The sequence below is a fragment of the Arvicanthis niloticus genome, chromosome 27, assembly GCF_011762505.2.
Source record: "Arvicanthis niloticus isolate mArvNil1 chromosome 27, mArvNil1.pat.X, whole genome shotgun sequence".
In the NCBI taxonomy this organism is placed as follows: Eukaryota; Metazoa; Chordata; class Mammalia; order Rodentia; family Muridae; genus Arvicanthis; species Arvicanthis niloticus.
The window spans coordinates 828,643-900,731 of record NC_133435.1 but is presented as its reverse complement, the minus strand read 5'-3'; the positions used below and the strand labels follow the sequence as shown (position 1 = coordinate 900,731).

The 72,089-nt window shown below is 37.9% G+C and overlaps 2 protein-coding genes across 2 annotated transcripts; both read right to left on the bottom strand.

The window, feature by feature from the left end:
• Nucleotides 1–25,288: 25,288 nt before the first annotated feature.
• Nucleotides 25,289–44,279, bottom strand: LOC143439646 (olfactory receptor 1M1-like). Its single transcript, XM_076925991.1, has 2 exons — nucleotides 44,123–44,279; nucleotides 25,289–28,737 (listed from the first exon to the last, which is right to left on the bottom strand). The coding sequence occupies exons 1-2, from the start codon at nucleotides 44,152–44,154 to the stop codon at nucleotides 27,807–27,809; spliced, it is 963 nt and encodes a 320-aa protein (XP_076782106.1). The 5' UTR covers nucleotides 44,155–44,279; the 3' UTR covers nucleotides 25,289–27,806.
• Nucleotides 44,280–55,151: 10,872 nt separating this feature from the next.
• On the bottom strand, nucleotides 55,152–66,865 carry LOC143439644 (olfactory receptor 1M1). Its single transcript, XM_076925981.1, has 2 exons — nucleotides 66,625–66,865; nucleotides 55,152–59,180 (listed from the first exon to the last, which is right to left on the bottom strand). Exon 2 carries the CDS (start codon nucleotides 59,168–59,170, stop codon nucleotides 58,229–58,231), a length of 942 nt encoding a protein of 313 aa, XP_076782096.1. The 5' UTR covers nucleotides 59,171–59,180; nucleotides 66,625–66,865; the 3' UTR covers nucleotides 55,152–58,228.
• Between the last annotated feature and the right edge of the window lie 5,224 nt (nucleotides 66,866–72,089).

The following is a 72,089-nucleotide window of genomic DNA, read 5'->3' as shown; positions in this document are numbered from 1 at the left end:
AATCAGCTTTTTGTGAATTAAAGCCCCATGGGCTAGTGGTTTTCTGAGCTGGACTCTGCAATGCCAGGAATATTTTCCTTTGAGGACAGACAGGTGTCAGCAGAAGGTGAGGGAGTCAGCAAAAATAGGTTGTTTAGTTTTTTCAGATTCCAGTTCTTTACAAACTTACAGGATATTGCACAACAATTTGTCATGCTTTTCCTCACTCAGAGGTTCTGTAACCAGACCCCAAAGCCCTGTGAGGTTCTTACTCCTTTTCCAGATAGCAAAATTCTTGGAAGTTTGGGAACCGTCCATGGTTAACTGACTTTGGAATCCTCCTGGGTCTCATAGCATGGAAATGCTCCCTCCTAACACTTGGGCTCACTTTCTTCTTTCCCAAATTCCAGGGTCACCACAGGGAACAAGATAAGACACACGCCAACAGTCATGCTTGTCAGTTCAAACTTACATCATTTTTTTAAAGGGGGACTCGAAAAGCTCCTTCTTAGTGAGCTTCAGCAAAGGAAGCTGCTCAGATCTGTCCATCACACTCTGATAATGGCTATACAACTTTCTCAAAGGAAACAGCAAAGGATCTGAGGAACATCCTCTCACTCCCAACCCCCAGCTCTTTTTAACCTCTCATCCCTGCCATTCAGCTCCAATTTCCATTCTGGCCCAGAACCCAAACTTAACACAAAAGAAAACTGGGGATACAATCTCCCTTATGAATATTGATGCAAAAATACTCAATAAAATTCTTATAAACCGAATCCAAGAACACATCAAAACAATCATCCATCATGATCAAGTAGGCTTTATCCCAAAAATGCAGGGATGGTTCTGGTTCTATATTCAGAAATCCATCAATGTAATCCACTATATAAACAAACTCAAAGGAAAAACCACATGATCACCGCATTAGATTCTGAGATAGCATTTGACAAAATTCAACATTCCTTCATGGTAAAAGTCTTGGAAAGATCAGGAATTCAAGGCTTATACATAAACATAGTAAAAGCAATACACAGCAAACCAATAGCAAACATCAAACTAAGTGGAGAGAAACTTGAAGCAATCCTGCTAAAATCAAGGTCTAGACAAGACAAGTTCCAATTAATATATCTACAACACAACTCCTACTTCAAAGGCTCAGAGAAAATTTCATAAGGTAGAATGGAAAGATCATAAGACCCAGAGGACCAGAATGTCTGTTGCTAGTTTCGGTTTTCTATATAAGAAAGAAGAGCTGCAGCTATGAATTTTCAGCAATATGGTTGTCTAAAAATATTTGCATGATTGTGACTCTAATTGATATGCCAATGTAGATGGGGGGTGTTTCACAAGGCCGCATTACTAGAAGAAGAGCTACAGGCAATTAATGACAGCTGACAGAATGAGACTCAACCTTCTCCAAGGATGATTCTTATGAGAAGTTATCAAAAGCAAGTGGTCAACCTTAAATTCATATATATTTATGATTGACACTAAGTGTACTCATTATGTTGTATTTATATATTTACATATACATGTGACAAAAACACAGAAAAGGAGAGGGAAGAAAACACTGTTATGTAGAAGCCTAAGTTTACTTTGGGCTTTTTAGAATTTAGGCTTCAGAAACGGAGATCTGTTGAGCATAGATTTTAAGCATAGCATTGAAAATAACATTCACCTGTCACAATGGAGTTAATCTTTTTATCATTCTTGTTAGGTTTCTATCCTGAGAAATGCAGCCAGTGACACCAAGCTAATTGCCGGCAGATGTTATTCTTGGTGTTTCTTTATTTTATTGCTGTCATACAATCATTAAATTGCTGAACAATGGATTGTGAGGAATCTGTTAATATATAGTTATCAAAATTGTCAGGTTACAAGGTCTGGGACATATTTTCAATCCCTTATACTCTTTCCAAAAATTCATTCATTTACTTTGGTACTCAGAGTTTTTGAAAGAATAAACAAAAGAAAAACAAGAAATGAGGAAGAAATAAAGAAAGGAATAAAGGGTAGGCAGGAAGAAAGCAAGAAGGGAGAGAGAGAAGAAGGAAGAAGGGCAGAAGGAAAGGAAGGAAGAAAGAAGAAAAAGAAGGAAGGAAGAACAGAAGAAAGAAATATAGGAAAGAGGGAGGAAAGGAAGAAAGGAGGGAAGCAAGAAACAAAGAAAGAGAGAAAGGAAGAAAGAAAGAGAGAGAGAGGAAGAAAGAAAGAAAGAAAGAAAGAAAGAAAGAAAGAAAGAAAGAAAGAAAGAAAGGAAGGAAGGAAGGAAGATGCTAGTAGGGTAGTTCTAGATTTCAGCAGAGGTAGACAGCATTCCTGTATGTACAGATAAATATCTCACTGAGATTCTTCTATTAATTTGCATTTATATCCAGTTGTGAGACACCTGGAACATAGGATTATTAATTGATCAATTGATTATAGGGTTCAAGATTGAACAGCTTACTAGAGAATTGCTCTATCACTGAGGTACTCCTAACCTCCATAATTCTATTTGTACTAACTGTATGAAAACCAGACACCAAACAATGCCATTAGTAAGGTGCCACTGATCTTTAATTTTGAGACAGTCTTTGTCTAGGACTTGGGGTTCTCTGACTAGATATGTGGCCAGTGAGCCACAAAGATTCTCTTTTTTTGCTGTCCTAGCACTGGGATTACAAGTATGTACAACCAAGCTCAGATTTTTGTGTGGTTGCTGTGGATAGAATTTGGGTCCATATACTTATGTGGCAAGTACCTTAATGACTGAACTTCTCTCATCTGCATCCAGCAAGCCCATTTTAATGATGGGGATACTGAGGCACAGATGGATGAAAGGTTTGCTCAAGACTGTTTCCTGGAAAACCTAGAATCAGTAAGTAGGACCCAGGAATCTGTACTTAACATCTCCTCCTCTAACTTCTTGCTCTCCACACAAGGATGATTCTTCTGTGAGTGAATAGGACTAAAGACTCAGCAGAAGCCTATCTATGCATAGGTACTAAGGACATGGATACAGGAGGTAGGAGGGATAGTAAATATGATCAAAACTTGACATATGCATATGTATGTGTATATACATATAACAGAACTTATTAATTTGAACAGTAATACATAATAATGATTATAATAAATAAATTTCTAGCCATGATTTGGACAATTCCATTGAACCTTCCTGCTATACTCTATGAGTATCATATATACTTCACAAATGGGGAACACAGAGGCCTAGAGTGACCAAGTCAGTAATTTAGGCCATTGTAGTCAGTAAAAGCCAATGATGCAGGTAAATCCCCAAAGGTTGGTCTTTGACCACCATGCTTTTCAATCATATATCTATGTAAGAAAAATATTTACAGAAGGCTTACCATAGACCAAACTGAAACCCTGTCTTCATTCAGCTTATAACTTAACAGAGATCAAACAAGTAGATAAATAAGTGTGGAATATGAGGTAGTGAGAAAATAAAAGAGAAAGAAGTATGGCCCCTGTAGATGAGCATATGGGGAAGTGGCAGGCAGGTGGTGACACAGGCTGAAAATGAAGATTCACCAAGGCTGACAATTATAGCTGAAGGAGAATGAACTGAATCATCGTTTGCCATTTCACTCCTTCCCCAAGAAAGGGAACACCAGGAGACCCTTACCTGTGAATAGTAGAAACCTCAGTACCAGCACAGCCAGCAGCCATTGCCAGCCACCAGGGGGGTCCTTCTGTAGGCCAGCCATTCACCATATCAGAAAGATGCAGGAGCCTTTTTTTGACCTTGGTCCAGCTTCCTGGTTAGGGGCCCATAAACACTCTTTTCCCAGGGTAGGGCATCCAGGTGGCTGAGTTTCACTGATATCAAATGTGCAAATTGCTCTAATCCCTCAAGACTGGGCAGGGTTCAAAAGGATTCCCTCATCTGTTCCCAGGCCAAGATTGGCTGTTAGAACATTGCTCTAGCTTTCCTGAATTACCAAGAAGACAGGTACCTGTGGATGTGTGAAGTCGGTTGCCAGGCTCAGGCATGAGAATCAGAAAGAAGGTTCCATAGTCTGTTTTCTGTACCTGAAGTGAGCTGAAGTTAGCAGGGTCAGAGCCAGAATGACTGCTCAGAACATGTAGGCTGTGGGTCTGATATATTTTAAAATCTATTACCTATGGGTGCAGCTGAGTATTGAAATGTGTGCTACAAATACGGAATTCAACTCCCAGAGCCACATACACACACACAGACACACATACTATTTTGTAAAAATTTTATGGTATATTCTCATTGTGTATGTTATTGTTTTATATAACAATATTTTCATACAGTTTTGTACTGTTGTAAAAATTCCCTCTCCAAAATACTCATCTCTTATTTTTAATGACAACCCATTTTGATTACCTTTTTTCATTCCTGTAGACCAGTGGTTCTCAATGTTCTTAATGCTATGAACCTTTAATATAGTTCTTTATACCCCCAGCCATAAAATTATTTTTGTTGCTATTTCATAACTATAATTTTGCAACTGCTATAAACTCTGAAGTAAATAAACATCTGTGTTTTTTGGTGGTCATGGGTGACTCCTGTAAAAGCGTCACTCAACTCTTAAGGAGGTCATGACCCACAGGTTAAGAACCACTGCTCTAAACACTTTTGCTTCCACTTTTATGTCAAATAACATATATGATTTTATAAATTTATGTAAAATCTGGGTTCTACATATGAAGGAAAATAATATTTGTCTTTCTGAGTATAGCTTCATTTTCTCAAAATGATTTTTTCAGTTCCTGCAAAATAAATGATTTCATTATGCCTGAAAAGAAAAAAAAAAGTCTTTGTATATCTAAACCACATTCTCTTCTTCAATTCCTCTATTGATAAATAAGCTTATTTTAAATTTAGTTTAGAATGAATAGTGTTGCAATAATCATTGATATGACAGTATTTCTGGAATATGTAGTCTTGGAGTTCGTAGGTCAACCAAGCCATCCCTATTTTTGTAATGAATTCCTTCACAGGAATGGTATAGTGAGGTCAGGTGGAATTCCTACTTTTGCCTTTAGGAGCCATAATACTGATTTCTACAGTGGCTGAATTAATTTAGATTTCCTCCAACATTACATAGGGTTTTAAATCTCACCATAATTTCAAGAACAGTATGGCAAGGGCAATGAGTTTAGGGCATAGAACTGAGGGTATGAACTGTGATAAAATCTCAAAGTTTTAGTGATGAGTAGAAACTTTGGAAATAAACAAAGCTGGGAAAGAGAAAGAGAGGGAGGGAGGGAGGGAGAAAGGGAGGGAGGGAGGGAGGGAGGGAGGGAGGGAGGAGAATTTGTTTCTTTTTTAAATTTTTTTTTATTTTTTTATTTTATATTTTATTTACATTTCAGATGCCATCCCCTTTCCCCATTTCCCCTCCCTAGAAAACCCCTATCTCATGCCCCCTTTTCCTTTTTGCTTTTATACATTTTTAAAAAGTGTTAATCAAAGCCTTTATAAGTTTGATAATGCTCAATCAGAAATGTAACCCAATACCCAACCTAGATATATAAACTATCTTTGACTGGTGGAGACACGTGAACATCTGCCTCCATGTCCCCCCTTTCTCTCTCTTTCTCTCTCTCATCACCTAGCTTCTCTTCTTCATTTTCTCCTCTCCTTACTCCGTCTCTTCCTCTTGGTACTCCTTCCCCCTTAGCTCCTCCTACATATCACCCTTACTGTTAAAATAAAACTTTTCTCTCAAAATACAATTAGAGCATAATTATTCCTATTTGTACCAGTGAGGTACAAGATAGTCCTAATACCCAGTCCACCATTTTGTTGACTAACCAGAACCTCTGTCATCTCTCCTAACTAAAACACTTAGTTTTGAACCTGGCTTTTTTCTTGGCTTTAGAATTTTAGTTTCTTAAAAAATCCAGTTATGTCATGTGAATACCTTTTTGTTTAATCCTAGGTGTGGGATATGGGGCTAGTTCAGTTTAGTCACAGCCTTTAACTATGATTGTCTCATGTTCTAGGGGAGAACTCTGAAAAGGGGGAGGAGGAGGAGGAGGAAGAGGAAGAGGAAGAGGAGGAAAAGGAAGGTTGCTGATCCCCACAGCTGCTCCTGGTTGCTACTTGTCAAGTGTAGTGAACAAAGAATGAAAAACTGTTAGAGATAACCTCACTATAAAGATTGGCCAGGCCCCAAGAAACAAGATGTCTTTAATCAGCAGAAAGTAGTTAGAGAGAGAGAGAGAGAGAGAGAGAGAGAGAGAGAGAGAGAGAGAGAGAGAGACTGAGCACAGGAGTGAGTACAAACCAGAGAGGTGTGTGGAAGGAAGGGAGGAGAGAAAGAAAATCATACTGTGAGAGGAAATAGACTATTTTTATAAGAGTTAAGTTATTTGACTTTGTATTTTAGGTATTTTAGTAAGGTCACATTTGAATAGAGTGGCTCACTATCTTGACTATTTTGGTAGTGTGTGTGTGTGTGTGTGTGTGTGTGTATTCGTGTGTGTTCATCCATTAATAAAGACTCTGAAAAATCAGAGCAATCTTTAAATAAAAGAACAACAAAGCTGAAGATACCACTGTTTTAGTCTGTTTTGTTTTTTGTTGCTGTAGCTACATATCTGAGACAGAGTAATTTATAAAGAATAGAAGGTTATGACAGGTGTAGTGACATATGACTTTAATCTCAGCACTCAGGAAGCAATGGTGTGTGGATTTCTGAGAGTATGAGGTCAGCCTGGTTCCAACAAGTTCCAGGATCGCTAGGACTACATAGTGAGACACAGCCTAAGAATGAGTGAGTGAATAAATGAATAGATAGATAGATAGATAGATAGAAAGATTATTTGAAGTTTTTGTGCCTCATAGTTTCTAATACAGAGAATTCCCAGAGCATGGTTCTGGCATCTGGTGAAGGACACATTGATGTAACCTAACATGGAACAGAGCATCATATTATGTGACAGAGTAAAGCATGCTAACATAAGTATTTCTTCCTCGTCTTATAAATCTACAAAAGCCATTATGAGGGACTTATCCTCATAGCCTTCCAAAGGCCCCATTCTTCAAATACCATTGCATATTTCTTTGACAATATTTCTTTACCATACAAATAAAGTAAATTATCATTTTAAACACATGCATGCATATTTGTTTATTTTCCTTATGTTCTTAAGTATAAGTGTGTATGTGTGTATGTATCATGGCATACATGTGGAAATCAGAGGACATCTCTCTGGAGTTGGTTCTCTCCTGCTGCTTTGTGAAATTTGATCAGGTTTTCAGGCCTACACAATAGCACCTCTACATGCTGAATCATCCTGATACTTCCAAGTAGGTCTTCCCTCTGCCTTTTTAACCCAAAATGTTCCAGTGTCCATTTAGAATAATCCTTTTTAATTTTTCCTCAACTATACTTTATTGAATATCTTCATCTAATTGTTGCATTTTCATACTCATTCATTTGTGTATAAGTTACTTCAGCAAGTACAATAAAAATAAAAGCAATAATTTTTGAGACTCTCTATATGTAGCTCAAGCTATCTTCAAACTTGTGATACACTTGCTTCTACCTCATTCACACATACATACATTTCTCCATCCATCTACCCATTTATTCATCTACCTATTTACTCTTCTACCCATTCATCCATCTGTGCACACAGCCACTGATCCATCTACCCACCCATTCATCCACTCACACACCTACACATCCACCCATCCATCTATCCATCTACCTATCTACCTACCCATCCATCCATCCATCCATCCATTCATCTACCCATCCATCCATCTTCTCAAGTCATTCATTCATCCACCTATCTGTATATGAATTAACACTCCTTATTTTAAAAAGTTCTAAGTTCTGAAGATAAGAAATAAGACACAGTTCTAAGCCCTAAAATAGGAGTCCTCTCTTATTTCTTATTTTTTTCTTTTTTTTCTCAGTCTCTGTGTTTCAATCACATTAGCTACAAGAAATTTGTACTTGATACTTTCAGCAATGTTCTCCTCTAGGTGTTTCATGGGTTTAAAATCTTTGTAATGTGATCATGCTCCATACTCACATGCCGTGCGTCTCTGACCACACTATGTTCCCTCTGCAACCATCCTATATTGATTAGTCACTGCCTTGTCCTATTTTTCATTCCTTTCTTCATAGTTAGTAATTTCTAAAGTGACTGTGATTATGTGTTTGTTTGCTTGGCATTGGTCTACTCACTAGACAGGAATTCTTGTCTGTTTTTAATCACATTGCTTTGAATTTTGCACATAGAACTAGAAACTCCTCCCCCAAAGCTATTGCTCAATTACCCTCTTTGTTGTTGTTTGAGGAAATAAGTAAAGTGAAATAAGCCAGACCCAGAAAGATAGTTATGGTATGTTGTCATTTTTATGCATGGAATCTAAAAACTAAAGAAATAAACCCCTAGAACAGTGATTCACAAGTATGGGTTGTGATCCCTTTGTGGTGTTGAATGACCCTTTCACATGGGTCACCCAAGACTAACAGAAAAGACAGATATTTACACTACATTTCATAACAGTATAAAAATTAAAGTTATGAAGTAGGGACAAAAATAATTTTATGGTTGGGGGTCACCACAAGAGGAAGTGTATTAATGGGTTACAGCATTAGGATGGTTGAGAACCACTGGACTAGAGGAATGAAAAAAGATAATAAAAATGGGTGTCATTAAAAATGAGATATAGTGTGTTGTGGAGAGGGAATTTTTAAAATACATAATACATAACTGTATGAAAATATTTTTATATAAACTTATAACATGCCCAGTGAGAATTTACTACAGAATTTTTTATAGCAGTGTGTGTGTATGTATGTGTGTATGTGTGTGTGTGTGTGTGTGTGTGTGTGTGTGTGTGCATGTGCCTGTGTGATTCTGGAAGTTGTCTTCAGTGTTTGTAGCAAGTATTTTAACATTCAGCTGTATCCAGTCAGTAACAGTTTTTAAGATATATTAGATCCACAACCTGCATGATTCTGTCTCCTGTTACCTCCAGTTTGCTTGAGCCTGATGAAAGTGGTAACCCTATTTGAAACATTGCTTCCCCTCTGGAAGTGGCATTAATAACTGGACTTTCCTCTTATTCTTAAGATGTCACTTTATTATTCTCTAATGAAAATAGAGATGGATTGCTTTTGAAAATAGAGATGGATTGCAAAGCTGTAGGTGAGATTAAAGCCTAGTCTGAACATAGCAATAAAATTACTCCTAATGACATTTAGCTATATCTGTAGAGCAGTGCCTCACTCAGCCATCCTCAGAGAAGCCTACAGTTGGGAGCTAGCATAGAAATTCACAACTGGACAAGGTGTATTAGTGAAAGATCTTGGGACACTCAGCTCTAATGGAATGTATTCATTAAACCCCTTTCCTCAAGGTTCATGGATTGAAGAAGAAGAGGAGGAAGAAACACTATATGAGGGACAGGTGCTGGATGACGCCAAGAAAACTGAGTCTTCCACACACAGCAGGACTGACACACATATGAACTCACAGAGACTATGGCAGCATCCACAGAACTTGTGCAGGTTCAAGCCAGATAGGGTCCCAGCACTGAGAGGTTGAAGTGGTTATGGTCTCTTATCCTTAACTAAAAAGGTATTTGCAATCACTACTTGCTTCCAAAAGGGAAAAAGTTTTTTTCAGAGGTGTCTCACTGGGGATATTAATTACACCTCACAGTAGGCCATATGCCCAGGAGTAGCTGGCCAACACAAAGCAAACCCAATGACACTTTAGTAGACTCTTTATCTCTTATATCTTTGGCAATTTTGTTTTGTTTTATTAGTCTTTTGCATGTATATTTTGTTTTCTGTTTTTGTGTTTGTGTTATGTGTCAGTTATACAAACATAATTTGTGTGTGTGTGTGTGGGGGGGATATCTTAAAAAGAGACAAACTTGCCTGGAGTCGTGTGGGTGGGGAAGAGGTGAGGATCTGGGAGTCTGGGAGGAGTTGGAAGATGAAAAAACATAATCAGAATATATTTATGAAAATTTTTTCAATAATAATAATCCAGTCTACACTGTGTTCAATAAATGTGGGTCTCAGGATCAAGCTACCTCAGCTAGTCTTGCCTTCCATCTTGTTTGAAATAGGTCTTTTTGCTGTTAGCCATGGTTTACTTCAGGCTAGCTGTTCTCCAAATTCAGGCATCTTACCTCAGGCCCTCTTCCTCTCACTGTAAGCAATTTGGCCACAACATCATCTCCGAAATTCAAGAGAAAGGTGAACTTTTTATATCTATGACCATCCTTTATATTGAATGTCCATCTTCCCATAACATACTCCAATTTATAAAATAGATGAGCAATACCTAATTCGGTACTGCCTAAGAGAACTTACGTAACTTGAATGTTCTAAAAATTTCTAGGATTTTGACTTATGAAGTATGAATAGATAACTAAAATTAATTTAAAAATGTATTTCATTTCAGTTGTCATTGAAAAGTATTAGAAGTTAAATGTAGCATCGAAGTAATACAATACACATGCCCCAATTCATAGTTTCAGAGACCTGCATTAACTTCAATCCAAAATATTACAAGAAAATGGAAGAAATACGCAATTGATGAGTTTTAAGTTGTGTGCTGAATAGTATTAACTTTTCATTCATCCTGCATGGATGAGAATCATACTCTTGCATGGTGAGTCTGTGCTATCTATGCAGTATATACTATCTCATTATTAGTTATTTAAGTGCCTGTCTCAGATGATCAGATCTACTGAAGGATGGGTGTGGGGAAAAAAATCTCGTGGGCAGGAGGGAATCCGGCGGCAGGGTCTCAGCGGCAGGCTTCCCACACTGCTGTGGAGGGTCCCACATTCACGCAGCTGTTGGTGGATGGGCCAGCGACTCCATTGGCAAGGTTCCAGGGTTCCAAAAGCTGGGAATCTGGTGGTGAGACCAGGCGACACGTGGAGTCTGGTTTTCCAAAGCTTTATTGTTCATGGCATGTTGAGTGGGTATAGATGGTATGCGCGTCCCCCACCAAAAGCCAAGGGAGCAAGACTTTTATAGGGAAGAGGAAAGGGGAGGGAATAACTTAATTAGCTACACCCCTGGCCTTTTGATAATTCATTAATATTTAAATCTCTGGAGGTGGAGACTTGTTAATCACACCCTCTACCTGTGTGTTACATGACTGAAGGTGGCAGGTTAAATGGAGTTACCTCATCCAAGGCCCAACAGATGGGGGAAGAGAAGGGTAGGGAGATAGAGTGAGAGAGCATAGGGGCAAGAAGAAGAGCAAGAGCATAAAATTCCTAATTTTTTTTGAAGCATATGCCCAGTGATCTAACTTACTCTCACAAGGCCTTATTTCTTATAGATTTTAAACATTTACTAAGTCAGCTAGAATAGTTTTCTATACCATTGAATTTTCAGAGGGCATGCAGTTATACCCCCCAAATCATGCTCATTCCCACAAGTTACCCTCCTCTCAAATGCTTGCAAGGTGCACAGGCCTGGTGTTAGATTAGGATTGATTGAGGTGATGAGGAAATCAAAGAAAGAAAGACAATTGACCTTCAACAGGGACAGATTGTCCTTTATTCAGAACAGTGAGGAGCAGCAATCTCTCTGTGGGAAAAGGGATTATGTGCGCATGGCACAAGAGTCTCAGGGAACTTTATGGGTAGATGAGAGTCTTGGGGTGGAGGATTCTATCTGCAGGTCTGTTCTCTTGTGGTGTCAAAGTTGTAATTACCCTCAGAGGTTGGTGTGGCCTTGTCAAGAAGGCAGATACTTTTCTGGTAGTAGGGAGATTCCTTAGTTGATGACCATGTACTATTAAGCTTCCTTATCAGGGGCTTCCCACATCTTAGTAGCCTGCAGACAGTATCATTGAGTCCTTGGTTTGGGAGAGGCCATACCACTTTCGAATTTCTTATAAGGAGCTTCAGAAAGCCTAGCAGTCTGTAGGTGTTAGGAGCATATAAAAATTCCTTCCCCAGTTTTTTAGTCCACCTTAGGCTTCTGAACTATAAGGGTTTTTATTTCAGACCTTGAGAGCAAGGAGGGGAAAATGAGGGCTGTTGGATGTTCATTGGTGGTGAAGCTGGTTTTCTAGGGCCCACGGAGCATAAATCAGGTTGTTCTCATGTAGCAGGAAGAAGCATTTTAGGTTGATCCTCCCAGAGAAACCTCTAGAAAGTTAAGGGGCTACAAGTGGCTGATTTGGTTACAGAATAAAACTGAGTGGTTGTTCAGGGAGGTGAAGGGGAAGAAGAATAGAAGTAGAAAACCCAAAGAGTAGCCTTGAGAGGTAGGTGTTCATAGATAGTGGCCCTCATAGAGTATGGAGGAAGGATTCATATTGTCTCTTAAAGGGCTGTGGGTATTTGATAGGAGTGAGTTGGACCAAAATAGGGAGAAGAATACGGTAATTAATAGGTTAGAGGAGAGTGATAGCTTGCTGCTCAAGATTACAGAGAAAATAGGGGATGGTAAGAAGTCAGACAATGTGGAACAATCTTGGAAGGTCTGTTGTGAGTATGAGACCTGAGAAGGAGTCAGTCTTTATGTAAAAATGTAGTTTGAGAGGTGTGTGGATCCATAATGACATGGGGACAGGGCCAGCCTATGGGACACTGCATTGTGCCAGAAAACTTGATAATGTTGAGTGGGTCAGATACCCTAGCACCCAGGCACTGACCTAAGATGGTAAACAGCTCCCTGCTCCTTACTTGAGTTCTGGCCTGGAATACAGAACCAAACTCCCCATGGTGATTATGTGGCCCAGAACAGAGTTTTTCATGCTAGTGAAGTATCTAGAGGCTCTGAGGGTTTAGCCAATAAACTTCCTTCCCAGACATGTCTTTCTACAAAAGGTATTTAATTTCTGGTCCACTCTGAGGAGGTGGTATGCACCCATTTTTCACAATGAATAGTCAATAAACAATACGGACAAACATGGACTGTCTATTTTAGGAAGAACTGCCCTGTGGAGCATGAAGAAAGCCTTTATCTATCTAGCCCACCACCTAAGTCTCCCACAGAAGGCCCCTCAAAACTCTGCTTGCCACCTCTGAGCTAAGCTGGAGTTCCCCATTCCCTTGGCCCGGGGCTCCTCATCTCTCTAGGGCCAACTCCATTAGTAGCTCCCTGTGACTTCCATCAGTGTCTGGATTTCCACAAATCTGAGAACCCCCAGCCCCAGCCTCATCACAGGCCTGTGGAACCCTGACCCTCCATTCTTGACTTCTCTGTGTATTTTCCAGCATCTACTAGATGCCCTGGAGTCAGGGAACTTCCTTCCCAGACATGTCTTCAAACTCCCACATTTTAGGATGCATTTTCCCACCATCTGAGTGGTGTTTCAGCACTTTGCAGAGTAAATGTAGTCTAGTGTCTCCACACTGCATGCCCAGCAGCATTCCCACACCCAAATGGTAGGGCAAAATGCAGAACCGCAGCAGCCCAGGAGGTCTGGACCTCAGTGCAGCTGGGTGAGTAAGCAGAACTGACTGTTTTAAAAGCTAGTGAGTTCTGTTTATGATCCTGTCCAGCTCTGTTGTGCAGAGATTACAGGGAGAGATAAGAGTAGATGCCAAAGAGTGTAGTGCAGCTGAGTTAAAGTAATCTAGGACAAAAGTTTTCTTTTAGACTCAGCTCTTTGGGCTAGTGGCTAGTCCCACCACCAGGAATGCTGGTGCAAAGTAAGTTAGCAGAAACAACACAGGGCTTTAGATCATTGAAGGGAGAGGACAGAAAAAAACAGAATATTAATGTAATATACATACATATATGTATATGTATGTGTATGTATATGTCTGGATTTGGATGAAAGGGATGAATATTCCTTGCATCTAGATATCTTCTACAATGTCCAATGTGTCTTCCTGCTGATGTATCAGGAACAAATGGATTTCTTGTGGGCTGAGAACAAGTATGGGAGCTTACATGGAGCACTCCTGTTTACACACAGGAGAAAGTCTGGTTATTTTAAGGGAGCTGGGTACACTAAATCAAACCTTTAAAGGACGTGTTAAAATGGAAGTACAAGTCTCTAGCATAAAGGACAAGCACCTGGAAGCTTTGTATGAGAAGTCAGTTAAAGTAATAGAGAAATAGAATCCCATAGAATCATCCTAATAGAATTGTCTAGCAAAGTTTCAAGGATGTCACTTTGATGTTATGAATAACTTCCTAAGACTGTGAGATTGATGACAGAGTATCTGACAGTCTCCTTTGACTATGGAACAAAAGTGGTTAGGTATGGAATGACACATTTTAGCTGTGTGAGAATTGCCCTTCCAGAAAGAAATAGTGGTCCACAATTCATAAATATAGCTTTTAGATTGGGAGTCAGCATTTAAGAAGATAGGACTGTTTCTCAGCTATAGATAGACAGTGTAGAGCTGAAAAAAATCCAAGATGTATCTTATTTCCCCAATAGACAGGTCATTCAGACAAAACTAAACATATATATATATATATATATATATATATATATATATATATATACACATATGTATATATATGTATATATAAAATATTTAAATCAAACACAAAATCATATATACCTTCTTTTCAGCAACTCATAGACATTTTTACAAAATTGCCTACATACTTGGATACAAAGCAAGTCTCAACATGTATAAAACAATTCAACACCCTGGCTATTCAGGCAGTGTCAGGCATGGCTCCTTCTTATTTTCTTTAAAATTTTACATTTGCTTATTTATTTGTTACCGGAAAAGAAACAGTGCACTTGAGGACATCTTTCAAGAATTGGCATGGGTTTTCCCATGCCAATTTCCATCCATGTCATGGGTTCAGGGAGGCATATAACTTTACCTCCTGAGCAACCTTACTACCCCAGTATTCACTTTATTTAATTATCTATCTATCTATCTATCTATCTATCTATCTATCTATCTATCTATCTATCTTGCCCAACATGACTATATATGCAAAAAAATGTAAAATCTCAGTCTATGGAAACTGAGCTTTAAGTTCCCACAGTGCTTCACTGACATAATCAAAATTATGGAAAGCATTTATTTTTCTGGAAGCTCCATAGTCTTATGAGTTTCTCTGTAGGATTTGAATTTTTAAGACAGAACAGGAAGGAGTAGGGAGATAAGTCAGTTAGCATTGTGGTACTTTTCGACTCCAATACTGTAAAGGAAGAGAAAAGATCACAGAGGTTTACTAGTCAGCCAGTCTAACTAACTAAACTGGCAATGACTGGACCATATAGTCACACACACACACACACACACACACACACACACACACACACACACACACACACACACACCGATAAGAAATAAAATAAAAAAAATGATATTACTCAGAAGACCAATAAAAAAATAAATTCCAATATGAAACAAAAAGTTAATTTTGTGTTGGCCAATTATCTGGACATGTGTTCTTCCCTGAAGTGTGGTTAATGTACCTAGTGAAACTCCATTGGAGAAGAGTAGTTTTTCCTTTGCAAGTAGGTTCCAATTGTAGACAGTTTCTTGCTTAGGAGAGGGTGCCCATGTTTATTCCCTACTATTACTGGAACCCCAGCTGGCTTGAATCTGTGTGACTACTGGTAGTGAAAAAAAATCTGAACAACCAAGCAATAAAGCTATGTACAGAGATACTGGAAATTTGGGTCTCAAGAATATGCAGGATTGAGACATCTAAACAACGTGTTTGTGCTGCCCTCGTGTGTTGTCATTTGGAATTACAACAATCTCGAGTCAATATCTTGGAAGCATACAAATCAGTGCTTAAGCATTCATAGCCATGGAATTCTCTGCAAAGTCTTATAAACATGGATTGGCATCCAGAGAGCATACAGTGAGAATTTCGGGAATTTGTATCAGAGAACACTGTATATGCCAAGGAATACATGGATAGTGACAGAAATACAGTTTATTATGAAAGCGAAATGAGCTCTTCAGATAGAGGTGGGCTAAAGAGGTGGGTAAGGACAGTTGCTCAAGAGTTCTGTTCTGAGCATCATTTATGTAGCATTTGCCTTCTTTCTCAATTGCTGGGCTTTTGTTTACCATGCTGTGATTTGTTACATGTAGCTCTGATGGCTGCCTATCTGTAATTCCAGCCTCTGCAAGTGAAGACTAGATCCCCAAAGCAAGGGGATAGCTGAATTGGTCACCTCTGGTTTTGGTTGAGAAGCTTTGCCTTAATGAATAAGATGCAAGAGCTATGAAAGATGATTCCTGACAGCAACCTGGGGGCCCTATGGGAACTTTACTTTCCCCCCCCCCCCGCACAAGAAAAGAAGAAAAAGAAAACTAAGTCATATGTCTAGTTATTGGGATATTTGCTTACAGATTAAAGAACACAAACATAAACACCCTCACAAAGCACATACTCACCACAACACACATGTACACTTAGCCCTAGACAGCAAACACACATGCAGATGCATGACACCATACCTACATGCCTACACTTACATCACATGCACACACACACACACACACACACACACACACACACACACACACACACAGCAAGTCCACAAGCACACATCTCCTGGAACCAGTAATGTGTAAATTTAAATGTGAATTGTTCCTCATGTTACATGCTTTGGTTTCAGTTTCATGAACACTGTCTGTCCCTGCATCCTTCAAAGAAATGTTTTCTTTTTTGTTACAGTTGGGGCTCAAATATTTCTTAAGAGAGAGACCCTCAGCCATTAACAGAGTTGTCTGTCACATGACCCTGAGTCATGACTAGGTACTTAAAAAAGAGATTGCACAGCAAGCTAACTTGCCCATGGTTTTATGTGCCTGCCACAAGAGACTTCAAATTAATCTCTGTGACTGTGGGCTTGAAGCTATCCATTGAAATTGGTTGGGTTCTTTAGTGTATACACAGTTAAAAACATCGGTTGCCCCTCCTCAAGAATCAATCAGCAGCCAGTAGAAGGAAGGCTTCTCTCTCTGTGACATGCCTAGTGGAGGCTCCCACAGCTTCTGTGAAAACAGGGGTGTATTGGCCTTGTGATGCCCAGAACATAACATTTCAAAGTTCTTCTGCCTATCTTTTGGCTTTTACATTTTTTATGTCTCCCTCTTCCACAATATTCCCTGAAGCTTGGGTATGGGTGTGTGCTACACATGTTTTTATAAATATTTGTATTAAGAAGTTTCTACATGTGAGAGAAAATATGTCAGAACTTCTACATTAATATCTTGAGTTGCTTTGCCAATTTACACCCTTACAAATAGTAAATAAATATTTCCTTTTCCCCACACTCACAGCAGCATTTTCTTTCTTTTTTTGTCATTTATGATTTTACTCTTAGCCATTCTGTTTGAGATAAGATGAAATAGCAAAGTATTTTAAATTCTATATTTTCTTCATAGCTAAGGATGTATAACATTTTAAAGAACATTTCTTAGGCAGTTGCATTTCTTCTGAGAATGCTTAGTTCCATGCCCCAAATTTCAAATGGAGTGTTTGGTATTTACGTCCCTCTGTCAGTGTGTGTGTGTGTGTGTGTGTGTGTGTGTGTGTGTGTGTGATAAACATCAACTGTCTGAGAGGTTTTAGTGTGCAGTCCCCTTTGGCTTGGAACTCTCTATCTAGACTAGCCTTGAGCAGACAGAGATGTTACTACTTTTGCCTACTGGGTGCTGGTGTCTGTGTATCACCATCTGTGATTTAAGACATAATTTGAATTTTAGTTTTGAAAATAAATATAAATAAAACTGATTTTTTTGGAATAACTATACTATTTTCAGAATTTTATCTTCTATAGACACTTACAGAATCCAGGCAACATGAACTACATATAAAATATTTATCCCCTCAAAGTTAATGTTTTGCAATCAGTGTACAGATGAGTTCCATCCTTCTGTCCTTGATTTCCCCAGAGTCACCCCTTTTTATAGATATAAGAAATGGCTTTGTATCACTCATACTAACAATTCTGGTACCTAGAGTAAGAACTGGTAGAATATATGTTTGTTGAATGAATAAATTAAAAAATGTATTGATGCCAACAAATGGAATTTGATATGGAAGTTCTAACACACACCCACACACACACACAGACACACACACACACACATCCTCTAGTTGATTTGTGGTTTTTCTTTATTAAAGTAGAATTAGAGATTCTTTGGCTGGTAAAATCCCAAAGAAATCGATTGTCTCCTATATCATTTTTCCTTTCACAAGTGTGGAAAGTGTGATTGTTAGTTTTTAACTGTCTATATTAAACGGCCCAGATTCACCTGAAATGTGTCTCAATTGAGTATCCTGTGAGCATGTCATGAAGGAATTTTCTTGATTGTTAATTAATAAATTAATTAATTTTATATTTTATTTACATTTCAGATGCCATCCCCTTTCTCCATTTCCCCTCCCTAGAAAGCCCTATCCCATTCCCCCTCCTCCTTTTTGCTTTTATACATTTTTTAAAAATGTTAATCAAAGGCTTTATAAGTTTGGTAATGCTCAGTCAGAAGTGTAACCCAATACCCAACCTAGATATAAAAACTATCTTTGACTGGTGGAGACACGTGAACATCTGCCTCTATGCCTTTTCTCTCTCTTTCTCTCTCTCTCTCATCACCTAGCTTCACCCTTCCTGTAAAATAAGACTTTTCTCTCAAAATGCAATTAGAGCATAGTTTTGCTTGTTAACTTAAGTAGACACACACACACACACACATACACACACACACACACACACACACACACACACACACACACACACCAGCCCATTGTGGGTAGCACCATTCCTTGTGCCAGAGGTCTTGAAAGGACCTATGTATTTATTCTCTCTGCTCTTGACTGTAGATCAGGATTGTAGGTAAGAATTCTGTCCTGACTTTTCCACAGAGGTGGACTTTTCACCTCATTGAGGCAGGGTCTTTCTGATTTCTGCCATGCTTTGTAGACATCTGGCATTTCATGTGATACTCCTGTCTCTGCACTCCATCTTGCTCAAGTAGTGCTGGAATTATAACTGTGTGATGTTGTACCTGGATTTTTAAAAATGGATTTGGAGGGATTAAATTAAGGTTTCTAGGCTTTTTATGATAGAGATTTTACCCACTGAGCCATATTGTCAACCCATTTTCATTTAAAATAAAGATTTTATTTTGTCAGAAGTGATTTAGGTTAGATATTGGGTAACTATTCTAATTATGTGGGTATCTTGTTAATTAAGCATTTCTAAATATACAAATCCTTTAGATAATCTTTAAGCATTAAGAGTCTTCATTCTACCAGGTACCACAAGGAGGACAGATATTATCTGTGGCTCAGCCAAGCTTTGTAGGGGCATCGAGGTGGGTTGGCAGAGCCAGCCACCACGCTGGCATCTCGTGGGTTCCAGGTCCAGTGTTTCTAGTGGTCCAGAGCCAGAGCAGCAAAAAAAAAAAAAAAAAAAAAAAAAAAAAAAAAAAAAAAAAAGTAAAGAAACAAAAAAACAAACAAACAAACAAAAAAACAGTGGCTGTCCAGGAACAAGCCGAACCGAACATCGTATTCTAAATATCTCCCGTTTCAGTCTGCAGAAAATCTGCCTAATAGGGTGAACTAGTGCTCAAGAATCATTACTCTTTTGGAGCCTTGCCTCAGAGGTCTCCCATTGCAGACCATGTAAGATGATGGGCCATCTTGAGGAAAACTCACTTGCCTTCTTTAGCCTTTCCTGAATCACACAGTTATAATTCCAGCACTACTTGAGCAAGATGGAATGCAGAGACAGTTAGGTAAATGGATGGAACTAGAAAATATTATCCTGAGTGAGGTAACCCAATCACAAAAGAACACACATGGTATTTACTCACTGATAAGCGGAGATTAGCCCAAAAGTTTGAAACAACAAAGATTCAACTACCAGATGACATGAAGATCATAAAGAAGAAAGAACAAGTGAAGATGCCTAGGTCTTTCTTAGAAGGAGTAACTAAATACCCAAGGGAGCAAATATGGAGAGAAAGTGTGGGACAGAATCTGAAGGAGAGGTTGTATGGAGACCATTCCACCTGGGTATTCGTTCCATGTGCAGTCACCAAAAATAGACGCAGATATGGATGTCAGGTAGGAAAAGCTGACAGCAGCCTGATAAGGCTGTCTTCTTAGAGGTTCCCCAGAGTCTGACATACCCAGAGGCAGATACTCGCAGCTAACCATTAACCTGATCAAAGGTTCCCAATGGAGAAGTTAGAGAGTAAACTGAAGGAGCCTAAAGGGTTGGTGGCCCCATGAGGAGTGCCACATACCAACCAGCCAGAGCTCCCCAGGGTCTAAACCACCAGCCTAGGAGCACATATGGAGAGACACATGATTCCAGCTGTATACGTAGGCTGGCCTTGTTGGGCATAGGTGGGAGACGAGATCTTTGGTACCTTGAAGGCTGAACACTGAGGGGGGGGAATCTGAACGTGGGGAGGGAGATTGGGGGGTAGGTGGGTAAACACCCTCATAGAAGCAGGAGGAGGGGGGATGGGATAAGGGCTTCCTGGGTGGTGGGGGTAATGCCATAAGGGGATAAAATTTGAAATGTAAATATTATATCCAATAAAAGAGGGGAAAAAAAGAAAAACGGTTAGAACCAATATTCTTAATAAAATGTCAGCCCTCTTAAAAACACTATCTTGATACTAAAATTTGTTTTGAGAATTGTATATTGCAGAATGATCAGCCTTAGTGTATCTACTCAACAAGCAAGCTGGGCAGACCTGCTTAAACCTCTGAGGTCCTGGAATTCCATCTGGAGGCAGTGAAGACACAGCATCAAAGGCTTGTCAATTTGCTCTTCCCCCCACTTTTCTTCTAATATCTCAACGCCCCCTGGGCTTGGGGACTAAGGTGGTAAATGCTGGGCTGTCTTTCTAGGGAAAAGTAGTGGTTTTGCTGGAATAGAGAGGATTAGCTAGGATTTATTGTATAGCCATAACCTATCAGTAGAAATCTGTACAATTATTATCAAGATGAAGATATAAATTTTTAAATGGCACCAATTTACTTTGATTACAAATTTTAAGGTTTCCATTGATACGAGCTTCTTATTGATATAAAAGTGAGATGAATATTGTTACTCTCACAGGCATTGTACCAGTATAACACATTTAGGAAAACAAGGCTTAGACCCAGTCCTTCTTTAACTTTTTTAACTTATTTGAGATGGACAGCCTGTGAGTTAAGGGACTATAGCAAATTCATGGTTTGGAGTTTATTGTTAGGGTGTTTCCTATGTTTTATTTAGAGATAGCTGAGTGGAGTTAACAGACAACAGTCCAGATTACCTTATATGGATAGTTGGTTTTCAAAACATCAGAAATCTACAGAATTGATGTGACAAACATTTCTGTAGTAATGTTCATTTTGATTAGAGACCTGTCTGCTCCTGACAGCTTCCTATATTGAATTCTAAGAAGAAATTGAGCATCTTTGGAGTTACTCCAGTTGTGGTGAGACAGCCACTAGACAAGAATTGCCTCTTTCCATCTACAGACAAATTACTGTCCAGGAAAGGACACACTTGCAGAATAATCGACTGATTATATCTGCCTAGACAGAGTAATCAGCCCTTAATAATTCAGCAGCACTAAGGTCTGTCAGATGATCCTGGGCCAGAAGGCAGAAGAACAGATGCTCCAAGGTTTTGAAGTAGAGGGAGTGTCCAGGTGTTCAGAGGTCTCTATAAATTGGCTAAGTTTTAGAAGCTATGCTTTGTGTTTCCCACAATTATAGTTAACTCAGTCATTCTGGATTTCTGATGCAGTTGAAAACTTATAGCCTCATAGCCAATCCTGGCTATTTACCTTGAGAGAAAAGACTTGAGTGGATGGTCCTCAGCTGACATTCATCCTAATGCCAGGTTCAGAATTAAATGTTTTAGTTAGGATAGATGACAGAGGTGCTGGTTAGTCAACAAAAGGATGGACTGGGTATTAGGACTATCTTGTACCTCACTGGTACAAATAGGCATAATTATGGTCTAATTGTATTTTGAGAGAAAAGTTTCCTTTTAACAGGAAGGGTGATGTGTAGGAGCAGCTAAGGTGGGAGGAGTGCTGAGAGGAAGAGAAGGAGTAAGAAGAGGAGGAGAAGAAAGAGAGGAGAAGCTAGGTGATGAAAGAGTGAAAGAGGGGGGAGACAGGGAGGCAGATGTTCATGTATCTCCACCAGTCAAAGATAGTTGATATATCTAGGTTGGGTAGTGTGTTACACCTCTGATTGAACAATACCAAACTTATAAATCCTATGATTAACATTTAAAAAAATGTTTAAATGCAAAAAGGAAAAGAGGGTATGGGAAAGGGGTTTTCTAAGGGGTGGGGAATGAGGAAAGGGGATGGCATCTGAAGTGTAAATAAAATATCTAATAAAAAATGAAAAAAATTATAACTTCATCTTAATAACAATTATACATATTTCTACCAGTAGGTTATGGCTATGCAATAAATCCTAGCTAATCCTCCCTGTTCCACCAAAACCACTACTTTTCCCTAAAAGACAGCCCAATATTAACCACTTCAGTCCCCAAGCCCAGGGAATAGGGGCACTGACTCTTCATTAACTTCTTCAAGCTGATTATGGGCATTGAGATATTAGAAGAGTGGTTGGGGGAAGAGTAAATTGATAAGCCTCTGACACTGTGTCTTCACTGCATCCAGCTGGAATTCCAGGACATCAGAGGTTCGAGCAGGTCTGCTCAGCTTGCCTGATGAGTAGATACACCAAGGCTATGTATTCTGCAATATAAAAATTCTCAAAACAAATATTAGTATCAAGGTAATTGTTTGAATTCTGGAATCTAGTCTTCTGGCGGCTTGCCTCTGTCATGTCTAATCCATATAATTCTGAGAGTTTCTATGAGGGTGTGCTCTCACATCCTCCCATTTTTGCCTTACTGCTCTCAAATTTCCCAACATCAGGGAATCCAAACTTTCCGGCACGTAGGCCCTCCACTTCCATTCATGTCTAACCCCTTACTCCATTCCCCCACTCCAATTACTATGAGGGTGTGCTCCCACTATCCTCTCATTCCTGCCTCCCTGCTCTTGCAATTCCCCAACACTAGGGAATCCAAATTTTCAGGTACCAAGGCTGTCCACTTCCACTGATGCCTGGCAAGGCCACCCTCAACTACCTATACAGGTGGAGCCATGAATCCCTCCCTTTGTGTTCTCGGGCTGGTGATTTTAGAATATCTACTCCAGCTTGTTTCTTTGGACCATTTGCTTGAAAAATTGTTTTCCAGCCTTTTACTTAAGGTAGAGTCTGTCTTTGCACTGAGTTGGTTTTCCTGTATGCAGTAAGATGCTGGGTCCCGTTTATGTATCCGGTCTATTAGCCTATGTCTTTTAATTGGGGAACTGAGTCCATTGATGTTAAGAGATATTAAGGAACAGTGATTGTTGCTTCCTGTTTTTTTTTTTTTTTTTTTTTAGAGGTGAAATTGTCTTTGTGTGGCTATCTTCTTTTGGATTTGTTGGAAGAGGATTACTTTCTTGCTCTTTCTAGGGTATAATTTCCCTCCTTGTATTGGAGCTTTCCTGCTATTATCCTTTGTAATGCTAGGTTTGTGGAAAGATATTGTGTAAATTTGGTTTTGTCATGGAATATCTTGATTTCTCCATCTATGGTAATTGAGAGTTTTTCTGGGTATAGTAGCCTGGGCTGGCATTTGTGTTCTCTTATGGTCTGTATGATATCTGTCCAGCATCTTCTAGCTTTTATAGTATCTGGTGAGAAGTCTGGTGTAATTCTGATAGGTCTGCCTTTATATGCTACTTAGCCTTTCTCCCTTACTGCATTTAATATTCTTTCTTTGTTTTGTGCACTTGGTGTTTTGATTATTATGTGACAGGAGGTATTTCTTTTCTGGTCTAGTCTATTTGGTGTTCTATAGGCTTCTTGTATGATTATGGGCATCTCTTTCTTTAGATTAGGGAAGTTTTCTTCTATAATTTTTTTTGAAGATAATTATTGGCCCTTTAAGTTGGGAATCTTTACTCTCATCTATACCTATTATCCTCAGGTTTAGTCTCCTCATTATGTCCTGGTTTTCTTGGATATTTTGTGTTAAGAACTTTTTGCAGTTTGCATTTTTTTGACAGTTGTGTTGGTATTTTCTATGGTATCTTCTGTACTATGATACTTTCTATGGTATCTCTCTTCTATCTCTTGTATTCTGTTGGTGATGCTTGTGTCTATGACTCCTGATTTCTTTCCTAGGTTTTCTATCTCCAGCGTAGTCTCCCTTTGTGGTTTCTTGGTTGTTTCTACCTCCATTTTTATGTCCTGGATGGTTTTGTTCAATTCCCTCACCTGTTTGGTTGTGTTCTCTTGTAATTCTTTAAAGGGATTTTTGTGTTTCCTCTTTAAGGTCTTCTACCTGTTTACCTGTGTTCACCTCATGGGAGTGTTATTTATGTCCTTCTTAAAGCCCTCTATCATCACCATTAGAAGTGATTTTAAATCTGAATCTTGCTTTCCTGGTGATATGGGGGAATTCAGGACTTTCTAGTGTGGGAGAACTAGGTTCTAATGATGCCAAGTAGCCTGGGTTACTGATGCTTATTTTCTTGCTCTTGCCTTTTGCCATCTGTATCTCCTTAGTGCTACCTGCCCTGTCCCTGACTGGAACTTGTCTTTCCTATTAACTTGGTTGTATCAGAACTTTGTGGGGTGGGTGTAACTACTGGGGTAAGTGCTGGGGCCCAAAATCTGCTCAGTGCTCAAGAGCAGACAGGATGCTGCCCAGGTTAGAGCTCTGGGAGCCCCATTTCCTCTGGGTTCTTAGAGATTGGGGGCAGAGCTGCTGCTCAAGATCTGCTTAGTGCTCTGGCCCAGACCAAAAAACCAGTGTTCCAGGCTGGGAGTGACTTCCTGGGTCCTTGTGGGTCCCAGTTACTCCCTGTTTGGGGTGAACGTTGCTGTCTGCTTACCTAAGGTACTGCCCGGCTTAGAGTTCCTGGGAGCCCTGCTTCCTCTGGGTTCTGTGTGATTGGGAGCAGAGCTGTCATCTTGGATCTGCTCAGTTCCTGGGCCTAGACCCAAGTTTCAGCTTTCCTAGCTGTGTGAAGTTTGTTTAGTTCCCAAGACTCATGAGCCTTCCACTCTTTCCTTGTGGGAATGTTTCAGTTCAGAGTGAAACAATCCACTTGGGACAATTATTAGCAGCCATGATAATTAAACCAATTAAGAGAAAACAGGTTCTTTAATAATGAATAGACCCATAGTAGGCTAATGCCTCCAAAGTCTTTCTTGGTCCCAGAACTCAGGAATAAAGAGTTTTGAAAGAAAAATGCCAACAGAAAGCCTATAATTACAGTAGTGTTGGAAGATTTATATCAGGGAGTAAAGTAGCCTTGTAACATCTGTTTGGATTTTTTATTGTTGTTTTTTATTTTTTTCAGAACCCAGATAACATATGACAATTATTCATAATTTATGTGTTCTTTGGTTATTTTAGCTTAGTTTGCACAAATATTAATTATTGTGGTTAATACATCTGGGCTGACCATGGTCAAGGTCGGGGTCTGTCTGAAAAGCATTGCCAAGGTGGATATGGCTACTGGGGGATGAAAAGCCAAGTTTTATTCAGAAGGACATAAAGTAGAGTTAGGACAAGATATCATTTACCTTAGTGAATTTAAGAAAAAATTGCTATACAACAATACATTGCACTCAATACAGAATCTTGTCAATCTTAATAAATATCTACGTTACTGATTTTTATATTTATTCTTTTTATTGCTATTTTACTTTTCTCTATAGATGTGCTCATACATGTGATGATGATAGAGATGGTGGTGGTGATGATGATGATGTATACATGTGTTTGTGTGTAAATATCTGTGTATGAGTAAGGGCATATGTATGCATAGTAAGCATGTGAGGACAGAAGATAACTTTGAATGTTGGTCATCATTTCACACCTTGTTAAAGACAGGGTCCCTTGTTGTTAAACTGCTGCACATCACAGGCTGGCTGCCTAGTGAGCTTGTGGAGATTCTTTTCTCTCTACATTCCATCTTGCTGCAGATATACTGGGATTACATGTGAGTGTTACCATTTCATGTTCTGAGGAATTCAAATACTGGTCCTTAGGTTTGTGCAGCAAGTGCTTTATTTATCAAGTCCCTCTTCCTGTCCTTATTTCTGTTTTAAGGACCACTCTTTTTTTGTTTTACTATGATATAAAAATGTTTATAATGGAATGATATGCTATGTTATGCCAGCAGTAGCCTCATTCATGTCTATTCCTGTCTCTCTGTGTCATATCATGTTGGAGATCCAGCCCAAGGCATGGTGCATAGTAATCAAGCATGCAACTTATTGAAATACATCTTTAGACCACTCTAAATGATATCAAGATGCTATGTTGAGACACTGACAAATGCCTTCTAAATACCTATGCTTATAGATTATAGACAAAGTCTGCTCCTATCTTTAGTCAGGGAGGAGTCTTCCCAAAAAGAACAGCAGTGAATGACAAGATTCATGGGGTTATTCCTGTAAGCAGTCCAAGATACAAAAATTAGGAAAGTTTGTATGCTTGGCATTAAACAAGACATTTAGGTAAGCTCAGGGAACATTGCAGAAGAGAGGTGGTGGCAAGTATTTAAAATTTTGAGGATAATGAGTGCATCTATGAATAATCATTCTATGAAAAAGATATAACTATTACAATTATTAACTCATATTGATTGTAGTTATATCCACTGAGTGTACATACAAGAATAACCTTATCAACAATAACTCAATGGAGAGGAACTAAGTAGGTGCTACCTTTTGTCTTAGAACCACTGGCTATTGATAGTTTCTGAGAGAGAAGAAACATTTGTTTTCAGTTTTGTACCTATTATTAAACCCACCAGGCATCAACAGATAGCTCAGATACAATAGACATATAGATGGCCCTGGGTCACAGAAACATGGCTGTACATGAATGTGTAAGACAGATCTGTGTAGAGGATCAGGGCTTTCCCAGGAGTGGTAGGAAGATGAGAGATGAGAATGGTTGGTATATGATATGGAAATGTATGAGACTATCTAAAAACAAATATAACTAATAAAAATATTGAATATTAAATTATGTTATTGACTTATGTTAAGTTTACATAAATTTAACATAACATTTCTACAATGCTCAGTTCATCAGATGATACAATTCTCAGAAGATATTATTGTTAAGCAACCCATAGGTTGCATCTTCTATTTGTTAAAAGGATATTGAAGTAGGGAATATCCAATCTGTAATGATAGTCTTATTTTTCTATGAGGACAATGTGAGACATAGAATTATTTACCATGTACCATATTTGGAGAATCTTCTAGTTACCTTTTCTCTTGCTGTGAGTTTGACAGAACACACTTACTGGAAGAAAGTATCTAATTTGGCTTAAAGGTTATATTCAATCTTGAAAGGACACCAGGAAAGAAACTCAGCAGAAACTTGAAGCAATGACCATAGAAGACCCTGTCGGCTTGCTGGAAGCCTCATTTTTAGAGTGTTTAGCTAGCTTATTTACATAGCCCAGGATCATAGGCATATGGATGATACCAGGCAACATGGGCTTTCTTATACCAATAAGCAGTTAAGCAAATTCTCCACAACAGTCCTCAGACCAATTAGACCCAGGCAACTTTCCAGTTGAGATTTCCTCTTCCCAGTTGATCCTAGGCTCTGCCAAACTGACAATAAAAACAACTAGAAAGGAACAATGGTTAAAAGGCCACATAGAAATTGCCACTTGGGTTTCTGTAACTCAGAATTTCAAGTAGTTTCTCTTTCCTTGCAAGAAATTCCAACTTAGTTGAAGAACTCAGCTCTTTAGATTCTGCTGTCTTGAAATTCCACAATGTTCTCATTAATAATCAGGATATGTTGATCTTTCAGTTAATAATCTTCCTCAGGGCTCCCTTCAGGTCTCTGTTCCTCAGGCTATAGATAAACGGGTTCAGCATGGGGGTGACTGCTGTGTACATCACTGCAGAAGCCTTCTCCTTCACAGCTGTGCGCACAGAAGAAGGACACAGATAGACTCCAATGGTGGTCCCATAGAGAAGAGCTACTACAGAGAGATGGGAGCTGCAGGTAGAAAAGGCTTTCTTTCTACCACCTGCAGAGGGGACCTTCATGATGGCCATGATGATTCGAGCATAGGAGGCTAGGATGCAAACAAAAGGTGTGGCTATCACCATTCCTGCCACAATGAGCACAAAGATCTTGTTTACTGTTGTGTCTGTGCATGAAAGTCGAAGAAGTGGGGTAAGGTCACAGAAATAGTGGGGAAGCTCATTTTTGCCACAGAATACAAGACGGGCTATGAGAAGGATGTGAGTGAGAGAGATGAAACAGGAATACACCCATGGTACACCAACCAGCAGCCCACAGAGCCGTGGACTCATGATAGTAGAATAATGTAATGGGTGACAAATTGCCACAAACCGGTCATAAGCCATCACAGCTATCAAGACACTGTCGATGATGCCAAAAAAGTGGAAAAAGTACATCTGTGTCAGACAACAATGATAAGAGATAGATTTGTTCCTGGTTTGAATGTTCACCAGCATCTTGGGGACAGTGTCAGTAGCCAGAGAGAAATCAACCAAGGAGAGATTGGCCAGGAAGAAATACATGGGAGTATGGAGGTGAGAGTCGAAGCTGATGGCAAGGATGATTAACAAATTCCCCACGACTGTGATCAAATACATGCAGAGGAACAGAGAAAAAAGGACAGCCTCATGTTCTGGCTTTTCTGAAAGTCCCAAGAGGATGATTTCAGATGCAGTGGTTCGGTTTTGTGGTTCCATTTGTTTAACTCTTTTGAAAGTATTGAAAGTAGAAATGAAGGAACAGCATACATATAGATTGGAGGGTAAAACCGACTAACTACCCAGTTCTTGTCTGAGCTCATTACAGTACCTTGAACTTTTGCTTAATGTTTATATTATGTTACTCTTCAAAGATTAAATTCAGAAACTTCTGAATATTCGATTTCACACAAATACTTAAAAAATTAATAATTTGTGGATTTATTTTTTTGTTTTTCTTAATTATTTTGCTTTTTGAACTTAAAATACAATTACACTATTTTTTTTTACACTTTCTATTTCCTTTCTTAAAGTGCACTCATTTATTCTCCTTTTCATCCCCATTATCTCTTAGATTCATGGCATCTGTGTTCTTTTTTCTTTTTTTTATTGGATATTTTATTTACACTTCAGATGCCATCCCCGTGTTCTTTTTTCTTGATTGTTGTTACACATATTTTCAAACTATATTCCTAAATATATAAGTAAAGTTTTCACAGACCATACAATTTTACTTGTATGAATATCATTTTATGAGTGGGAATATCATGGAAGAGAGATTGGAAAGATTTCCTTTTTTTTCTTATTAATTGTGTGTGTGTGGTTAGTGTGCAAGGTATATGCATGCATGTGGTAAGACATGATTGTGGCAGTCAATGGAAGACATTGAATATTTTCCTCTATTGTCCCCCTCTCTACACTTTGTTTGTTTGTTGGGACAGAATTTATTACTGACTGCGGATATTCCCATTTCATCTAAGTTCACCTGGCAGTGTGATCCCAGGATCCTCCATGTCTTTACCCTCAAACGCTGGTGTAATAGGCATGTGCAGTCATACCCAGCTTTGGCATGAGAACTGCAGATTTTAGTTGCTTTTCTCTTGCTTTCACAGCAAGTGTTCTTCCTACTGAACTGTATTACCAGACTCCAATCAAAGGTTTTGAAAGAATTACTAAAGGATGAACTAGTGAAATCCAGAAAGTGATATCCAAGAATTAATGATCAGCCTAGAAATTTCTTTGTAGGCACTCATATTTTCAATAAACATTGAGTTGCAAACACATAGCAGTACTAGTAGAATGCACACTATGAAGGTGGACTAAATCATAAAGCAGCCTATAAATACAAGAAAAAATGCTCAATACCATTAGCCCTTAGGTAAAAGCAAATCAAAACTATAGTAAAATATTATCTTACCATGGTCATGTAATGCATAAAATATGTTTGAACAAAATGTTAATACAGAACTTATAACTTTAAAATAAATGTATATGGATAAAGACTAAAAACAATAGGCTAGTGAGTTGTCTCTCAGGTAAAGGTGCTTGCTACCATGTCTGATGACCTGAATTTAATTGTTGCGATCCACATAGTAAAAAGACCGAACTTACTCCTTCGAGTTGTCCTAGAAGTTCCACACATGTGCTGTTATGTGCATGTTCTCTTTAATCAAAAAATTAAGTAAATGTTAAACAAATAAAAATTACTTATAAAAGAATTAAAAATAAAGAAAATGTAAAGATTGGCATATCTATACATATCTATATGTATATGTGTGTGTGTGTGTGTGTGTATTTACTCCCTTGTTAAAAATATCCAGCTACATCCCCTTGATAATCACCTAGAGAAAAGAAAGTGAGAACACAGAGGTGTCATCTTCATGGCCATGTTTATTATAGCATTAAGCACAATAGCCGAGGTATAGAATTAGGCCAGGTGTCTGTTAGGTGAATGTAAATGAAAATATAGAGAAATACTTTGCCATGAAAAGAATCATGTATTTTAATCTGCAGCAAAATTGATGGCACAGTAAGATATTCTAAGTAGATTAAGCTAGATAGATACAGAAATACAAGCATCCTGTATTTTCTCTCTTATGTCCAAACTAAAATTAAGATAACATGAAAAGTGCCCATGATACCCTGATCTCCAATGATGAGACCTCCTGGCCACCCTATGATGGTGCCTACATGTCCCAGCATGACCCAGACAGACAGAGAAGAACAGAAGTGATCTTTATCATTTTGTATTTCTTGTTCTGTTTCACCAGGAGATCTTTGTGCTGAACCTGAGTGTTTACTAGATGCATGGCAAGAAACTTCCCTTTCTAACAGAGAGAATACTTTTGGGGGGGAGAAGTGATACAAAAAGGGGCAGTTTTCACTTTAATTATGAAATGTGAAAATAAAATGTTCAGGTGTTTAAGTTAAAAAAATAACATAAAATAATCAAGAGTAATCACTTAGCAATAGGGAAAGTTTACCAGGGGGAGAGTAGTTAGGATAACAGAACGGTGAATAGATTTGATCAACAAACATTGTATGTATGTATGTATGTATGTATGTATGTATGTATGTAACTACCACATTAAATCTCACAAATATGCCTTAATTAAAAATAAAACACATCCTTCCAGTCTGGGCCAGAGCACTGAGCAGATCTTGGGTGGCAGCTCTGTCCCCAACCTCCAAGAACCCAGAGGAAGCAGGGATCCCAGGCGCTCGAACTCAGGCAGTATCTTAGGTAAGCAGACAGCAGGGCCTGACCTAAACAGGGAGTAACTGGGAACCAAAAGGACCCAGGAAGTCACTCCCGGCCCGGAACACTGGTTCCTTCCAGTCTGGGCCAGAGCACTGAGCAGATCTTGGGTGGCAGCTCTGTCCCCAACCTCCAAGAACCCAGAGGAAGCAGGGATCCCAGGCGCTCTAACTTGGACAGTGTCTTAGAAACTAGTTCCCAGATCTGAGGCCTGAATCAGACCTCTGCCAGGTCTGCCGTTGTGTCGACCCCGGATTCCACCTGAGACATACTGGAAGGTCCACTCAATCCAGAGCCACAGAGGAACAAATGAACTCAGAGCTTCAGACAACATATCCTGAGATATTCTAGAGGAGACACTGCACCCAGAACAGCAGACACCTAGCTGGACTACTACCTTGGAGGCACCATATCCTGAGGCATCCTAGAGGTACCACTATAATCAGTACAGCTGGAAAAGATCACAGAGACATCTGGACCCTAGGAGATCAGACACAAGCTAGATAACTTGAAAGACAGGCTTCAGTCAGAGACAGCAAGTACAGGCAGCACTAGAGTTAACCAGATGGCAAAAGGCAAGAGCAAGAACATAAGCAACAGAAACCAAAGTTACATGGCATCATCAGAACCCAGCTCCCCCATCAGAGCAAGCCCTGAACACCCAATCACACCAGAAAAGCAGGAATCAGAATTAAAATCACTTCTCATGATGATGATAGAAGGCTTTAAGAACGCTCTCAAAGAACTTAAGGAGAGCACTGGTAGACAGATAGAAACCCTTAAAGAGGAAACACAAAAATCCCTTAAGGAATTGCAAGAAAATGCAACCAAATGGGAAAAGGAATTAAACAGAACCATGCAGGATCTAAAAATGAAAGTAGAAACAAAAAAGAAATCACAAAGGGACAATACCCTGGAGATAGAAAACCTAAAAAAAAGATCAGGAGTCATAGACACAAGTATCACCAACAGAATACAAGAGATGGAAGAGAGAATCTCATGTGCAGAAGATACCATGGAAAACATTGACACAACTGTCAAAGAAAATGCAAAATACAAAAAGCTACTAACCCAAAATATACAAGAAATCCAAGACACAATGAGAAGGCCAAACCTAAGGATAATAGGTATAGATGAGGGGGAAGACTCCCAACTAAAAGGACCAGTAAATATCCTCAACAAAATTATAGAGGAAAACTTCCCTAACCTAAAGAAAGAGATGTCCATAAATATACAAGAAGCTTACAGAACTCCAAATAGTTTAGACCAGAAAAGAAATACTTACCGCCATATAATAGTCAAAACATCAAATGTACAAAACAAAGAAAAAATACTAAAAGCAGTAAGGGAAAAAGGCAAAGTAACGTATAAAGGCAGACCTATAAGAATTACACCAGACTTCTCACCAGAGACTATAAAAGCCAGAAGATCCTGGACCGATATCATACAGACCCTAAGAGAACACAAATGCCAGCCCAGACTACTATACCCAGCAAAACTGTCAATCATTATTGATGGAGAAACCAAAATATTCCATGACAAATCCAAATTTACACAGTATCTCAACACAAATCCAGCACTTCAAAGAATAATTGGTGGAAAACTCCAACACAAGGAGGGAAGCTATAACCTAGAAAAAGCAAGAAAGTAATCTTCCAAAAACCCCAAAAGAAGATAGTTACACAAACATATCTCCACGGATGTTAGCCCAAAAGCTTGGATTAGTGAAGACTCAACCCACAGACCACATGAAGCTCATGAAGAAGGAAGAGCAAGAGGGGATGCCTCAGTTCTACTTAGAACGAGAAACAAAAATGCTCAAGGGAGCAAATAGGGAAACAAAACATGGACACATAGGGAGGGACCCAAGACTCCAGAGGTATATGTAGGGGAGGATGGCCTTGTCGGACATAGGTGGGAGGGGAGTTTCTTGGTCCCATAAAAAAAAATGAACACACAGTGGGGGGGGGGAATGATGTGAGGGTGGGGAGAGGATAGTGAGGGGGGAGGTAGGTGCAGTCACTGCCTCATAGAAGCATGAGGAGGGGGATGGGATAGGAGGTTTCTGGGTGGTGGGAGGAAGTAGGCTAAGAGGATAAAATCTGAAATGTAAATACTACAACCAATTTTAACAAGCGGGGGAAAAAAAGTCTTCAGAACCAACATCTTTAAAAAAAAATGTCAGCCCCCTGGGGGTGGGAAATTTTTTTTTTCTTGATACTAAAACTTGTTCTGAAAATTGTATATTGCAGAATACACAGCCTTGGTGTATCTACTCATCAAGCATACTGAGCAGACCTGCCCAAACCTCTGATGTCCTGGAATTCCATCTGGATTCAGTGAAGACACAGCATTAGAGGCTTATCAACTTATTCTTCCCCCAAACCCCTCTTCTAAAATCTCAACGCCCTTAATCAGCATGAAGAAGTTAAAGAAGAGTCAGCGCCCCTATTTCCTGAGCTTGGGGACTAATGTGGTTAATAATGGTCTGTCTTTCTAGGGACAAGTAGTGGTTTTGTTGGAACAGGGGGGATTAGCTAGGACTTATTGCATAGCCATAACCTATTGGTAGAAATCTGTGTAATTATTATCAAGATGAAGTTATAATTTCTTAAATGGTACAAAATTTACTTTGATCTCAAATTTAAGGTTTTCATTGGTACAAGCCTCTTATTAATATAAAAATGAGATGAATATTGATACTCTCATGTGCATTGTGCCTGTATAACGCATTTAGGAATACAATGCCTAGACCCAACCCTTTTTTAACCTTTTTAACTGATTTGGGACGCTTAACCTATGAGTTAAGGGACTATAGCAAATTCATATTTTTGAGTTTATTGTTAGGGTGTTTCCCATATTTTATTTAGAAATAGCTGAGAGGAGTGAACAGACAACAGTCCAGGTTACCTTACATGGATAGTTGGTTTTCAAAACATCAGAAGTCCATAGAACTGACGCTACAAATATTTATATATTAATGTTCATATTGATTAGAGACCTGTCTGCTCCTGACAGCTTCCTGTCGTGGATTCTAAGAAGAAATTGAGCATCCTCGGAGTTACTCCAGTTGTGTGGTAACAGCCACTAGGCAAGAATTGCCTCTCTCCATCTACAGACAAATTACTGTCCAGAAAAGGACACACATGCAGAATAGTCGACTGATTATATCTGCCTAGACAGAGTAATCAGTCCTTAATAATCCTGCATCACCAAGGTTTGTCAGATGATTCTGGGCCAGAAGGCTGAAGATTTGATGCTCCAACGTTCGGTAGTATAGGGGCTTTTCAGGTGTTCAGAGGTCTCTATAAATTGGCTAAGTTTTAGAAGCTATGCTTTGTGCTTCCCACAATTATAGTTAACTCAGTCATTCTGGATTTCTGATGGGGTTGAAAACTTACAGCTATTTATCATAAGAGAAAAGATTTGAGTGGATGGTCATCAGCTGACATTCATCCTAATGCCAGGTTCAGAACTAAATGTTTTAGTTAGGATAAATGACAGAGGTGCTGGTTAGTCAACAAAAGGATGGATGGGGTATTAGGACTATCTTGTACCTCACTGGTACAAATTGGCATAATTATGCTTTAATTGTATTTTGAGAGAAAAGTTTCATTTTAACAGGAAGGGTGATGTGTAGGAGGAGTTAAGGTAGGAGGAGTACTGAGAGGAAGAAAAGGAGTAAGAAGAGGAGAAGGAGGAGGGGAGAAGCTAGGTGATGAAAGAGAGAAAGAGGGGGGAGACAGGGAGGCAGATATTCATGTATCTCCACCAGTCAAAGATAGTTGTTATATCTAGGTTGGTCAGTGGGTTACACCTCTGATTGAACAATTCCAAACTTATAACGCTCATGATTAACATTATTTTAAAAAAAAATGTATAAATGCAAAAAGGAAAAGGGGGCATGGGATAGGGGTTTTCTAAGGGGGGAGGGAATGGGGAAAGTGGATGACATCTGAAGTGTAAATAAAATATCTCATAAAAAAAACAAAACAAAAAAAAAAACAAAACAAACCAAAAAAAAAAAAAAAAAAAAAAAACACATCCTGATGAGATGGCTGAATGTAGAAGATGTTTAATCCAAAGCCTGCTGATTTGAGATCTCCAGAACCTAGATAGAAAAAGGACAGAACTGACTTCAAAAAGTTGTCCTCTGCCTTCCACACTTATGTGAGCAAACCTTTCTCAATATGGAGTCAGAATTTAAATACACATATTAAAAATAAAACACTGGGACAATGATATGTAAGAAGCACCTTTAGAATAAAAGAGAGAGGTTCTCATAACTACATCGAGTATTTTATACTTTCTACATCAAATGTATATAATTAAAATAGGGATAACCACTAAAAAATACTAAACACAGATATCTAACTTCCAAATAATCCAGAGAAATACAGAAATGATGAGATTTGAATCGCACCATGGTAAGTCAGTGAACGGGATCACTCAGTTCTTAATAAAATAGATCCAGTGTCCACAGATTCACCAATTGTGGGGGATATACACAGACACACAGACACACAGACACACACATATACAGGTAGGTGGATGTATACATGTGCACATATATGTACATATACACATATACATACACAAACACACGTATCTATATCTATTTCTATATCTATCTATGTCTATGTCTCTATGCCTCTATCTATCTATCTATCTATCTATCTATCTATCTATCTATAGAGAGAGAAAGAGGGAGAGAGAAAGAAAGAGAGCATATGATGCTAGCATGATGGGCATGTTTAATCTGAGCATTTGGGAAGAGAATGCAGGAGAATCTCTGTGCTTGACAATCTCTGATTTGAGCCTGTATTACATAGTGAGTCCCAGACCAGCCAATGATACATAGTGAAACATGATTCTAGTAAATAAATGAATATATGAATAAATATATAAATAAATATGAAACAACAGATAGATAATCTGATAGCAACATCTATTCAGATACATTATCATAAGTTAGCTATGGAGGACCACGAGACTCTAGATGATGTTGTTACTCTATCCAGGGTGTTCCCAAGTCCCATCTCCATCCAACCTAAAAGAGGGGACTTCTGCCCCTAGACCAAGCAGAGAGGGGCCACCCAGAGCCCTCTCTGTCTGGCGATCTGAATTCTTGCTTAGGCTGCGAGGCTAAGCACTGCAAAGGAATATAAATAAAAGTTAAAAATATGTTTCTGGGTTCCCTGAGGAACAAGCCTGACTGCATAGGGGTTGATGTCAAAAGTATCCCCTCTCCAGGAAAAAGACATCGGGATGGATATGGCTCTCATGCCTCACTGGACAACAATAGGAGGACTGGAGCCATTACAAGGTTCCCTTTAATTACTGGAGGTCAGGCCTCTATCCCTGCCTTGGCAAGATTAGAATCGCCACAGCCCTTCTATACTTGGAGAAGGGAGGAGATATCAGGGGCAGCCCTGCTTATACATTGAAGGCCCAAAATCAGCCAGAAGCCTAAAATCAGCAATAGGCCTGACTTACACAAAGTTTTGTGTCTCTGGAAAAACACTGAAATAGAGGGTTATAAACTATTGTAAACAGGCAGCTTTTGTTGAAATCTACCAGCCTGAGTAGTCATAGACCTTGTAAATAGGCAGCCTTTGGCAGATAGTACCAAATTAGATAAGGACAAGTGAATCATAGGCAGAGTCATAGTGACCTGACCCCTGAACCTTCACCCAGTTGATACCCTGTTCTGAAAGATATCTGTACTCCCCTTGAACACCTATGCTCCTGTGTCATCCCCTTTCCCACATCCTGCATTTTCATGTTTATAACCCCTGTGTGAAAAAGTAAAAATTATGATTTGATAAAAAAAAGAAAGAAAAATTAGCCAAACACTTAAACACAATTACAAGATGCAACACACAGAATTATAATAGTAAATATTTTTGTAAAATCAAAAAAGAAAAAGAAAAAGAAAGAAAGAAAGAAAGAAAGAAAGAAAGAAAGCAAGCAAGCGAAAAGTTGGAAATCGGTTACTTCCTAGGGCAACAGGTGGGACTGGCTTTGGAAAGGATGTGAAGGAATTTTATGGAGTGATAAATACAACAGCCTATTCTCATCAAACTGGAAAAAAATAGATTTCACATATAAGAGAGACAATGTTTGATGTCCGTTTCTTACATTTCCTTATTTCACTAACATGGCAATCTCCATTTCTCTAGAAAAAATATTTATCTATGTAAATCTCTGACTAATATTATTATAAATGAAAAAGAGCATGATCTTTCTTGCTTCCTTCCCTATCTCTTTTCTGGCACATAGTAGAGGGTGCTGGATTAATACATTTATGTAGAAAAATAGCATGAATAAGTAATGAAACACATAAAGAATGAGAAGAGATAAAATGTGGCTACAAGATATTTCAGAATTTCACAAAATAATAAACTCAGACTAGGTTTAGGAGATTAAGAAATACATGATCTAATAGTCAAATTTTAGATGTCATTATGTTTGTTGGAGACCAAGCTGAGTGGAATTTGGCAGCAAAGAAATTCCTTATGAAGATACTATGTACAATCAATACAATGGGTTGGGTCTAATACTCACAAATCCTTATAATGATTGCCCTTGTTAGACTTGTTTTCAGTATTTGGTTCTTTTTTGGGGGGAATCTCATATTCACATAAACTTGAATATTTTCCAAGCCTTTGACTTCCTTCCCTTCCCTTCCTCTCCACATCCTCTTCCCTTTTTTTGTCTTCCTCTTTTTTCTTTTTTTCTTCTTCTCATTCCTCTGTTCTTTTTCTCTCCTTTTGCTTTCTTTTACTCTCTTTTCCCTCTCCTTCCAGGCTTTCCTTTCACTTTCCTTTCCTCTCCTAAGTTTACCTCTCTATTTTTTCTAGTGCTGGTGATTGAATTTTGCTTTTTTTCCATGTTAGGCAGTTGCTCTAATACCAGCACCATAGCTGACTCTCCTTTTTTGTTGTTATTAATAATTCTGTCCCATGATGTTTGAAAGACCCTAGTAGAAGCTACTCTTCTCTAAAACTAGAATATACTCTTCTCTAAGAATATTATATGCTTTGTCTTAATTTGCATAGTCTTTCAGGGTTTATATGCAAATGCTATAATCACTAGAACAGGAACTGGTTTTATCTTTATCCATATATTTCCATATATCCTTTTCAAAGTTTATTCTAAAATTATAGTCTGTATTTTCAATTGATTCACAAATGTCTTCATCTGAATATTTTTTTTCAGGACTGAAGAAACACTGAAAACAAACATTAGACAAGTTCCAAAGTTTTCTGAGGCACGTGTATGAAAACAGTGAACCTACAAATAGAGAACTCTGCTTGGTCAAATGTTGGGGCGTACACTTATCAGTTGATACAGCTCAGAGATCTTTCTTTAAACAGTTCAGAATCTTCAAAAAGGATTGCTTACTGTGGTTCTCATCAAATTTAACCTAGGAAATAACAACTCTACTGGCTGCAGCTGTAGCATATGCAGCAGCCACAAGTATCTTCTTAATAAGCAACAGAGATAGGGGAGGAAAGTTGAGGATGAATAACTACTCCTACCCCACCTGTAAGAGTTCTTCTCAAGATGTCTAAAAATCTAAATCTTCAGGCTTTGTCTTGTAGGTTCCTGTAAATTCTGGAAACTGCTAAGGAGATATCTCAGCTGGTAAAACACTTGCTGTGCAAAATGAGGTCCCGAATTTGGACACCCAGGACTCAAATACAAATTTTCATCTGCTGAGCATATGTAATCTTGGTGTTGAGATTATGGGGAAAAGATGCTTCCTTGGACTCACTGGGTGTTCAGCCTAGCTGAGTCAGTGAGCTCTAGACTCAGTGAGAGACCTTGTTTCAAAAGAATAAATAAACCTCTCTGCTCCATTACTCCTATTTGCCACTTCATAACACATTTTTCTACTCTTCCTCGAAAGCCCCTGTCCTAGCTCCTTACTAATTTCTTGATGGCTACACTTATTCCAAACAAGACACATATTATCTGAAAACTCAAATATTAGTATGCACAAGTGAGAGAAAACAATGTGACGTTTGTCTTTCTGTGTTTGTCTTTCTAAGTGATTATTTCTAGTTCTATCAGTTTACCAGAGAATTTCATTTTTCTTAATTCCACCATAGACAGGAGAGTTGGACACACAATTCTATTAGAAGATAAGGAGATACTGGAAGTTTATAGCTTTTGGAGAGGAGTTATCAGCATTCTTTAAGAGAGTGGCCCATGTAAGGTTGAACAAGCTTTAGTGGATGGTCCCATATTTACGTGGCTAACAAAATTTTACTTTGAGTTGAAAATCACAAAGGACACAAAGTAATATAGAAAAGTGAGATAGGGGTGGATTTGGCAGGAGTTGGAGGAGGGTGATGAATATGATCAAAACACACCATATGAAGTTATTGAAGAACTAATAAAAATAAGACAGAAGGGTTGAGGAAAAATCTAGATATTGTTACTCATGCCACAGCAGGGGGTAGGAAGAGAAAATTACAATTATTTATCATAGTTGGGTCAAACTCTGAATAACCCATTTAATTTTTTGTTGTTTTCTAATTTTATTATTATACAGTGTAACTAAGGACTCAAGTTTCTGATTGCACAACTATCTTAAACAAAGGATCCTATTAGTTCTCAATTTATAAGTTTTAAACTAGTGCACAGCCATCCATTTTCTTCTCCCTGTTGAAATCTGAAAACAATTGAATGTAATTCACTACATCCTCATTTCTATTCCTTTACTCACACCAGGAACACTTACTAGTGATTGACATGTATCAAACTTCGGGCTTACTGATTGGAATGATAACTTGAAAATGCCCTGACCCTGTATTCAAGACACTTGGAATTTGGACTCTGAATTTGTTAATTTTTATGGACAATATCTTGTCTAGGCAATAAAATGTCACATGAACAGTAAAGGCACAGTTGGAGAAGACAGATTGCTTTTGATCAAGAGAATAAAATCTCTGGCTAAGTGTAGATTTAACTTCTATTTCATTGGTCAATGACCAGGATAAAGAACAACACTTTAGAAAGGCAGTACAAATCGTGGGAAGGTGGGTTCAATTTTTAAGTTGCTCTAGAAGAGGTAGAAAAGTTAGATATTTGATGAGATAGTTTGCTTTTTTCTCACAGAATTCTTGCCCCTTATCCCTGTCTCTATAAGCCAGGAGAAGATTCTGTAGAGTCTATCAGGCTTTCTGAGCTCTGATTCAGAAAAGTGTGAGTTTTTTCCTTTCTCCTCTCTCTTTCAGGTGTCTGCCAGAGCCGAAGTATGGTTTGTCTTGTTCTTTGATTTTTTTTCACTCTTTCATGAAGCTCCACTCCTGACCCTGTGCTTGCTTATCAATAGAATAGCTGGCCTTCATGCTGGTTTAATGAAAAATGGCATAGATTGCTTTGCTTTCTTTTTGCCATCTTCCTCCTCCCTCACACTAAAGTAGATCCCCAGACACTAAAACAAATATTTAGAAAAACCATTTAGATAGTTGGTAAATTTATCCTTTCAGGTAATATGTTTCCCTAAAGATTATTACAATTGTTTTGGGAAATAAGCCAACTTCCAATCATTCCTCTCATCCATAGCAATACAGCCTCTAAGTACTTCTACATGATATCACATCTAATAAAATAAAATTCCAGCATGCTATCTATTACAATAAACACATTGAATATATGGGAGTTGTGACCAGATCTTATTTTTCTTCTTTCATGTGTGTGCGTGTGCATGTGTGTGTGTGTGTGTGTGTGTGTGTGTGTGTGTGTGTGTTTGGGTTTGTAGGCCAGAAGTTGACAATGAAGATATGTGACTCAATAGTTCCTCTAAATTATTTTTTGAGACAAATGAACTGAACCTGAAGTTTATCATTTCATCTAGACTAGATACCCAACAAGACCCCTGTATTTACCTCTCTTAGCTGCCAGTTCTGGTATTATGAGCATGAATATCCATGTTTGGCTTTTACATGTGTGCCATAAACAGTGTCTTTATGAACCAGAGTCTTTATGCTTGCACAGTAAGCCCTTTATCCATTTAGCTATCTACCTAGCCCTGTTGCCCACCTTTTAATGATCAGATGATTAAGATCTGAAGAAAAGGTAAGATGTAGAAATCTCTTAGAGATTTTTAAGAGTACAAGCTTGGATCCCAAACTGTCTTTTCCCCTGGCAAAAGTTCATAGTCATTTTCACTGAATTATAACATAATGCTTCTTTATGGTTTCTTTTGCTAAAATTATTTGACCTCTTACTTTTTGGGGTCCATCCTTGGAACAGGATTGGAATTCCCAACTGTAAGCAGGGATATCTGGAAGGTACTTAATAAATATACACAGACTACTTTATGGGTACAAGCTGACAGGCAACTTTTCAAGGCTTAAAGTTTCTCTCTCTTCATTCTCACTTTCTGCTTTCTTTCTTTCTCTCACTCATTAGTTCGAAGCTTGAGGCTGCACACACTCTGCATTTTCCTGTGCACTCTGCTTTTCTCCTGTGTGCTTTTCTTTTCTTGAACTCCCACACTCCTACACACCTCTGTGCATTCCTTTTTCACTCTCACACACTCTTCTCACACATCTCACACACACTGCGTGCACTCTCCTTTAACTCACACACATACACTCCATACAAACCTCACTTTTTTCTTCATTCACTCTTCATACTCTCTTCACACTCTCTTCATGCACTCTTCACATGCTATTCTCATGCTCTCTATATTCACCTCACCTGTTTTTTCATTGTTTAACAATCATTACAAGGAAAATCTAGTTTCAGAGAATTCACCAGAGCAGAAGGAGAAAAACATAAGAAAGTCAGATGTAATAGAATAATTAGGCACACCAAGGGCAACTGAAAAACAGTCACGTACAAATGAAATTTACATGGCCATTGTCTAGGGCTAAGGTTAGGAGAAATGGGAATAACTGTTTTTTTTCTTTCGGTTTTTTTTCCCCAAAGAGCTGCTGTGGGCTACTGGGATGTCTCCATTCTGGCCTACTGCAGGTAGTCCCTGTCATTGTATGTTGTCCCTAGCACTTATTCGTATGCTTTAAATTTTCCTTCTACAGAATTCCCATGCCAAAGTTCTTTTATTTTATTATTTGATGGTGGTGGTGGTGAGGGAGGAGACATGATCTCACTTTGTAGACCAACCTGTCTTTACAATAATCTTCTTGCCTCACTTTACCAAGACAATGGCCACCACAAAAGAATCAAATATATTTTATTATTCTATGTCCTGATATTATATTAAGCATTAATGACTGTACAGTAAAGGATGTCTGAAATATTGTTGATTGGAATGTAAATTATTGCAACAATTGTGACATCCTTATGGAGGCACAAAATGGAAAATTAAATTAAATTAAATTAAATACCACTTCTGGGAATATAATGTAAATGAATAAAAACAGAAATACCTGCTTGCCCATGACTATTATGATTTTTTTCTATTTTATGTTGTTGAGTTAGCTTATATACCCATTAATGAATGAATGTGTAAAGAACAAAATCTGTATATAAAAAGGTGTCATACTCATAAATTGGAATTGCAAAACTATTATTGAAGGAAAGGAATGGGATTATAGATTTTAATATTAATTGAAATAGTTAGGGTTCTGGGAGATGTCTTGTTTCTGTTACAATGTTTTTCAAAAGAAATAAAAATATAGGGGACAGTATTAGAGATGTGGATAAGAGGAATATCAAAGGATAAGAAAAAATGACACAGTGTGTGAATATAATCACATAAATATATATAAATATAATATATATAAATATAATATATATATTATAAATATAATATAAATATTATGAGTATACATAGAAATATCTTTGTACATAGTATATGCAACATTGGAAAACACCATATTGTAGTAATACTCAACTAAAAGAGATGGAATTTCTAACATACAAAGAAGTATTAAATAATATCACTTGATAAAATTAGTATCTGATGTTATTAACTGATTTTCTTCTGTACCTTCTTAGTCACCTAAACATTTGCCTATCTTCTCTTTCTGACCTTATTCTTCTAGAGCTCAGGGAAAATCCTCAGGATGGGAGCACTCAAATATACCCTAATCTTCTCATGGAATCTACCTACTGTCAAGGAAGCAATGTTCTTATCCCATCTGAATCATTGGACTTTGTGTGAAGGTTCTCAAATTATACATTACAAGTATTTCTATTTTTGTTTTGTATGTGTGTGGGTACATGTATGGCATGGTGTGGGTGAGGATGACAGAGGATGGCTTGGAGAAATTGGTTCTCTCCTTCTACTCTACAGGTTTTGGGGAAAGAATTTAGGTTGTTAGGCTTGGTAGCAAGGATCCTTCCTATTGAGTCTTCTGACTATCCCCAACTTAAAGGATTTTAGAAGAGGTACCCAGAATCTCCAGGGGTTTTAAAAGAATCAACAGGAGAATAACTCAAGTTCTTTTGACAGAATAATCCTGAGATTTCTTCCATTCCTTGGCAAGAGGGACGATAAATGAGAAGAATTGACGAGGATCTCTACCTGTGCCACTCAGACTTCAGTACTACTCTCAGCGGTAGAAACAGTAAGAGAGATACCATCTCAGCAAAGTCGAAGTAAAGAACCAACAATGAGTATTGAACAAATAGTGCCACACTCATTCCACGGCATGGGTGCACATGCAAGCACACACATGCACATAAACAACTTTCTGAATAAATGATTGGTTAAATGTCAAGAGATTATATTTCTGCAAGCAATGATTTAAACTTGGTAAAAGTGAGTCAGTATTTATGACACAATAAATACCACCTCCCATCAATGTTGTCAGTAGTTGCCTTTTTCTTTTCTTTTTTTTTCTTTCCCCTGCACACTCCTATTACTTACTTGGTTGTTTTTCTCCTGGGGGACACCATCATTCAGCCATTCTTTACACAAACTGAGATTTTTTTCTTTCCTGAAGGTAAATGAAGTCAATTTTGCTTCTTGAAAAGTCTTGTTTGGGCCAGAAGGATGCCACAGAGTGCACATGTAGGTATCCTTCTTGCCCAAAGAACAAATGAAGTCAAGGTATAGGATAAGTTATAATAACTGAGGGAATATTTACAGTTTCATTAAGAAGTTAATTCCCAAGATTTCTTGTTAGGCAAATAGTCCAATTTCATTTTGGTTCCTTGAATAGTTCAATTTCCTATGGGGCTGGAACATAATTGTAAGGAGCCCACATGGATTATTTTAAGTCTCCAGGAGGTAAAATATTATAAAGTGGTAACTTCTGCACTTTCTCTACATTCTTTCATCTGTGAACACACTTATTTACTCCCAAACCATTTTTTAAAATATGTACTGACAGGTCACTCCTGATCTGCTTGCAATTACCCCAATCAGTTGCACTTCCTATGTTCTACTCCAGGATATAGTCTAGTGGACCTAAGTGTAGTCTCCTGGATTGCCCCATCCAATTCTTATCTACAATTCACTAACATAATCCCATGTCTCACATGCAGTGCCTGGGGGTAGTCTGACTACTACCACCTGTGCTTCAGCCAGTCTCTAGATTTCTGCCACTACTTTTCCTACCTCCAGTCACTCACTGGTACACTGTTTGGAACCATACCACATAGCAAGACTTCTCAATCTCTTGTCAAGAATCTGTCCAGGTGACTGTGTCACATATCCTGTGTCCTGGCTAGTCTTGCCTCCATTGCTTGCATCAGAAATGATTCCTAGTTTTTGACCAGGATACTCCCTACCTATTTCCTTCCAGTCCTTGGCCCCTCTCACATCACATATAACTTTGCCATTTAACAAAGTTTACCTCCAAATTTCAAGCTTGAACAAGGAAACAAATTTTGTACATTACTTAAGTTTTATTTGCTTTCCTGATTTCATTTTAACAACCAGTTTCAAATTACCCCCAAATTCTCTCTTCTTCACCAACCTTTTAGGTCGACAACAAACTTAAAAATAAAAACGCTCACATGCCAAGATCTCATGCAAAATACTAAGAATATGAAAGATCAAGCCACTATCTTCATTCCAATTCTTATCAGTTATGTAGAAATGTTTGCCAATGAGAATTAGCTCTATGAACCACAAACATAAAACTGATGCAAATAAGTTACAATCCAGGATTTGAGAATGGATTTCAATAAGTACATATAAACATTAAAGAGGATTGAAATAGAAATGAACATGGAATTGAAAAAATACAGTACCTCAAATAGAAAACTCAAAGGAAAATAGGACAAGTGGAATGCATTAAGTAGAATAAAGAATATCAGGATTCCCCTTGGGTAGACACCCCTGACAACCTTAGGCTATACCTGCCAGAAGATCAGGCCACACATACTTGAAGACTAAGTACTATGCTTACCTTTGGATCTCCTCCACTCACTAGTTGCCACACCTAAAACTAATTCCAATTCCCCTCACCTTCTAATTGAAGATGCTTTCTTTTTCTACTACTTGCATTTGGCTTTTTTGTCAAAAGTCAAGCATCCACACGTGTGTGGATTTACTTTTGGGTTTCAATTTGATTACATTCATCAACTGTCAATATTTTTCCAATATCCTGTGATTTTTAATATTATTTCTCTGTAGTACAACTAGATATCTGGAATGGTTATAAGCCTCTGAAAGTTCTCTTATGTAACAGACTTGTTTTAGCTATCCTAAGTTTTTTGTCTTTACATATGGAGTTAAGTGTTGGTCTTTCTGGTCCTTTAAATAATTGTGTTGGGAAGAACATTGAATCTGTAGACTGCTTTTGGAAAGATGGCAATGTTTATTTGCTTTTCAAATGTTATCCTCTTTACTGGTTTCCCCCTGGAAACCTCCTATCCCTTCTCCCTCCCCCTGATTCTATGAGGTTGTTCCCCCATCCACCCAACCACCCATCCCACCTCCCTACCTACACTGGCACCCCTATACTGGGGCATTGAGCCTTCACAGGACCAAGGGCCTCTTCTCTTATTGATGCCCGACAAAGGCCATCCTCTGCTACATATGCAGCTGGAACCATGGGTCCCTCCATGTGTACTCTTTGGTGGTTTACTCCCTGAGAGCTCTGGGGGATCTGGCTGGTTGATATTGTTGTTCTTCCATGGGGTTGCAAACCACTTCAACTCAGGACCTATGGAAGAGCAGCTGGAGCTCTTAACTCCTGAGCCATCTCTCCAGCCTTCTTTAATTTCTTTATTCAAAGACTTGAAGTTCTTGTCATACAGGTCTTTCACTTACTTAAAGTTACACAAAGATATTTTATATTATTTGTGGCTGTTGTAAACAGGAATACTACTGTTTTGCATGTGTTTATGTGTAGTATGTGTGTGTATGTTAATTTTGTATACAGCCACTTTGCTGAAGTTGTTTTTCACCTGGAGCAGTATATATATATATATATATATATATATATATATATATATTTACTTTGACTTCTTCATTTTCAGTTTATATTCCCTTGACCTCATTTAGTTTCTTCCCACCCTCTGAGTGGTGTTTCAGCACTTCACAGAGTAAATGTTGTCTAGTGTTTCCACATTGCATGCCCAGCAGCATTCCCACACCCAAATGGTAGGGCAAAATGCAGAACCGCAGCAGCCCAGGAGGTCTGGACTTCAGTGCAGCTGGGTGAGTAAGCAGAACTGACTGTTTTAAGAGCTAGTGAGTTCTGTTTATGATCCTGTCCAGCTCTGTTGTGCAGAGATTAAAGGGAGAGATAAGAGTAGAAGCCAAAGAGTGTAGTGCAGCTGAGTTAAAGTAATCTAGGACAAATGTTTTCTTTTAGATTCAGCTCTTTGGGCTAGTGGCTCGTCCCACCACCAGGAATGCTGGTGCAAAGTACGTTAGCAGAAGCAACACCGGGCTTCAGAGGATTGAAGGGAGAGGGCAGAAAAAAACAGAATATTAATGTAATATACATACATATATGTATATGTATGTGTATGTATATGTCTGGATTTGGATGAAAGGGATGAATATTCCTTGCCTCCAGATATCTTCTACAATGTCCAATGTGTCTTCCTGCTGATGTATCAGGAACAAATGGATTTCTTGTGGGCTGAGAACAAGTATGGGAGCTTACATGGAGCACTCCTGTTTACACACAGGAGAAAGTCTGGTTATTTTAAGGGAGCTGGGTACACTAAATCAAACCTTTAAAGGACGTGTTAAAATGGAAGTACGAGTCTCTAGCATAAGGGACAAGCACCTGGAAGCTTTGTATGAGAAGTCAGTTAAAGTAATAGAGAAATAGAATCCCATAGAATCATCCTAATAGAATTGTCTAGCAAAGTTTCAAGGATGTCACTTTGATGTTATGTATAACTTCCTAAGACTGTGAGATTGATGACAGAGTATCTGGCAGTCTCCTTTGACTATGGAACAAAAGTGGTTAGGTATGGAATGACACATTTTAGCTGTGTGAGAATTACTCTTCCAGAAAAAAAAATATATAATTTAAATCAAACACAAAAATATGTATACCTTATTTTCAGCAACTCATAGACATTTTTACAAAATTGCCCACATACTTGGATACAAAGCAAGTCTCAACATGTATAAAACAATTCAACACCCTGGCTATTCAGGCAGTGTCAGGCATGGCTCCTTCTTATTTTCTTTAAAATTTAACATTTGCTTATCTATTTGTTAAAGGAAAAGAAACAGTGTACTTGAGGACATCTTTCAAGAATTGGCTGTTTCCATCCATGTCATGGGTTCAGGGAGGCATATAACTTTACCCATTGAGCAATCTTACTACCCTAGATATTGAGTTTATTTAATTATTTATCTATCTTTATCTGCTTATTTATTTATTTATTTTGCCCAACATGACTATATATGGAAAAAATATAAAATCTCAGTCTATGGAAACTGAGCTTCAAGTTCCCATAGTGCTGCACTGACATAATCAAAATTGTGGGAAGCATTTCTTTGTCTGGAATGGAAGCTCCATAGTATTATGAGTTTCTCTGTAGGATTTGAGTTCTTAAGACAGAACAGGAAGGAGTAGGGAGATAAGTCTGTTGGCATTGTGGTACTTTTCGACTCCAATACTGTAAAGGAAAAGATCACAGAGGTTTACTAGTCAGCCAGTCTAACTAACTAGACTGGCAATGACTGGACCATATAGGCACACACACACACACACACACACACACACACACACACACACAGAGCCCCTTCTCACAGAGACACAGACACAGAGAGACAGAGAGACACATAGAAGCCTAAACCTAAACTTACTCTTTAGGAAGATCTCCTACTTCTTTTGTTATAGTCCTAGGAGGACTTGAAAATTTTATTGCTATGCAGTCAGGAATCTACATATTTCTAAAGAAAAATTTCCTGTCTTTTTCATGAAAACCTTTCCTGATTATTGGGAGAAGCCTCAATCCTCTCCAGGACACCAGTCTCCAAGAAAAAAGTACAGGTTCTGTTGGGTGTGTGTCCAGGAATGATGGTATTTGAAGGACCAGTGAGCAAAAGAGAGCATTGTGTCCTTTCTGTAGGACTATACCATCCTATGCAATTCACTAATGACAACTGAGATTGGCATTCCACTCTGAGGTATAGAGCAGGACAAGGCATAGTCAGTAAAGCAGAATATAAAAACAAAACAAAACAAAACAGGATTGTTGATTTTTTTTCTAACGTATACTTAGGATTGAATTTTGTGCCTTGCACAGGCAAAGTAAACCGTATACACTCATCTCTTTCCCAAACCCTTTTTACAAGTATTTGAGACAAGGTTTTCTATTTTGCTCAGGCTGGTCTTAAACTCACTTTGTATTCTACCTTGACATTTCACATGCCTCAGTTGATTAAGTAGCTGGGATTACAGGCTTATGTCACCAGTCTCTCTCTCTCTCTCTCTCTCTCTCTCTCTCTCTCTCTCTCTCTCTCTCTCACCTTTTTATCCCTCAACCCCCATTCAAGACAGAGTCTCTTGTAGTCAGGTTGTCCTCTAGCTCTATGTGCCTGAGGCTTGTCCTTTTGATTTTTTCCTGCCTCTATCTTCCAAGAACTGAGATTACATGCATGTGTGTGTTTCTTTCTCCTTCCGTCCTTTCTCTCTCTCTCTCTCTCTCTCTATCTCACTCTCTCTCTCTCTCTCTCTCTCTCTTTCTTTTTTTTTTTTCAAGACAGGGTTTCTCTGTGTAGCCCTGGCTGTCCTGGAACTCACTCTGTAGACCAGGCTGGCCTCGAACTCAGAAATCCGCCTGCCTCTGCCTCTCAAGTGCTGGGATTAAAGGCGTGCGCCACCACTGCCCGGCATGTGTGTGTGTTTCTTTTAAAGAAAGTCCCAGAAGTAAACCATCTTAGCCTAAAAGGAAATTGGTGTTTAGTTTGATCCAGTCCCAGACCTCTTTCTTTACCCACCTATCTATTTAAGAATTAACTCTCTCCTGTATTTTCTCATGAAGAAATAGAAATAAATATGATTTATTAAGAAAGAGAAAGTAAGGGCTGGAGGGATGGATCCTGGTAGCTCAAAACCACATATAACTCCAGTCACCATGGACCCAATCCTCTCCTTTGACCTCTGTGGGATCCTCTATGCTATGTGGTGCACGTACATACACATTTTGGTGAACACACTTACAAAAAGGGGAAACAATAATAAGAATAGGAGTGAGTGACTAAGGTGAGGGAAATGCCCAAAGCTTTGTCCAACAGTCATGACTCCTTATAGGACATTCACAAAACACCTACCCTTTATAGCCTTTTTTTTTTTTTTTGGTTTTGTTTGTGCATGATCCACTTACTATATAAAGCTCAAGTAGTAAAGGGTTTCAATCTTTAACTGCCAACTCCCTTCATTCGTAGGTTACTCTCTTTTTTTTTTTTTCATTAAAAAATATCTTGTTTTTGTACATTATATTCTGATAAGATTTTCCCCTCTCCTAATCTTTTCCAGGTCCTGCCCACCTCTCTACCTACCAAACTTCATGTCCCTTTGTTTCACTCTCTTAAAAAACAAAACAAAAAACAAACCAAAATAAACAGAACCCATCCCCCCAATTTACATGATAAAGGTTATATTATCCTGAGGTTTTTCTCTGCAGCCTTGATGTATGGAGAGGAAGAGGAACAGAATTCCTTCTCTACACCAAGAACTTGCTTTAAAGATCCAGTAGTGGCCCAGGGCCAGGATCCTGTGGGAGCTGTGCCTTCAGAGCCACTGAACTCAACTCTTCCATCCTAAAGGGCTGTGGTTATCAGTTCTAAGGCTACTGGGTACTGGGTCTTAGATGCTTTTGAGATATCTGTGGTCCCTTTGTGCAACAATAGCTTCCAACAGATTTTGTCTCACTGTATATATGATAGTTTTCCTCAGAAACTGTTTCATTCTCATTCCCTTGCAAGTTGTATGTAAAATGTTGTACTTCTAATAAACTTTCTTGGCATAAAGCATAGCTTGTGCAAGATCACTTGGCCCTAGGTTTTACATCTTTTACTTCTCATTTTCTGGCCCTCCTCTTAGGACTCTGTCACTAAAGAATAAGGTACTTATTCAAGACACTTTCCTCTCTCTCTGTCACACAAACACACATAAAATAAAATAAAATAAAATAAAATAAAATGATATACTCAGAAGACCAATAAGAAAAATAAATTTCAATATGAAACAAAAAGTTAATTTTGTGTTGGCCAACTATCTGGACATGTGTTCTTCCCTGAAGTGTGGTTAATGTACCTAGTAAAACTCCACTGGAGAAGAGTAGTTTTTCCTTTGCAAGTAGGTTCCAATTGTAGACAGTTTCTTGCTTATAAGAGGATGCCCATGTTTATTCCCTACCCTTATTACTGGGATGCCAGCTGGCTTGAATCTGTGTGACTCCTGGTAGTGAAAAAATATCTGAAGAACCAAACAATAAAGCCCTTTACAGAGAAACTGGAAATTTGGGTCTCAAGAATATGCAGAACTGAGACTCCTGAACAACGTGTTTGTGCTGCCCCTGTGTGTTGTCATTTGGAATTACAACAATCTCGAGTCAATCTCTTGGAAGTATATAAATCAATGCTTAAGCATTCATAGCCATGGAATTCTCTGCAAAGTCTTATAAACATGGATTGGCATCCAGAGAGCATACAGTGAGAATTTCGGAAACTTGTATCAGAGAACACTGTTTATGCCAAGGAATAAACGGATAGTGACAGAAATACAGTTTGTTATGAAAGCGAAATGGGCTCTTCAGATAGAGGTGGGCTAAAGAGGTGGGTAAGGACAGTTGCTCAAGAGTTTTGTTCTGAGCATCATTTATGTAGCATGTGCCTTCTTTCTCAATTGCTGGGCTTTTGTTTACCATGCTGTGTTTTGTTACATGTAGCTCTGATGGCTGCCTATCTGTAATTCCAGCCTCTGCAAGTGAAGACTAGATCCCCAAAGCAAGGGTATAGCTGAATTGGTCACCTCTGGTTTTGGTTGAGAAGCTTTGCCTTAATGAATAAGATGCAAGAGCTATGAAAGATGATTCCTGACAGCAACCTGGGGGCCCTATGGGAACTTTACTGCCCTCCCCCCATGCACAAGAAAAGAAGAAAAAGAAAACTAAGTCATATGTCTACTTAATGGGATATTTGCTTACAGATTAAAGAACACACACCCTCACAAAGCACATACTCACCACAACACACATGTACACTTGGCCCTAGACAGCAAACACACATGCAGATGCATGACACCACACCCACATGCCTACACTTACATCACGCGCGCGCTCACACACACACACACACACACACACACACACACACACACACACACAGCAAGTCCACAAGCACACATCTCCTGGAACCAGTAATGTGTAAATTTAAATGTCAATTGTTCCTCATGTTGCATGCTTTGGTTTCAGTTTCATGAACACTGTTTGTCCCTGCATCCTTCAAAGAAATGTTTTCTTTTTTGTTACAGTTGGGGGCTCAAATCTTTCTTAAGAGAGAGGCCCTCAGCCATTAACAGAGTTGTCTGTCACATGACCCTGAGTCATGACTAGGTACTTAAAAAAGAGATTGCACAGCAAGCTAACTTGCCCATGGTTTTATGTGCCTGCCACAAGAGACTTCAAATTAATCTCTGTGACTGTGGGCTTGAAGCTATCCATTGAAATTGGTTGGGTTCTTTAGTGTATACACAGTTAAAAACAATGGTTTCCCCTCTTCAAGAGTCAATCAGCAACCAGTAGAAGGAAGGCCTCTCTCTCTGGGACATGCCTGGTGGAGGCTCCCACAGCTTCTGTGAGAATAGGGGTGTATTGGCCTTGTGATGCCCAGAACATAACATTTCAAAGTTCTTCTGCCTATCTTTTGGCTTTTACATTTTTTATGTCTCCCTGTTCCACAATATTCCCTGAAGCTTGGGTATGGGTGTATGCTATGCATGTTTTTATAAATATTTGTATTAAGAAGTTTCTACATGTGATAAAAAATATGTAAGAACTTCTACATTAATATCTAGAGTTGCTTTGCCAATTTATACTCTTACAAATAGTAAATAAATATTTTCTTTTCTCCACACTCACAGCAGCATTTTCTTTCTTTTTTTTTTCATTTGTGATTTTACTCTTAGCCATTCTGTTTGAGATAAGATGAAATAGCAAAGTATTTTAAATTCTGTATTTTCTTCATAGCTAAGGATGTATAACATTTAAAAGAACATTTCTTAGGCAGTTGCATTTCTTCTGAGAATGCTTAGTTCCATGCCCCAATTTTCAAATGGAGTGTTTGGTATTTACGTCCCTCTGTCAGTGTGTGTGTGTGTGTGTGTGTGTGTGTGTGTGTGTGTGTGTGTGATAAACATCAACTGTCTGAGAGGTTTTAGTGTGCCGTCCCCTTTGGCTTGGAACTCTCTACCTAGACTAGCCTTGAGCAGACAGAGATGTTACTACTTCTGCCTACTGGGTGCTGGTGTCTGTGTATCACCACCTGTGATTTAAGACATAATTTGAATTTTAGTTTTGAAAATAAATATAAACAAAACTGATTTTTTGGAATAACTATACTATGATCAGAATTTTATCTTCTATAGACACTTACAGAATCCAGGCAATATGAACTACATATAAAATATTTATCCCCTCAAAGTTAATGTTTTGCAATCAGTGTATAGATAAGTTCCATCATTCTGTCCTTGATTTCCCCAGAGTCACCCTTTTTTATAGATATAAGAAATGGCTTTGTATCACTCATACTAACAATTCTGGTGCCTAGAGTAAGAACTGGTAGAATATATGTTTGTTGAATGAATAAATGAAAAAATGTATTGATGCCAAAAATTAGAATTTGATATGGAAGTTCTAACACACACACACACACACACACACACACACAAACACACAGACCAGCCCATTGTGGGTAGCACCATTCCTTGTGCCGGATGTCTTGAAAGGGCCTATGTATTTATTCTCTCTGCTCTTGACTGTAGATCAAGATTGTAGGTAAGAATTCTGTCCTGACTTTTCCAGAGTGGTGGACTTTTCACCTTGTTGAGGCAGGGTCTCTCCGATTTCTGCCATGCTTTGTAGACATCTGGCATTTCATGTGATACTCCTGACTCTTGCATTCCATCTTGCTCAAGTAGTGCTGGTATTATAACTGTGTGATATTGTACCTGGATTTGTAAAAATGGATTTTGGGGGATTAAATTAAGGTTTCTAGGCTTTCTATGAGAGAGATTTTACACACTGAGCCATATCGTTAACCCATTTTCATTTAAAATAAACATTTTATTGTGTAAATGTAAAAGAACTAAGAACAAACAATAAGGGAGAAGCTTTTTTTTTTTTCAGCAATAATGGTCACAGCTTCATTTTCACTCAGAATGAGTGATTTTTTTTCTGTGTTGATGCTTGCTCATTGGAGATTTTGCTCCATTCACCAAATATATATATGTATATATATACATATATATACATATATATGTATATATACATATATGTAATAAATATTATATGTTATATATATGTAAGTATAGGTGTCTATATACAAGTCTGCATGAACACTTGTTGATAAGATGAACACTTGTTGATAAGACAAGTGGTCAGGTGTTTGAACCTGAGCAGAGTGTGTGTGTGTGTATGTGTGTGTGTGTGTGTGTGTGTGTGTGTGTGTGTTTCTTGTAGAAAGATTTTCTTTTTCTTTTCTCTCAGGTTCATAGAGTTAATGAGTTCCATGCTTCTCGCCTGGTCAGCAAGGAACATTTGAGTCAGAGAAAAAAGAGTCTAGTAACTAAGCTTTTTTTCCTGATCCCCTGATATTAACAGAAGGGGTTTATTACCAGAAATCACTGGCATTTAGTCATAGAATAGTAAGAAACCAGTGCTTATTAAAGTACAAACAAGTAAGAAAGAGGAAACCAGCACTCATTATAGCACTAATAGTTAGATTATAAGGCCAGAGATCATTAGTCTTTTTCATCCAACTGTTTCTTGCTTCAGTAACAATTAATAATCTCCAGGCTGGAGCAGAACTCTGGCATTGTTTTCTATTTTAATTATGTGTATATATGTGTTTCTGCATCAACCACTACCCATTGCAAAAAGAATCTTCTCTGACCAAGGTTGAAAAAAATTCAAACCTATTGACATAAAGATAAATACCCATTGCATAACAGAACTTAATAAAGAGAGTTGTATGTTAAATAATGACATTATAGGCAAAGATGCACTGAATATGTGACAGTGGAACTACAAGATCATAATGCAGCTGAAACTTTTCTTTAAGTTAGGTGTTACTTCAGAGTGCAACATATTCCTCATATTTAAACAAAACAGAATCTTGCCAGTCATATAAAAGTATAGCAATACATAGTGTGTGAGACTTTTTCTCAAGATACATAACACACACAAATCCACTGATCCTAGATAGGGAACTCAGAGATCAAAGTATTGATTACACCAGAGATCAAACCCAATGGGCCAATGAGGTTTTATTGGGGTTACTTATAGGAGAAGAGGTGACTTACAATAGTTGCACACTAAAGTCCACCCCAGTGACAAGAGTGACAAGTCATGAAAAATAAAATCCCAGAGCTCTCTGTATGACCTTTAGTCAGTTAGACAGGTTAGAGGATCTCCTCTTGGTAGCAAGGATGACTGGCTTCCTATTTCAGTAGCCGTTTTCTCTTTCTGTATCCTTGGAAAAGGGTCTCCATGAATCCCATAAGTTTCAGCTTTCCTAGCTTTATGAAGTTTGTTTAGTTCCCAAGTCTCATGAGCCTTCCACTCTTTCCTTGTGGGAATGTTTCAGTTCAGAGTGAAACAATCCACTTGGGACAATTATTAACAGCCATGATAATTAAATGAATTAAGAGAAAACAGGTACTTTAATAATGAATAGACCCATAGTAGGCTAATGTCTCCAAAGTCTTTCTTGGTCCCAGAATTCAGGAATAAAGAGTTTTGAAAGAAAAGTACAAACAAAAAGCCCATAATTACAGCAGTGTTGGAAGATTTATATCAGGGATTAAAGTAGCCTTGTAATATCTGTTTGGATTTTTTGTTGGTTTTTTTTGTTTGTTTGTTTTCAGACCCCAGATACCATATGACAATTATTCACAATTTATGTGTTCTTTGGTTATTTTAGCTTAGTTTGCACAAATATTAATTATTGTGATTAATACATCTGGGCTGACCATGGTCAAGGTCAGGGTCTGCCTGAAAAGCATTGTCAAGGTGGATATGGCTACTGGGGGATGAAAAGCCAAGGTTTTTTTTAGAAGGACATAAAGTAGAGTTAGGACAAGATATCATTTACCTTAGTGAATTTAAGAAAAAATTGCTATACAACAATACATTGCACTCAATACAGAATCTTGTCAATCTTAATAAATATCTACGTTACTGATTTTTATATTTATTCTTTTTATTGCTATTTTACTTTTCTCTATAGATGTGCTCATACATGTGATGATGATAGAGATGGTGGTGGTGATGATGATGATGTATACATGTGTTTGTGTGTAAATATCTGTGTATGAGTAAGGGTATATGTATGCATAGTAAGCATGTGAGGACAGAAGATAACTTTGAATGTTGGTCATCATTTCACACCTTGTTTAAGACAGGGTCCCTTGTTGTTAAACTGCTGCAGATCACAGGCTGGGTGCCTAGTGAGCTTGTGGAGATTCCTTTGTCTCTACATTCCATCTTGCTGCAGATATACTGGGATTACATGTGAGTGTTATCATTTCATGTTCTGAGGAATTCAAATACTGGTCCTTAAGTTTGTGCAGCAAGTGCTTTATTTATCAGGTCCCTCTCCCTGTCCTTATTTCTGTTTTAAGGACCACACTTTTTTTTGTTTTACTACAATATAAAAATGTTTATATTGGAATGATATGCTATGTTATGCCAGCAGTAACCTCATTCATGTCTATTCCTGTCTCTCTGTGTCATACCATGTTGGAGATACAGCCCAAGGCATGGTGCATAGTAATCAAGCATGCAACTTATTGAAATACATCTTTAGACCACTCTAAATGATATCAAGATGCTATGTTGAGACATTGACAAATGCCTTCTAAATACCTATGCTTATAGATTATAGAAAAAGTCTGCTCCCATCTTTAGTCAGGGAGGAGTCTTCCCAAAAAGAACAGCAGTGTATGACAAGATTCATGGGGTTATTCCTGTAAGCAGTCCAAGATACAAAAAATTAGGAAAGTTTGTATGCTTGGCATTAAACAAGACATTTAGGTAAGCTCAGGGAACATTGTAGAAGAGAGGTGGTGGCAAGTATTTAAAATTTTGAGGATAATGAGTGCATCTATGAATAATCATTCTATGAAAAAGTTATAACTATTACAATTATTAACTCATACTGATTGTAGTTATATCCACTGAGTGTACATACAAGAATAACCTTAGCAATAATAACTCAATGGAGAGGGATTAAGTAGGTGTTACCTTTTGTCTTAGAATCACTGGCTATTGATAGTTTCTGAGAGAGAAGAAACATTTGTTTTCAGTTTTGTACCTATTATTAAACCCACCAAGCATCAACAGATAGCTCAGATACAATAGACATATAGATGGCCCTGGGTCACAGAAACATGGCTGTACATGAATGTATAAGACAGATCTGTGTAGAAGATCAGGGCTTTCCCAGGAGTGGTAAGAAGGTGGGAGATGAGAATGGTTAGTATATGATATAGAAATGTATGAGACTATCTAAAAACAAATATAATTAATAAAAATATTGAATATTAAATTATGTTATTGACTTATGCTAAGTTTATGTAAATATAACAACATTTCCACAATGCTCAATCCATCAGATCATATATTTCTCAGAAGATATTATTGTTAAGCAATACACGATTGCATTTTCTATTTGTTAAAAGGATATTGAAGTAGGGAATATACAATCTGTAATGATTGTGTTATTTTTCTTTGAGGACAATGTGAGACATAGAATTATTTACCATGTACCATATTTGGAGAATCTTCTAGTTACCTTTTCTCTTGCTGTGAGTTTGACAGAACACACTTACTGAAGGCAAGTATCTAATTTGGTAAAGGTTATATTCAATCTTGAAAGGACACCAGAAAAGAAACTCAGCAGAAACTTGAAGCAATGACCATAGAAGACCCTGTCGGCTTGCTGGAAGCCTCATTTTTATAGTGTTTAGCTGGCTTCTTTACACAGCCCAGGATCATAGGCATATGGATGGTACCAGGCAACATGGGCTACTTTTTCATATCAATTAGCAGTTAAGCTAATTCTCCACAACATGCCCCAGACCAATTAGACCCAGGCAACTTTCCAGTTGAGATTTCCTCTTCTCAGGTGATCCCAGTCTCTGCCAAACTGACAATAAAAAACAACTAGAGAAGGACAATGGTTAAAAGGCACATAGAAATTGCCACTTGGGTTTCTGTAACTCAGAATTTCAAGTAGTTTCTCTTTCCTTGCAAGAAATTCCAACTTAGTTGAAGAACTCAGCTCTTTAGATTCTGATGCCTTGAAATTCCACAATGTTCTCAATCAGGAGGATATGCTGATCTTTCGGTTAATAATCTTCCTCAGGGCTCCCTTCAGGTCTCTGTTCCTCAGGCTATAGATAAACGGGTTCAGCATGGGGGTGACTGCTGTGTACATCACTGCAGAAGCCTTCTCCTTCACAGCTGTGCGCACAGAAGAAGGACATAGATAGACTCCAATGGTGGTCCCATAGAAAAGAGCTACTACAGAGAGATGGGAGCTACAGGTAGAAAAGGCTTTCTTTCTGCCACCTGCAGAGGGGACCTTCATGATGGCCATGATGATTCGAGCATAGGAGGCTAGGATGCAAACAAAAGGTGTGGCTATCACCATTCCTGCCACAATGAGCACAAAGATCTTGTTTACTGTTGTGTCTGTGCATGAAAGTCGAAGAAGTGGGGTAAGGTCACAGAAATAGTGGGGAAGCTCATTTTTGCTACAGAATACAAGACGGGCCATGAGAAGGATGTGAGTGAGAGAGACGAAACAGGAATACACCCATGGTACACCAACCAGCAGCCCACAGAGCCGTGGACTCATGATAGTAGAATAATTTAATGGGTGACAAATGGCCACAAACCGGTCATAAGCCATCACAGCTATCAAGACACTGTCCATGATGCCAAAAAAGTGGAAAAAGTACATCTGTGTCAGACAACAAGGATAAGAGATAGATTTGTTTCTGGTTTGAATATTCACCAGCATCTTGGGGACAGTGTTGGTAGCCAGACAAAAATCAACCAAGGAGAGATTGGCCAAGAAGAAATACATAGGAGTGTGGAGGTGAGAGTCAAAGCTGATGGCAAAGATGATTAACAAATTCCCCACGACTGTGATCACATACATGCAGAGGAACAGAGAAAAAAGGACAGGCTCATGTTCTGGCTTTTCTGAAGGTCCCAAGAGGATGAATTCAGATGCACTGGTTTGGTTTTGTGGTTCCATGTGTTGAACTCTTTTGAAAGTATTGAAAGTAGAAATGAAGGAACAGCATAAATACAGATTAGAGGGTAAAACAGATTAACTACCCAGTTCTTGTCTGAGCTCATTACAGTACCTTGAACTTTCACTTAATGTTCTTATTATGTTACTATAGAATCAGGCCATGTGTCTGTTAGTAGGTGAATATAAAAAAAAATATAGAGAAATACTTTGCCATAAAAAGAATCATGTATTTTAATCTGCAGCAAAATTGATGGCACAGTAAGATATTCTAAGTAGATTAAGCTAGATAGATACAGAAATACAAGCATCCTATATTTTCTCTCATGTTTTTAAACTAAAATTAAGATAATATGAAAAGCGCCCATGATGCCTGGGCCTCCAATGATGAGACCTCCTGGTCACCCTATGATGGTGCCTACATGTCCCAGCATAAGTCAGAGAAATACAGAAATGATGAGATTTGAATCACACCATGATAGGTCAGTAAACGGGATCACTCAGTTCTTAATAAAATAGATCCAGTTTGTCCACAGATTCACCAATTGTAGGTGTATACACACACACACACACACACACACACACACACACACACACTATATATATATATATATATATATATAGAGAGAGAGAGAGAGAGAGAGAGAGAATGATGCTAGCATGATGGGAATGTTTAATCTGAGCACTTGGGAGGAGAATGCAGGAGACTTTCTGTGCTTGACAATCTCTGATTTGAGCCTAGATTATATAGTGAGTTCCAGACCACCCAATGCTACATAGTGAGACATGATTCTAGTAAATGAATGAATGAATGAATGAATAAGTAAATAAATAAATAAATAAATAAATAAATAGATTTCACATATAAGAAAGACAATGTTTGAAGTCTGTTTCTTACATTTCCTTATTTCATTAACATGGCAATCTCCACTTCTCTACAAAAAATATTTTGCTATGTAAATCTCCGACTAATACTATTATAAATGAAAAAGAGCATGATCTTTCTTGCTTCCTTCCCTATCTCTTTTCTGGCACGTAGTAAAGGGTGTTGGATTAATACATTTATTTAGAAAAATAGCATAAATAATTAATGAAACACACATAAGGAATGAGAAGAGATAAAATGTGGCTACAAGATATTTCAGAATTTCACAAAATAAACTCAGATTAGGTTTAGGAGATTAAGAGACACATGATCTAATAGTCAAATTTTAGGTGTCATTTTGATTGTTGGAGACCAAGCTGAGTGGAATTTGGCAGCAAAGAGATACCTTATGAAGATACTATGTACAATCAATACAATGGGTTGGGTCTAATACTCACAAATCTTTATAATGATTGCCCTTGTTAGACTTGTTTTCAGTATCTGGTTCTTTCTTGGGAATCTCATATTCACATAAACTTGAATATTTTCCAAGCCTTTGGACTTCCTTCCCTTCCTCCCCACATCCTATTCCCTTTCCTTTTCTGTCTTCCTCTTGTTTCTTCTTCTCATTCCTCTGTTCCTTTTCTCTCTTCTTGCTTTCCTTTACTCTCTTTTACCTCTCAGTACTTATTTTTCCTAGTGCTGGTGATTGAATTCTGCTTTTTTTTTCCATGTTAGGCAGTTGCTCTAATACCAGCACCATAGCTGACTCTCCTTTTTTGTTGTTATTAATAATTCTGTCCCATGATGTTTGAAAGACCCTAGTAGAAGCTACTCTTCTCTAAAAAGAATATACTCTTCTCTAAGAATGTTATATGCTTTGTCTTAATTTGCATACAATTTTAGGGTTTATATGCAAATGCTATAATAACTAGAATTGGAACTGGTTTTATCTTTATCCATATATTTCCATATATCCTTTCCAAAGTTTTTTCTAAAATTATAGTCTGTATTTTCAATTGATTCACAAATGTTTTCATCTGAATATTTTTTTCAGGACTGGAAAAACACTGAAAACAAACATCAGACAACTTCCAAAGTTTTCTGAGGCACGTGTATGAAAACAGTCAACCTACAAATAGAGAACTCTGCTTGGTCAAATGTTGGGGCGTACACTTATCAGTTGATACAGCTCAGAGATCTTTCTTTAAACTGTTCAGAATCTTCAAAAAGGATTGCTTACTGTAGTTCTCATAAAATTTAACCTAGGAAATAACAACTCTACTGGCCGCAGCTGTAGCATATGCAGCAGCCACAAGTATCTTCTTAATAAGCAACAGAGATAGGAGAGGAAAGTTGAGGATGAATATCTACTCCTACCCCACCTGTAAGAGTTCTTCTCAAGATGTCTAAAAATCTAAATCTTCAGGCTTTGTCTTGTAGGTTCCTGTAAATTCTGGAAACTGCTAAGGAGATATCTCAGCTGGTAAAACACTTGCTGTGCAAAATGAGGTCCCGAATTTGGACACCCAGGACTCAAATACAAATTTTCATCTGCTGAGCATATGTAATCTTGGTGTTGAGACTATGGGGAAAAGATGCTTCCTTGGACTCACTGGGTGTTCAGCCTAGCTGAGTCAGTGAGCTCTAGACTCAATGAGAGACCTTGTTTCAAAAGAATAAATAAACCTCTCTGCTCCATTACTCCTATCTGACACTTCATAACACGTTTTTCTCCTCTTCCTTGAAAGCCCCTGTCCTAGCTCCTTACTAATTTCTTGATGACTACACTTATTCCAAACAAGACACATATTATCTGAAAACTCAAATATTAGTATGCACAAGTGATACTAAACAATGTGACATTTGTCTTTCTGCGTTTGTCTTTCTAAGTGATTATTTCTAGTTCTATCAGTTTACTAGAGAATTTCATTTTTCTTCATTCCACCATAGACAGGAAAGTTGGACACACAATTCTATTAGAACATAAGGAGATACTGGAAGTTTATAGCTTTTGGAGAAGAGTTATCAGCATTCTTTAAGAGAGTGGCCCATGCAAGGTTGAACAAGCTTTAGTGGATGGTCCCATATTTACGTGGCTAACAAAACTTTACTTTGGGTTGAAAATCACAAAGGACACAAAGTAATATAGAAAAGTAAGATAGAGGTGGATTTGGCAGGAGTTGGAGGAGGGTGATGAATATGATCAAAACACACCATATGAAGTTATTGAAGAACTAATAAAAATAAGACAGAGAGGTTGAGGAAAAGACTAGATATTGTTACTCATGCCACAGCAGGGGATGGGGAGAGAAAATTACAATTATTTATCTTAGTTGGGTCAAACTCTGAATAATCTGTTTAATTTTTTGTTGTTTTCTAATTTTATTATTATACAGTGTAACTAAGGACTCAAGTTTCTGATTGCACAACTATCTTAAATAAAGGATCCTATTAGTTTTCAATTTATAAGTTTTAAACTAGTGCATAGCCATCCATTTTCTTCTCCCTGTTGAAATCTGAAAACAATTGAATGTAATTCACTACATCCTCATTTCTATTCCTTTACTCACACCAGGAACACTTACTAGTGATTGACATGTATCAAACTTCGGGCTTACTGATTGGAATGATAACTTGAAAATTCCCTGACCCTGTATTCAAGACACTTGGAATTTGAATTCTGAATTTGTTAATTTTTATGGACAATATCTTGTCTAGGCAATAAAATGTCACATGAACAGTAAAGGCACAGTTGGAGAAGACAGATTGCTTTTGATCAAGAGAATAAAATCTCTGGCTAATTGTAGATTTAACTTCTATTTCATTGGTCAATGACCAGGATAAAGGAAAGAAAGGCAGGACCAATCATGGGAAGGTGGGTTCAATTTTTAAGTTGCTCTAGAAGAGGTAGAAAAGTTAGATATTTGATGAGATAGTTTGCTTTTTCCTCACAGAATTCTTGCCCCTTATCCCTGTCTCTATAAGCCAGGAGAAGATTCTGTAGAGTCTATCAGGCTTTCTGAGCTCTGATTCAGAAAAGTGTGACTTTTTTCCTTTCTCCTCTCTCTTTCAGGTGTCTGCCAGAGCCGAAGTATGGTTTTTCTGGCTCCTTGATTTTTTTTCACTCTTTCATGAAGCTCAACTCCTGACTCTGTACTTGCTTATCAATAGAATAGCTGGCCTTCATGCTGGCATAATGAAAATGGCATAGATTGTTTTGCTTTCTTTTTGCCATCTTCCTCCTCCCTCACACTAAAGTAGATCCCCAGACACTAAAATAAATATTCAGAAAAACTGTTTTAGATAGTTTGCAAATTTATCCTTTCAGTTTCCCTACAAGATTATTACAATTGTTTCGGGAAATAAGACAACTTCCAATCATTCCTCTCATCCATAGCAATGCAGCATCTAAGTACTTCTACATGATATCACATCTAATAAAATAAAATTCCAGCATGGTATCTATTACAATAAACACATTAAATATATGGGAGTTGTGACCAGATCTTATTTTTCTTCTTTCCTGTGTGTGTGTGTGTGTGTGTGTGTGTGTGTGTGTGTGTGTGTGTATGTGTATGTGTGTGTGTGTTTGTAGGCCAAAAGTTGACAAGGAGGATGTGTGACTCAATAGTTCCTCCAAATTATTTTTTTGAGACAGATTCATTGAATCTGAAGTTTATCATTTCAGCTAGACTAGATACTTATCAAGATCCCAGTCTTTACCTCTCTCAGCCACCAGTTCTGGTATTATGAGCATGAATAGCCATGTTTGGCTTTTACATGTGTGCCAGAAACAGTGTCTTTATGAACCAGTGTCTTTATGCTTGCACAGTAAGGCCTTTATCCATTTAGCTATCTACCTAGCCCTGTTGCCCACCTTTTAAAGATTAGATGATTAAGATCTGAAGAAAAGGTAAGATGTAGAAAATCTCTTAGAGATTTTTAAGAGTACAAGCTTCGATCTCAAACTTTTCCCTTGTCAAATGTTCATAGCCATTTTCACTGAATTATAACATAATGCTTCTTTATGGTTTCTTTTGCTAAAATCATTTGACCTCTTACTTGTTGGGGTCCATCCTTAAAACAAGATTGGAATTTGCAACTGGATGCAGGGATATCTGGAAGGTGCTTAATAAATATACACAGACTACTTTATGGGTACAAGCAGACAGGCAACTTTTCAAGGCTTAAAGTTTCTATCTCTTCATTCTCACTTTCTGCTTTCTTTCTTTCTCTCGCTCATTTGCTCGCAGCTTGAGTCTGCACACACTCTGCATTTTCCTGTGCACTCTGCTTTTCTCCTGTGTGCTTTTCTTTTCTTGAATTCCCACACTCCTATATACCTCTGTGCATTCCTTTTTCACTCTCACACACTCTTCACACACATCTCACACACACTGCGTGCACTCTCCTTTAACTCACACACATACACTCCATACACACCTCACTTTTTTCTTCATTCACTCTTCACACTCTCTTCACTCATTCTTCACATTCTCTTCATGCACTCCTCACATGCTCTTTTCATGCTCTCTACATTTACCTCACATGTTTTTTCATTGTTTAAGAATCATTACAACAAGGAACATCTAGTTTCAGAGAATTCACCAGAGCAGAAGGAGAAAAACATAAGAAAGTCAGATGTAATAGAATAATTAGGCACACCAAGGCCAACTGAAAAACAGTCACATATAAATGAAATCTACATGGGCATTGTCCAGGGCTAAGGTTAGGAGAAATGGGGACAACTGTTTTTCTTCCTTTATGTTTTTTTTTTCCAAAGAGCTGCTGTGGGCTACTGGGATGTCTCCATTCTGGCCTACTGCAGGCAGTCCCTGTCATTGTATGTTGTCCCCAGCATTCACTCCTATGCTTTTAATTTTTCTTATACAGAATTTCCATGCCAAAGTTCTTTTATTTTATTTTATTCTTTGATGGTGGTGGTGGTAGGGGAAGAGACATGATCTCACTTTGTAGACCAAGCTGTCTTTACAATAATCTTCTTGCCTCACCTTGCCAAGACAATAGCCACCACAAAAAGATCAAATATATTTTCTTATTTTATGTCCTGATATTATATTAAGCATTAATGACCTGGACAGGAAAGGGAGTCTGAAATATTGTTGATTGGAATGTAAATTATTGCAACAATTGTGAAATCCATATGGAAGCACAAAATGGAAAATTAAATTTTAAGATATTATATATAGCTCATACCACTTTGGGGCATATACTGTAAATGAATAAAAACAGCAATACCTGCCTGCACATGACTATTATGATTTTATTCTATTCTATGTTGTTGAGTTAGCTTATATACTCGTTAATGAATGAATGAGTAAAGAACAAAATCTGTATATGAAAAGGTGTCATACTCATAAATTGGAATTGCAAAACTATTATTGAAGGAAAGGGATCGAATTGGAGATTTTAACATTAACTGAAATAGGGTTCTGGGAGATGTCTTGTTTTCTCTTACAATGTTTTTCAAAAGATATAAAAATATAAGGGACACTATTAGAGATGTGTATAAGAAGAAGAGGAGAATCAAAGGATAAGAAAAAATGACACAGTGTGTGAATATAATCAAAATATTATGAGTATACATACTTTACACACAGTTTATGCAACATTGGAAAACACACCATATTGTAGTAATACTCAACTAAAAGAGATGGAATTTCTAACATAAAAAGAAGGATTGAATAATATCATTTGGTAAAATTAGTATCTGATGTTATTAACTGATTTTCTTCTGTACCTTCTTAGTCACCTAAACATTTGCCTATCTTCTCTTTCAGACCTTATTTTTCTAGAGCTCAGGGAAAATCCTCAGGATGGGAGCACTCAAGTATACCCTCGTCTTCTCATGGAGTCTACCTACTGTCAAGGAAGCAATGTTCTTATCCCATCTGAATCATTGGACTTTGTGTAAAGGCTCTCACATTATATATTACAAATATTTCTATTTTTGTTTTGTATGTGTGTGGGTACATGTATGGCATGGTGTGGGTGAGGATGACAGAGGATGGCTTAGAGAAATTGGTTCTCTCCTTCTACTCTACAAGTTTTGGGGAAAGAATTTAAGTTGTTAGGCTTGGTAGCAAGGATCTTTCCTATTGAGTTTTCTGGCTATCCCCAACTTAAAGGATTTTAGGTACCCAGCATCTCCAGGGGTTTTAAAAGAATCAACAGGAGAATAACTCAAGTTCTGTTGACAGAATAGTCCTGAAATTCCTTCCATTCCTTGGCAAGAGGGACGATAAATGAGAAGACTTGACTAGGATCTCTACCTGTGCCACTCAGACTTCAGTACTATTCTCAGCGGTAGAAACAGTAAGAGAGATACCATCTCGGCAAAGTCGAAGTAAAGAACCAACAATGAGTATTGTACAAATAGTGCCACACTCATTCCACGGCATGGGTACACATGAGAGCGCACACATGCACATAAACACATTTTTGAATAAATGATTGATTAAATATCAAAAGATTATATTTCTATAAACAATGATTTAAACTTGGTAAAAGTGAGTCAGTATTTATGACACAATAAATACCATCTCCCATCAATGTTGTCAGCAGTTACCTTTTTCTTCTTTTTTCCTCTCCCCCGGACACCCCTGTTACTTGGTTGTTTTTCTCCTTGGGGACACCATCATTCAGCCATTCTTTACGCAAACTGGGTTTTTTTTTTCTTTTCTGAAGGTAAATGAAGTCAATTTTGCTTCTTGAAAAGTCTTGTTTGGGCCAGAAGGATGCCACAGAGTGCACATGTAGGTATCCTTCTGGCCCAAAGAACAAATGAAGTCAAGGTATAGGATGTTATAATAACTGAGGGAATATTTACAGTTTCATTAAGAAGTTAATTCCCAAGATTTCTTGTTAGGCAAATAGTCCAATTTCATTTTGGTTCCTTGAATAGTTCAATTTCCTATGGGGCTGGAACATAGTTGTAAGAAGCCCACATGGACTATTTTAAGTCTCCAGGAGGTAAAATATTATAAAGTGGTAACTTCTGCACTTTCTCTACATTCTTTCATCTGTGAACACACTTATTTACTCCCAAACCATTTTTTAAAATATTTACTGACAGGTCACTTCTGATCTGCTTGCAATTACCCCAATCAGTTGCACTTCCTATGTTCTACTCCAGGATATAGCCCAGTGGACCTAAGTGTAGTCTCCTGGATTACCCCATCCACTTCTTATCTACAATTCACTAACATAATCCCATGTCTCACATGCAGTGCCTGGGGGTAGTCTGACTACTACCACCCATGCTTCAGGCAATCTCTAGATTTCTGCCACTACTTTTTCTACCTGCAGTCACTCACTGGTACATTCTGCACTTCTTAGAACCACACCAAGCTGCCAAACTTCTCGATCTCTTGTCCAGAATCTGTCCAGGTGATTTTATTACATATCCTGTGTCCTGGCTTGTCTGGCTTCCGTTGCTTGCATCAGAAATGATTCTTAGTTTTTGACCAGGATACTCTCTACCTATTTTCAGTCCCTGTCCCCTCTCAAATCACATGTAACTTTGCTACTTAACAAAGTTTAGCCCCAAACTTCAAGCTTGAACCAGGAAACACATTTTGCACACCACTTCAGTTTTCTTTGTTTTCCTGATTTCATTCTAACAACCAGTTTCAAATTACCCCCAAATTCTCTCTTCTTCACCAACCTTGTATGTCAACAACAGACTTAGAAATAAAAAAAGCTCACATGCCAAGATCAAATGCAAAAATATCAAGAATATGGAAGATGAAGCCAGTATCTTCTTTCCAATTCTTATCAGTTATGTAGAAATGTTTGCCAATGAGAATTAGCTCTATGAACCACAAAACACCAAACTTAAAAATCTCATAAATTTTTTCAAAAAACTCAAGGAGCTTAAAGAAGACATACAGACACAGTTCAAGGAAATTAAAAAAAAAAAAGCTTAAGGAGAATAAATGGCTGAGAAATGCACAGGAAAACACATACTTAAAACTGATGCAAATAAGTTACAATCCAGGATTTGAGAATGGATTTCAATAAGTACATATAAACATTAGAGAGGATTAAAATAGAAATGAACATGGAATTGAAAAAATACAGTACCTCAAATAGAAAACTCAAAGGAAAAGAGGGCAAGTGGAATGCATTAAGTAGAATAAAGAATATCGGGACTCCCCTTGGGTAGACACCCCCTGACAACCATAGGCCATACCTGCCAGAAGATCAGGCCACACATACTTGAAGACTAGGTATTCTGCTTACCTTTGGACCTCCTCCACTCACTAGTTGCCACTTTAAAACTAATCCCAATTCCCCTCACCTCTTGATTGCCATATGTCAGTTCCAAACTTATGTGGTGACTGTATGCAGGATTAGAGACTACACTAGCCACCAGACTGCATATCTGCAGACCTCCTTCACTCTCTTGGTGTGCTCCTCAACACTATCCCCAAGCCACCCTCCTCTCTTTGTCTTTGTGTCCCTGACTCCAACTTGGGCAGAGACTTTCTGGTCTACAAGAGACCATGCCTGTCACAAAAAGTGGCAGGCCTTAACTCAGGTGTTGACTGCCTATTCCACCACAGGCCATACAGGCCAAAAGACCATAGAGCAAATAGAAACTAAATACTCATCTGATAAAGTAAAACCTAGAAACAATTATAATCACCCCAAACCCAGAGGCCTAGATTTCAGTGCAAGAATGCAGTCAATAACATCCAGGGCAATATGTCACCATCAGAGACAAGCTATTCTACTGTAGCAAGCCCCAGTTACTCCAACACAACTAAAGCACAAGAAAAAAACCTTAAAACCAACTTTTGAATTAATCATGAATCTAGCCAATTTTGTGAAAGTGTTTATCAGCTGTTAGATTTTTCTGGTGAGATTTTTAGGGTCCCTTGTATATACTATACTACTACATCATATGTGAATAGCAATAATTTGACTTCTTCCTTTCCAGTTTGTATTCCCTTGATTTTATTCAGTTGTCTCATTGCTCTAGCTTCAATGTTCAAGTACTACATTGAATAGATACGGGAGAGAGTAGATAATTTTGTTTTCCTCCTGATTTTAGTGGAATATCTTTGACTTTTTCTTCTTCATTTAATTTGCTGTTGTCTGTAGTCTTTCAGTAAATTGCCCTTATTATATTTATATTTCTTGTATTCCTAATCTCCAGGACTTTTATCATGATCAAGTGTTGGATTTGTGGAAAATATTTTATCATCTAATGGGATGTTTTTCTTACTGTTTATATGGTGGATTACATTTACTTTAAAAGCCTATATTCCACAAAATTGGTTAAATCAAGATCAGGCAAACAATTTGAATAGACCTATAACCACTAAGGAAATAGAAGGTGTCATTAAAAGTCTCTCGACCAACAGAAATGTCTTTTATTGATTCTTTCTATTTTATTTGTTTCAGACTTCAGTTTGAATATTTCTTGCTGTGTATTCCTTTTGCATGTGCTTACTTATTTTTGTATTAGGACTTTCTAATATGCTAAGTTGCTATTGAAATCTTACCATTTTTTTTTTTTTTTATGTAGGCACTTAGTGGTATGAACTTTCCTCTTAGCACTACTTTCATTTTATCCTATAAGTTTGGGTATGTTGTGTAGCTATTTTCATTGAAATCTAGAAAGTCTTTACCCTATTTTTTCTGTCTTGAACCATTTTTTTCATTCAGTAGAGTTGTTAATTTTTATGAGTTTGTAAGCCTTCTTTTTCTCCTTCCTTCCTTTCTTCCTTCCTTCCTTTTCTTCCTTCCTTCCTTCCTTCCTTCCTTCCTTCCTTCCTTCCTTCCTTCCTTCTTTCTTTCTTTCTTTCTTTCTTTCTTTCTTTCTTTCTTTCTTTCGTCTCTGTTTTTCCTTTTGCTGTTATTATTCAGCTTTAATCCATGTTGCTTTGACAGAATGCAGGGGGTTATATCAATTTTCTGTAAACATATGCTTTGTGTCCAAGTATGTGACCGATTTTGGAAAAAAAATTGTCATTCTGAGAAGAAGTTTTATTCTTTTGTGTTTGTGTTTAAAATTTATTAGGTTGATTAGGTTTATAATGTCAGTTAGCTCTAGCATTACTTTGTTAGTTTTCATCTGGAAGGCCTGTTCATTGGTTAAAGTGGGGATTGAAATCTCCCACTATCATTATGTGAGTGTCAATATGTGACTTAAACTGTAGTAGGTTTATTGTTTTTTTTATACAAAAATATGTACCCTTGTGTTTGGGACATAGAAGTTAAGAATTGAAATGTCATCCTGGTGGGTATTTTTCGTTGGTACTCTATTTTAATAGATATTAAAGTAGCTACACCAGCTTGTTTCTTAGATCCATTTGCTAGAATATCTTTTCCCGACTCTTTACCTTGAGGTAGTGTCTATTCTTTTTGTTAAGATGTGTTCCTTATATGCAGCAGAAAGACTGATCTTGCTTCACATCCATTGTGTTAGTCTGTGTGTTTTATTGGGACATTGATATGGAGAGATATAAATAACCAATGATTGTTAAATCCTGTTATTTTGTTGTCACTGTTGATGGTGGTGGTAGTGATAGTGTATAATTTCCCTTCTTTTGTTTTTGCTGGTATGTATTATTTATCTTCATTCTGTTTCTCTTTTGTGATAAGGGTTTAGGGGTAGTGGTATTTGCTATTTGAAAACCTTGTAGATTTTTGAGCTAAAAATAACTGGCCCTGGACTGACTGACTTTTCTTTTCTTTTTCTTTCGTTCTTTCTCTCTCTCTTTCTTTCTTTTCTTCTTTCTTTCTTTTAAATGAGAGACTTTTAATAATTCCATTGCTTTCCTTAGTGTTGATAGTACTATTTAGAAAGTTTACCTGACCTTGATTTAATTTTTATAAGTGGTATCTCTCTAGAAAAACAACCATTTCATTTAGATTTTCCAGTTTTGTAGAGTATAGCCTTTTGAAGAAAGATCTAATGATTTTTTTCAAAATTTCCCAGTGCATGTTGTTATATCTCCCCTTTCATTTCTGATTTTGTAAAATTGGGTACTATTTGTCTGCCTTTAAGTTAGTTTGGCTAAGGGATTGTCTATGTTGTTGATTCTCTTAAAGAACCAGCTCTTGCTTTTGTAGATTCTCTGTATTGTTTTCTTTATTTCTAACTGATTGATTTCAGTTCTGAGTTTGGAGTTTGATTATTTTCTGCAGCCTACTCCTCTTGAGTGTGCTTGCTTCGTTTATTGTCCTAGAGCTTTCAGGTCTGCTGTTAAGTTGCTAGTATGAGATGTCTAGTTTTTCTTTTTAAATGAATGTGCTTAGTGCTATAAACTTTCCTCTTAGCACTGTTCATTGTGTCTCATATGTTCAGGTATGTTTTCCCTTTATTTTCATTGAATTCTAGAAAGTCTTTGATTTTTTTTAATTTCTTCTTTGACCCAGTGGTACTTGACAGAATTATTTAGTTCCATGAGTCATGAAGACTTCTGTTATTTATCTTGTTGTTGAGGTCAACCTTTAATCCATAGTGAGGTGATAAAATGTATAGTGTTATTTCAATCTTTTTAATTTTTTAAATTTTAAAAAAGATTTTAAAATTTATTTACTTATTTTTAGTTTCTTTTCTTTTTTTACTGTTCAGTCTTGGCCCTCCTCCCAGTCTGCCCTCCCACTGCTCCTCATTTCATTCTTCCTCCTTCCTGTCTTCAAGAGGATGTCTCCTGCCACTATGCCTCTTCACTCCTTGGGTACTCAAGATTCTTGAAGATTATTTGAAGGTATTTCAAGACTCTTGAAGTATATTTTCTCCCACTGAGGTCAGACCAGGAAGTCCTCTGGTCTATATGTGCCAGGGGCCTTGGAGCAGCTCATTTATGCTGCCTGGTTGGTGACTCAGTGTCTGAGAGATCTCAGGCGTTCAGGTTAGGTGAGACTGCTGGTCTTCCTATAGGGTTACCCTCCTCCTCAGTTTCTTCTATCCTTTCTGTAATTCAACTTCAGGGGTCTCTGACTTCAGTCCAATGGTTGGGTGTAAACATCTGCATCTGTCTCAGTCAGCTGCTTGTTGAGCCTTTCAGATGATAT

Bases quoted from the DNA above. Each gene is read 5' to 3' on its own strand.
- LOC143439644 (XM_076925981.1), bottom strand. From the start codon at position 59,170: ATGGAACCACAAAACCAAACCAGTGCATCTGAATTCATCCTCTTGGGA.
- LOC143439646 (XM_076925991.1), bottom strand. From the start codon at position 44,154: ATGATGGTGTCCCCCAGGAGAAAAACAACCAA. The intron at 28,738-44,122 runs GTAAGTAATAGG...TACTTTCAAAAG, and splicing joins CCCAGGAGAAAAACAACCAA to AGTTAAACAAATGGAACCAC.